The sequence below is a fragment of the Bidens hawaiensis genome, unplaced genomic scaffold, assembly GCF_021521415.1.
Source record: "Bidens hawaiensis isolate Kalapana, Puna unplaced genomic scaffold, B.hawaiensis_p1.1 tig00006617_1, whole genome shotgun sequence".
NCBI lineage: Eukaryota > Viridiplantae > Streptophyta > Magnoliopsida > Asterales > Asteraceae > Bidens > Bidens hawaiensis.
Window position 1 is genome coordinate 450,458 of NW_027491447.1, and position 72,089 is coordinate 522,546.

General features: G+C 37.6%; 3 protein-coding genes across 3 annotated transcripts; all 3 read right to left on the bottom strand.

Annotated features, from left to right (window-relative positions):
* Positions 1-17,404: 17,404 nt before the first annotated feature.
* Positions 17,405-21,215, bottom strand: LOC143633085 (uncharacterized). The gene is made up of 3 exons (XM_077101440.1): positions 20,549-21,215; positions 20,405-20,452; positions 17,405-17,975 (listed from the first exon to the last, which is right to left on the bottom strand). The coding sequence occupies exons 1-3, from the start codon at positions 20,918-20,920 to the stop codon at positions 17,487-17,489; spliced, it is 909 nt and encodes a 302-aa protein (XP_076957555.1). The 5' UTR covers positions 20,921-21,215; the 3' UTR covers positions 17,405-17,486.
* Positions 21,216-27,468: 6,253 nt separating this feature from the next.
* LOC143633151 (glucomannan 4-beta-mannosyltransferase 9-like) lies at positions 27,469-31,233 on the bottom strand. Its single transcript, XM_077101500.1, has 9 exons — positions 30,581-31,233; positions 30,326-30,424; positions 29,998-30,250; positions 28,986-29,096; positions 28,663-28,799; positions 28,465-28,578; positions 28,177-28,376; positions 27,899-28,090; positions 27,469-27,759 (listed from the first exon to the last, which is right to left on the bottom strand). The coding sequence occupies exons 1-9, from the start codon at positions 30,917-30,919 to the stop codon at positions 27,597-27,599; spliced, it is 1,608 nt and encodes a 535-aa protein (XP_076957615.1). The 5' UTR covers positions 30,920-31,233; the 3' UTR covers positions 27,469-27,596.
* Positions 31,234-65,843: 34,610 nt separating this feature from the next.
* LOC143633155 (glucomannan 4-beta-mannosyltransferase 9-like) lies at positions 65,844-67,513 on the bottom strand. The gene is made up of 5 exons (XM_077101506.1): positions 67,406-67,513; positions 67,212-67,325; positions 66,927-67,126; positions 66,652-66,843; positions 65,844-66,556 (listed from the first exon to the last, which is right to left on the bottom strand). Exons 1-5 carry the CDS (start codon positions 67,466-67,468, stop codon positions 66,394-66,396), a joined length of 732 nt encoding a protein of 243 aa, XP_076957621.1. The 5' UTR covers positions 67,469-67,513; the 3' UTR covers positions 65,844-66,393.
* Between the last annotated feature and the right edge of the window lie 4,576 nt (positions 67,514-72,089).

Genomic DNA, 72,089 nt, shown 5'->3' on the forward strand with positions numbered 1-72,089 from the left:
TTTATTCTCTTTAATTTGGATATAATATTGTTGTAATTTTTTTTCATTTTAAATAAATTAATATGTTACGTATGGGTGTTCAGTGTCGGTTTTGATGGTTTTTAAGTTAAACTTGTGAGTCCAAACGTTAATACCGATTTTTTTTCGTCCAAAACCAAACTCAACCATTGAAAGTTGAAACCGAATCGTTACTAACGGCCTGATTCTGGTTTGGTTTCACAGTTTAAACTTTAATAATAAATTTAGTTTAAAATAATTAATAATGTAAATGTACCGTAAATGTTAACTAAAACCAACATAATATGATACTTGAGATGATCATAAATAAAAAATGATAATTTTAACCACATAAATGGTAAATATTAATGGAAGATTTAGGACGCGAAATAATAACAACAAATATTACAAAAGGAATCATGCTGCAATTAGTTTAATTTACAGTCTTTTCTGGTTTCATATGGTCGGTTGCCCTTACAAACCGAAAGTAAAAAAGAAAGAGAAGTCAAACCAATGACCGGTTTAAACGATTTCAAGGTTTTAACCGAACCATAAACACTTATATTTGTACGTGATTAATAGGTTCAAACACCCGCTGCATCGCGCGGGCACCCGTCTAGTGGTTTGAAAAATGTAAAAATTTAGCTTTGAAAATAAAAAATAAATCGACAGTGCCAAAAAATTTGTGAAATTCCTTATATTTTTTTACTACTACTTTAACTAATTTGACTAGTTTGATGATCTTTTCATGTTATATATTTTTTTTTACTTGACCCGTTTTAATCCTACCTGTTTTGGTCTGATCCATTTATTGCCTTCATTCACAAGAATTCATGGTTCAACGGACCATTGTACATGTGTATATGTTTGTATATGCTTCTAAATCAACCTTGTTTTACTTTAAACTTGTCATTTGTCATAAACAAAAAATATTGAGGAATCGACATTTAAATGAGTATTCTTTTTGTTACAACAATGAATCATAGATAGTTCAAAAGATTCTCATAGACCACAATTCTTGTCATTTTTGTACAACGACAACAAGTATATGTTTGACGTTAAACATTTATAACTAAACGATTCAACATCATTAATGAACTTTTAACACAATATTTTAAACATACATGAACCACGAGGGTATATATATATATATATTTTTTGACATAAAAAAAACTGGCATCCAAATTGATGTCCATAGCAACAAGATGTATTAGTTATCAAGTTGTCCTTTTGCGAATCATAAATTTTAATGTTTCAAAAATCCAAAACCGAAAAATAATGTTTATTAGATAGAAGGGAGTGAAAGTTTGGTCCACGTTTGTTTTTAAGTAGCCGTTCTCAGATTGCGATGTGTTAGAATTTATAAAGCGAATCGAAAACAAGCATTGTGAAATGGGATCATGACACCTTCACCTATATTTTTACTTTTTTATGGGAAAAATCAACAAAATACCAAAGTTTAACTATTCATTAAACAATAATTATTTTTAAATAACTTTAACATAAAGTTAAACATCAGTTGATGTCAAGAACCAAATGTATTACGTTTACATAAATAACGAGACCAAAGGTTAGACTTCTCGTACATACAACTACATAGTCTCTGTTTACATAACACTTAAGGCTTGTTTATTAGACCTCTTAGTGATTCCATTAAAATACTATATCTGAATCAGTTAGAGGTATAGTGTAGTTGGTTAACAAAAAATATACATCTTAATAGCTTATGAAGCCTCTTAAAGATTAAGTTTCAAAAACATATTGAATAATTCATAGGTTTTAATTTCATGATTTGTTATATTATGTGTTCAAAGTGTATAAAGTATTGGCAAATAGGGTATGCAAATAATTACACTAACGAGTCATGAATGAGTTGGAAGGCAGAAAATGAATATGTTGAACTTAATTTGTTGATGTATAAAAGAGTGTGTTGAATAAATAAAAAAAGATACTAATATTTGTTGGGTGAAATCATTGTATATTATGTATACTAATTACACATGTTGGCTCGTAAATAAGCTATGTACAATAAACCTTAAAGTCAAACAGTCAAGTTGGTGACATAAGTAATAGAGCTCATAGAGTCATAGGGTCAAATATAAGATCATCTTTACACCTATCTTATGATATCATATACGAATTACTATGATGTTTGCAATGTTATTATAAATTGTTATGAGAAAGGGTGATATTGGGAGTTTTTTATTCTATGAATCGTAGACAAGAAAGATTAGCTAACTAATATGAGTACTAATTATCTATAGAGGTTGCTATGAATATTATAGTTGAACCGAAATCTCGTTGGTTGAAACACATCATAAGTATTATAAAGAAAGAAGGGGGATATTGTTTATATACATAATCTTCTTATATCGAGTAGGTTGCATGATAATGATATGGGAAATGCTAATAATGTGGATTGGATATAAAGTAGGAACAAATCATGACATGAAAAAATATTTAGAAGACTGGCCATGTGATTAAATACAATTTAAAAACGATGGTAGCTATCTTCTTACCAACAAAAGTATTTTTTACAATTCACTCTAAGGCCATGGGGTATACTAACGTTTACAAAGTCAACAAGAAGTTGATAGACTATAAATATAAGAGGTTAAAACTTTAAAGTGAATAGCATATGCGGATTTTACGACACAAAACTCTAGAAACAGACATTCCATTTATATGATAACATGACGTCAACGATTTTTTATTTTTTTTAACAACTAATTTAGATGATTAACGAGTCACTAGCTCATCCGCTTATCTCCATTCTCCGAGTAACGAAGATCACTCTCAATCAGAATAATCCCCCAATTTTATTATTTTATTTTTTATGTCACTTGTAGGACTTGCACCTCAAACCTCTCTTTTTTTATAAATTAAAAATTGTTTCACAAGTAGGTTTTGGTAATAGAAGAAGAAGATTACGACTTTTTCTAGGTGGCGTACTTCAACCACTTGACACTTGAGTTAGATAGTGGCAAATCTATAACATAATTTTAGAGGTCACACATATTTTGATATTTGTTTTTACCGTACATTAAGAAAAAATATGTATTTTTATCAATTTTGCGGAAAAAAATCGAGTGTACCGGCTTCCAGTAACTTGTTTCACTCATACCGCGCCTGGTAATGCGTTTCTTGCGTCCTGGGCTTGGTTTCACGTTAAGCGCGTACCGGCACATGGTCACACGTTTTAGGCGTATTGGCGCCCGATAACGCGTTTCATACCTTCGCCCGATTATATAAGTTATGCACTTTAAGTTTTAATTAAATTGTATGATTTTAATCATCTTGTACTTTTAATAAAACTTTGAAAAGTGAAGTTTTGGGCTTTTAATTTTTTTTGAAAGGTAGCGTTATATAATTTCAGATGTTACGTGACACATAACACGTTAAAAAATCCACTTAGCTTATGTTAAAAAATCCACTTAGCCAGAAAAGTTAAGGGGTAGTGAGTGTTACCCCTTCTTATAAGCTATGTTCGCACCCGAAGCTAGGGATGATTTGCGGTGTCGACGATTAAAATCGTGTTTTTTTTTTATTTAGAAAAGGGTTAAATGCTTTTGGAAGATTGAATTATGTTTAAGAATGTAGTCTGAATTCATTATATTAATATATCTTACACAAAAAAAAATATTCTTTCATAAAAATATTATTTTTGTTAAGTTAACTCTATCCTATATATATATCCACGTATATATACACACACAGTGACACAGTCCATCATTTCAAAATAGAAGGGGTGGATTCAAATTCTTGTAAGTGTAAGGTTACTTAGGATGTGTTTGGGATTTCTTATTTTTCTCTTTTTATAACTTATAATTGTTGAATAAGTCCTTTTTTTGTTAACAAAGTGTTTGGGAACACATAACACTTTTTTTCATTTCTCCTTATAAACAAAGTCAAAATAATTGTTTTCAATAAGTTGGAGTTTACTAACTTATCTACTTATAGGATTAGAATACCCATTACACTCTTCTATGTTCCATCCCACCCATTGTTAACTTATGTCCTTTTTGGTCAGTTAAATCAATAAGTTAAACAAAATAATTTTTAAAAAACAACTTATTGTCTTATGTTAATCCAAATACTTTTTGAAAACTCCTTGTTAGAAAGTAATAAGACCTTTTCAACTTATCACAAAAAGACATTTTTATCGTAAATAAGGAATCCCAAACACCTTCTTAGAAATTATGAAGAAATAAATTTGGTGTTCAAATAAATTTAAGGCTATGCTTCGTAGTAAATGGTAACTTTTTGTTACCTCACAAAACAATCGTGTAGATGAAGAATAATTATTTTATTATTGTTTGTCTATTGTTGGAACCACATATTCATGCCACATACAATTACACATTTCTCCAAATATCTACTTTTTGTTATAATATCACCACAATTGTAAGAATATTGAATATGATTATGAAAGGAAGATGATAATAGCAAATATGAGAATGTGTCTCGGATAATCTTTACCCTTACATTTACATGATATATATATTACAACCAACTATACTATTTAGAAGACAAGATTGTATAATTGGTAGACAAGGTCATATAATTGACATTTGAAATTTGGTGTCATACAATATTGTCGGCAAGGTTGTCGGTGGTGATTCATAACACTCCCCCTTGGATGACACCATTTCAAAACTTCGGGGTCTTGAAGTACTGCCTCATTAAAAACATTGCTAAAGGAAAACCCAATGGGAAAAAACTTTAGCTAAGGGAAAAAGAGTGCAGTATATAGCTCCCCCTCAAATTGCAGGTCGTTACATTGTTCGTACATGGCACATGCCAATATCATGAACATGTTTCCTGAATGTTGCTGTGGGAAGTGCTTTTGTGAAAAGATCAGCTGAGTTGTTGCTGGACTGGACATATCTCATTTCAACCTGATTGTATTTAATAAGGTCTCGAGTATACTCAAAGTATCTTGGTGGTATATGCTTTGTTCTGTCACTTTTGATATATCCTTCCTTCATTTGCGAGACACAAGCTGCATTATCTTCATAGATAGGAGTTGGAATTCGATCTTTCTCTAGTCCACAAGAAATCAATATGTGTCGTGACATAGATCTTAACCATACACATTCTCTTGAAGCTTCATGCAATGCAATGACTTCAGCATGATTTGAAGATGTTGCAATGAGGGTTTGTTTCTGAGAACGCCATGAAATCGCAGTTCCTCCATTCTTAAATACATATCCAGTTTGAGATTTTGCTTTATGGGAGTCAGATAAATAACCTGCATCTGCATAACCAACTAACCCTTCTTTTGAATCGTTAGGATAAAATAAACCTAAATCAACAGTTCATTTTAAATACCGAAAAATATGTTTAATGCCATTCCAATGTCTTTTAGTAGGGGATGAACTGAATCTTGCCAATAAATTAACTGCAAAAGAAATGTCAGGTCTTGTACAGTTAGTAAGATACATAAGTGCTCCAATTGCACTGAGGTATGGTACTTCGGAACCAAGAATCTCTTCATTATCTTCGCAAGGACGAAATGGATCATTGTCAACATTGAGTGATCTAACAACCATCGGTGTGCTTAAAGAATTTGCTTTGTCCATATTGAAACGTTTTAAGAGTTTCTCAGTATAAGTTGACTGATGCACAAGTATCCCATTATGCATATGCTCAATTTGTAAACCAAGACAATATTTGGTTTTTCCAAGATCTTTCATTTCGAATTCTTTCTTTAAAAGAGCAATTGCGTCATTAATTTCTTTTTGTGTCCAAATTAAATTTAGATCGTCAACATACACAGCTATGATCACATATCCTGATGTTGTCTTCTTGATGAAGACACATGGACAAATAAGATTATATGTGTATCCTTTGCTTATCAAATAATCACTCAAACGATTGTACCACATCCTTCCAGATTGTTTCAGTCCATACAAGGATCTTTGTAATTTGATGGAATACATTTCCTTAGGCTTTGAGCTTATTGCATCGGGGAGTTTAAATCCTTCGGGAATTTTCATATAGATGTCACTATCTAGTGATCCATACAAGTAAGCTGTGACAACATCCATAAGGCGCATCTCTAAATTTTTAGAGACTGCTAAGCTGATTAAATATCTAAACGTAATAGCATCCATGACAGGAGAATACGTTTCTTCATAGTCAATTCCTGGCCTCTGAGAAAAACCTTGAGCTACAAGTCTTGCTTTATATCTTGTAACTTCATTTTTCTCATTTCGTTTTCTCACAAAAACCCATTTATATCCTACAGGTTTCATTGACTTTGGTGTAATGACAATAGGTCCAAAAACCTTTCGATTGTTTAGTGAGTTTAATTCAGCTTGCATAGCATCTTTCCATTTGTTCCAATCTTGTCGATTTTTACAATCATCTAAAGATTTTGGTTCAGGGTCATCATTTTCTTCCATGATATCGCTTGCCACAGAATAAGAAAATATATCATCAATATTTTCCATTTCATCTCGATCCCACATTATATGTGATTTACCATAGTTTATTGACAATTCTTTATTGGAATCATTTATTTCTTCCTGAGGAAATGTTATATCATTTATTCTTTCCTGAGGGAAGGTTTTGTCAATCATTCCTTCCTTAGGGTCAGTATCCTTCTCAGAAGCCTTTCTTTTTCGAGGATTTTTATCCTTTGAACCGATTGGCCTTCCACGTTTTAAACGTTTTTGAGATTCATGAGGTGTTGCTTGCTTGGAATCTCAACTCGAGCTGGAGCATTAGCAGCTGGTATATGAGATTTAGTGACCCTGTTTATATCAGTAAATGCATCAGGTAACTGATTTGCAATTTCTTGTAGATGTATTATTTTTTGAACCTCTGTCTCACTTTTTTTTGATCTTGGGTCTAGGTGTAACAATGATGGCACACACCATGATATATCTCTTTCTTGCCTTTTCATTTCTCCCCCTAATGTCGGGAACATTGTCTCGTTAAAATGACAATCAGCAAAACGTGCTGTAAATACATCACCTGTTAAAGGTTCAAGGTATCTTATGATGGAAGATGTTTCATATCCAACATATATTCCCAACCTTCTTTGGGGACCCATTTTTGTGCGTTGTGGTGGTGCAATAGGAACATACACAGCACAACCAAAAATTCTAAGATGAGAGATATTTGGCTCATTTCCAGAAACAAGTTGTGTGGGAGAGTATTTATGATTTGCACTTGGTCTCACGCGGATTAATGATCCAGCATGCATAATTGCATGACCCCAAATAGAAACAGGGAGTTTTGTCCTCATTATTAATGGTCTAGCTATTAGCTGTAGGCGTTTGATCAACGACTCGGCTAAGCCATTTTGTGTGTGTACATGAGCAACAGGGTGTTCTACAACAATCCCCACAGACATGCAATAATCATCAAAAGCATGTGATGTAAATTCTCCCGCATTATCAAGCCTTACTCTTTTAATTGTATAATCCGGAAAATGTGCACGTAATTTGATAATTTGAGCAAGAAATTTTGCAAAAGCAACATTACGAGTCGATAATAAAGAGATATTAGACCATCTGCTGGATGCGTCTATTAAGACCATGAAGTATCTAAATGGTCCACATGGTGGATGAATTGGTCCACATATGTCACATTGAATTCTTTCAAGAAACATTGGTGTTTCTTTATCGACTTTTAATGGCGAAGGCCTTGTAATTAATTTTCCAAGAGAACAAGATGTACATTGAGGCATTTTATCTATTTTATGGATCTTTTGACCTTTCAGTGGATGCCCATGCGTATTTTCAATGATCCTTTTCATCATTGTGGATCCTAGATGGCCTAATCTGTCATGCCATAAGTTTATGATACCAGAATCGCAACAATTTTCTTTGACTGCCATATGTGCTTGAGGCATATTTATATATGTATAATGCAAACCAGAATGGAGCATTGGCAATTTTTCCAATATTTGATCTTTGCTTATGATATGCAAATATTTTTCATTAATAACAGTCCTTGACTGAGTATCATATCCATTATGATATATGTTTCTGAAACTCAACAAATTTCTTGTTGATTTTGGGGAAAATAAAGCATTTTCTATTTTGAGCTTTGTACCATTTGGTAATGCTAAATTAGCTTTTCCCACTCCTTCTATCAAGTTTGTAGGACCTGATATTGTATTGATGATCCCTTTTGTTGGTTTCAGTTTATAAAAATATTTTTTAGATCTAAGTATAGTATGCGTGGCTCCACTATCCGCTATACATATATCTTCTTCATTTGTTTGATCTTGTGCTCCGGTGATTTTCATTTTAAATCTTGAAAAATATTAAGAAAAAAAATAAGTGTATAACGAAGACATATGATATTTTAATAAGAACTTTATTTAATTGAAACACAAATAATACATGAAAGAGGAACTACATAATTAAAGATAATGAGAACACACTTAATAACTGCATCTAATTATAGTGGTCAAGCAACTTTGTTTCAAAGTTCTACCCCAAAGTCTTCAACGCTCAGCTCAGCATTGATATTATTAAAGTTATCAACATGGTTCACTTCTTTCTCTTTTCCTTTTAGAGAGGCTTGGTACAGTTCACACAGATGTGGAGCTGTGCGACAAGCCTTTGCCCAGTGGTCTGTACTTCCACATCTAAAACATGAAGTGCCATTGTTTTCGGACCTACCAGCTTCATTCCATTTATTTTGGTGGTTGGAATTGGTATTGTGTGGGACATGATAATTATTGGCTCTCTGGTTACGACCACGACCACGACCGTAAGAGTTATTGTTCCATTTGAATGGATGCTTACGATCATAAAAATGCCTTTTGTCAAAATGACCACGTCCACGTCCACGGCCTCGTCCTCGACTTTGTTCCCATTTATGATCAGAATTTTTATGAGAACTTTTGTGAGCAACATGTGCTTCTGGTATTGCTAATGAACCCGTGGGACGAGATTGATGATTTTTCATCAATAATTCATTATTTTTCTCTGCTACAAGGAGTAATGCATTTAGATCAGAGTATCTCTTAAAATTCTGCAAACGATAATGTGTTTGCAAGTTTATATTTGATGCATGAAACGTGGAGAAAGTTTTCTCTAACTTTTCTTCCTCTGTTACGGGATACCCACAAAATTCTAGCTTTGAACAAATTCGGTATAAAGCAGAGGTGTAATCATTTACCCTCTTAAAATCTTGGAACCTAAGACTGTTCCATTCATCTCTAGAAGTAGGAAGTAAAACTTCCTTTAGATGACCGAATCTGCTTTTCAAATCTTCCCATATCATATATGGGTTATCATAATTAAAATACTCATGCTGTAGTAATTCATCAATATGTTTATGGATGAAAACATCAGCTCTTGCTTTATCCTGGTCAGAGCAATCATTGTATTCTTGGATTGCGTCTAACACATCCATAGATTTTAAATGTCTTTTGACATTTGCTGTCCAAGACATATAATTTTCTCCAGAAATGTTGAGTGCAGGGAATTCGAGTTTTGCTATATTTGACATTTTGTTGCTTTCTTGGTTAGGATATAAGCGGCTCGTGCTGATAACGTGTTATAATATCACCACAATTATAAGAATATTGAATATGATTATGAAAGGAAGATGATAATAGCAAATATGAGAATGTGTCTCGGATAATCTTTACCCTTACATTTACATGATATATATATATTACAACCAACTATACTATTTAGAAGACAAGATTGTATAATTGGTAGACAATGTCATATAATTGGCATTTGAAATTTGGTGTTATACAATATTGTCGGCAAGGTTGTCGGTGGTGATTCATAACAACTTTCTCTTTCTCATGTCCTCTATTTTTGATTTGTTTGATTATTAAGTTAGTGATAGCCACAAATTCATAATAATAATACTCTTTTTAACATATGGTTATATATATTTACCGAGACTGTTATAATTAGGAGATTATTGGTCAAGTTAACCCAATATAAACGAGTCGATTTTAAATGGTTCATCTTGGTTCAAGCCAAAAATGGTTCAAAACTAAATAGGAACTAGCCTCATTCTGGGAAAAAATTGAGGTTAGTTAAGACACTTGAATCTAAACATGACTGCGTATTAATGAGTAAACCCAAACACGACCCTTTTAACCAAAGCTAATTTTGTTCGTGCCGCTAAGCGTGGGTAATAATACAAGTAATCTAACCTAGATATTTTGTTGAAGCGAAATGATTGGATATTGAATCTAAACATGATTGCGTATTAACGAGTAAACCCGAACACGACCCTTTTAACCAAAGCTAATTCTATTCGTGCCGCTAAGCGTGGATAATAATACAAGTAATCTAACCTAAATATTTTGTTGAAGCGAAATGATTGGATATGAGAATTTGTACCATAAAGAGGCAAATCCATGTGAAACATGCCTTGTGGGAATTGTGTTAACCTTTCCACTTTTTAGCACTCTTTAAATAATTGCACTCTTTAATTATTCTAAATGAGTTTGTGTGTTCATATTTAAATAGTGAAAATGAAACACATGAACCAAAAAATAACATTATAACTATTGAATACATATAATAAACTCAACTGATTATTTAAACAAGGCAATATTAGGTTAGATTACTTGGTTCAAGCCGAAAATGGTTCAAAACTAAATAGGAACTAGCCTCATTCTGGGAAAAAATTGAGGTTAGTTAAGACACTTGAATCTAAACATGACTGCGTATTAATGAGTAAACCCAAACACGACCCTTTTAACCAAAGCTAATTTTGTTCGTGCCGCTAAGCGTGGGTAATAATACAAGTAATCTAACCTAAATATTTTGTTGTAGCGAAATGATTGGATATTGAATCTAAACATGATTGCGTATTAACGAGTAAACCCGAACACGACTCTTTTAACCAAAGCTAATTCTGTTCGTGCCGCTAAGCGTGGATAAAAAAAAAAGTAATCTAACCTAAATATTTTGTTGAAGCGAAATGATTGGATATGGGAATTTGTACCATAAAGAGGCAAATCCATGTGAAACATGCCTTGTGGGAATTGTGTGAACCTTTCCACTTTTTAGCACTCTTTAAATAATTGCACTCTTTAATTATTCTAAATGAGTTTGTGTGTTCATATTTAAATAGTGAAAATGAAACACATGAACCAAAAAATAACATTATAACTATTGAATACATATAATAAACTCAACTGATTATTTAAACAAGGCAATATTAGGTGTATGCATTGAAATCTTTTTTGCTTAATAACTATATCTATATCTATACTATATATAATACATCGAACAAGGGCAAATTAAAACACTCATTTTTAATTAATTTTCAAACACTTAAAGCATGAGGTACATGTTTTAGTAAGGGTAAACTTGTCTTTTAAACACAATCCATTCAACTTACAAGTTTGGTCCCTCATCTTTAACCATATTATGTTTTTAATTTAAGTTGTAAACTAACTTCTCATCCATGATTTTTAAACGACTATAGCCTTTTCAAACGTTAATATTTTTATAAAAAAATTACACCATAAAAACGAGCATTTTATTCTCTTTAATTTGGATATGATATTGTTATATTTTTTTTTCATTTTAAATAAATTAATATGTTACGTAGGGGTGTTCAGTGTCGGTTTTGATGGTTTTTAAGTTGAACTTATGAGTCCAACCGTTAATACTGATTTGTTTTCGTCCAAAACCAAACTCAACCATTGAAAGTTGAAACCGAATCGTTACTAACGGCCTAGTTCCAGTTTGGTTTCACAGTTTAAAATTTAATAATAAATTTATTTTAAAATAATTATTAATTTAAATAAACCATCAATTTTAACTAAACACCAACATAATATGATACTTGAGAGGATCATAAATAAAAAATGATAATTTTAGCCACCTAAATGGTAAATATTAATGGAAGATCTAGAACATGAAATAATAACAACAAAGATCACAAAATGAATCATGCTGCAATTACTCAATTAGGTTAATTTGAAGTTGTATAGCCAAGTTGTTTGTAATAAAAAGATTATGTTCAATTAAATTTTAACTGTATCTAATAAATATTGCAAAACATATATAATAATTAATAATAAAAAACATTAAAATGCATTCAACATTTACAGTCTGGTCTGGTTACATATGGCCGGTTGCAGTATAAACAGCGAATCAATCGTTCACTACGTTTTGAAATTTTTGAAACCGACAAACAAACCGAAAGTAAAAAAAGAAAAAGAAAAAAAGAAGTCAAACCAATGACCGGTTTAAACGATTTCAAGATTTTAACCGAATCATAAACACTTATATTTGTTACGTGATTAACAGGTTCAAACACCCGCTGCATCGCGCGGGCACCCGTCTAGTATTAATAAATGGATAAGTTAATCTGGGGCCTTTAGAAATTAGTTTGTCTGATTTATAATTCCCACGCATTCAATATGGTCATTAGATTTCATATCAGCATTCACAACCTAAATAGACACGACTTACACCTTGAATATAAATTTTATTCACTCTTTAATATAGTTTTGACAATAAAAGATAGAGAGAACAGTTATTTTTGTCAAAAAAATTTTTTTTATCTATTTTCGTCTCATAATATCATTTTCTTCCTATTTCATTCCAAATTACTAACTCTGTTAGTTCTAGTCTGTTAAATTAGTATGAAATGACAAATATACGTTTTTAATGAATAGAGTAAACTGTCAATTCTATCAACGTGGTTTGCTCACTTTTACCATCTCCGTCCAAAATAAAATTATTTTTAGCCATTCCCGTTCTCATGATTTATAAAAGTTGTAATTTTCAACCACTTTATTAACAACGCTAGCCCTTGGAAATTAAGATAATATAAATTGACTAAAGTGGACTGAGTAACACCATTTTAATACTAATATATATATTTACGAAATAATATATACCTTAATATGTGATCGATTTTAAAATATACTTTTATTGATGTTGTTTGAAAATTGACTTTATTCTTATTTATGATAATTGAAAAAACTTTAGAAGTACGTTTTTAGACTATAACTAGTTTTTCGCGTCGGGCCGGTTCCGTTAGTTCTTTTGAAGGTGAATTTAACATATACATGTTCAATTGTGTAGGAACAAATGCCATAATTTAGACTTATAAATGCTTACAAAAATCAACTATTGCCTTTTTACCTCTGAGATTTGAAAGGATAATCAAAAGGAAAATGAACCTTTTTTTTGCTCTGTTTAGTCACGGGCATAAAACTTTTGATATAAACCAAAACACTAACAATGTGAACAAACTTTATCAAGAAATCCAACCTTTAAACAAGGGAAAATTACAGAAATAGACATGTTTGAGGCCCGTGTATTACACAGGTAATTGTTGAAAATTTAAACTTTAACCATTAAGTTAAATACTGTCAACAAATTGATCATATATTGTTAATACAATTACAATTAAATTAAAATTACATAATTACATAACTAAGATTACACAAATATGTTACAAATAGGTAAAAACTTCCTTTTACATCACATTTGTGATTGTATTAGCATATATACATTGTTTATCAAAAATTAAAATCTTTAGTTCATGTATGTTTGTAACACTTAATAAAGTAACATATATGTCTGCTTATAACTCTTGATATAGTCATATATAGTTGTCCACTTGTCCGTGTGACAAAAAAAGTTCTCCAAGTACATACAAACTCTAGATAAATGATAATATATATCCATGATACTAATAAAAAAATATTCATACACATAAAATATCATAGTTTTTAATCAATTAATATAATGTCATTTGAGAATATCTGCTCAAGTTTATAAAAAAAACATGATTATCCCAAAAACCATATACCTGAACTTTGATGAGATAATCATCCTTAGAATCTTTACAATTTAAAATTGAATGATCATGATAAATTTGTTTTCATTAATATTCTGTGTATGATAAATTTTTAATTGACTTTATATTTTACAATTAAAAATTGTATAATCAAGCAACATAAAAACCGAAAATTTAAATATAACGAAATAATTTGTTTATTTCATATGAATGTAATTGCCAGGAAAATGAAAAATACATACTAACATTAAAACCATGTTCAAATAATAGTGATTATTATGAGTTAGGAGAATATTAGAAGAATTAAAGTTGCATAAAGTGAAGGTAGTGATTCTTATTTATAATCGTTGAAAGTAGGGCTATCACTTTTACCCGTAACATGAAACCCAACCCACGAAAACCTCAACCCAAAACCCGGCCCGAGAAACTCGAACCTAAGAAAATACTAACCCGAACCTGAACCGAAGTAATTTGGGTTGGTTCATGGGTCTGAATTCTAAGTTTCGGGTCAACCTGAAAACTTTTAGTTTTAAAATCATATATATTTTTAGGTATTAAAGGCTAAGCCTTAGTCGCTGACGTTATCAGGATTTTGTACAAGTCGATTGTTCTCATTCCACATATTATGAATCGATTATTTATTGTTTATTATTTTGAATATAATCCATAATAAACACTTTAATTTACACTAAAAAATTCACTAATGTTCTCTTGTCAATCCATATGGAGAATACTTATTATATGTAGTAATTGATTTAGTTGGAATAAACCAATAATTTTAATGTCATATATTGAAATGACTTAAAAAATAAGGACAATATATGAAAATTGGTTGAAAAAAAAGGTGAGGAATGCTATGATATTGACAAGTGGCAAAAATAGTAGGCTTTTATTAGAATAAATAGATACTTGTCTATTTTAGCCTATATCTCTCCAATCATAGGTTTTTTGATCAATAAACAAATGACACGTCACCGAAGCCGGCTAAGGCGGCCAAGCCTTAACCGGCACTTTATGGGCACGGAATTTTATGAAAAGTAAACGGGTCCCACCTTTAACCAATAAAAATTCGACACGTGTCAAAGGCGGCTAAACTCAGTCTACATCTATGGTTATTTAGCCGGCATCTTTGACTCTTAGCCGGCTTCGGGATACGTGTCTATTTACTTAGCCGGCTCCAAATATTCCTTCTTAGCCGGCTTCAACTCGGCTTGTAGGCTAAGGCTTCACTTAGCTGCCTTTTTTTTCATTTAGCTGTCTAATTTTAGCCGTCAAAATTGAATATTTTATCAACCTTATTAAATATTTAGCCGGATTCACTTAGCCGTCTTCTTAGCCGGTGTAAATTTAGCCGCCAAAATTGAATATTTTACCAACATTACCAACTCTATTAAATATTTAGCCGGCTTCACTTAGCCAGCTTATTAGCCGATGTAAATTTAGCCCCCAAAATTAAATATTTTTACCTACTCACTTAATTATTTAGTCGGTTTCGCTTAGCCGCCAATTTTTTTTCTCTTAGCCGGCATGTTTTAGCCATCAGCAATAAATACTTTACCTACCTAAATTTAATTTTTCACCAACTATTTTTATAAAACCATACAACCATATTCACTACATCTTATAAAACAATCTTCACTCTCTCAAACTTTTTTACCTTCTTATCACAAGATACTCATTTTTTAAAAAAAATATGTTTGTTAAAGTCGCCGTTTATAGTGGTGGGAATTAGCATGTTGTTGATTGGGTTGTTGAATACCTTTCGGTTGATTGCATGAAACGCGTTTTACAGATAAGTACAAATATTACTTATTATTATTTAATTTCTTTATTTTCAAAAGAGTGTGATCTTCAAAATATTACAAGATTATCCTATAAGATGTCTACATTTACTGATTGGATCATCATCACATTCTCTAATGTCAAACATATCTTAGTTTATATAGACTAACCTAAATTGCTAGCCAAACATAACATATTATGATTACATAACAATTATGAAACATAACTACTATGACCTACTTGTCAATATTGGTCTCTCAAGTTCACCGACTATTGACTTGGAGTCCGAAATTACGTCCAACAAAATTTAGATCTTGAGGTATTGGTTAGGTGCATTACGCTACCGGAACCAAACGGTCGGTAAAACCTAGGTGTTGAGGCATTAGTCGACGTGAATTCGATGGGTATCAGTTAGGTTCATTACGCTACTAGAATAAACCCAAAAAACCTAGCTCATTAAATTAACATATTTAAAACAAAAACAAAAAAAAAATTCAGTAACATTGTTAATCCCTAAAAAAAGGAAAGACCAATAAATAATTTAAAAAGGTACTGTGGCACCGAGTTCCGTTTTTATCTTATATACAACCAGGTGGTATTGACATTCGTATAGCTGTGACTACAAGTCGATATTAATTCGATTGGTAGCGGGTTACGACTCTGTAACAGAACCCACAAAACTAAGTGCTTTAATGATCGAATACGAAATAATAATTGTTTAAAGAAAACACTCGTTGGAGTGATGAACCAACATTAATTCTTTTGATTTCGTCTTACGACTCTGAAACTAAACAAAAAACTCAATTGTTCATCACCTAAGATATTTCAAAATGCAAAACAAAAAACGTGGCAAAAAGAAACCGTGACTTGCAACGACAAACAACATGAATTTGGTCGGAATTAACGATGTCAACCATAAATGAAAAACAAAACAAAAAACGTGGCAAAAAGAAACCATAAGTTGAGGAGGCGATCGACGCGAATTTGATCGTAATCAACAGGGCCGACACTAAATAAAAAAACAAAATGTTCTAGAAAATTGTTTTATATAAATACAAACAACAAAAGCAAAATAAAAAAAATATGAATCAACCAGGTGCCTCCAAGTAGACCAATCGGGTCACTTGCGGCACGAAGCTTCTCCTTTAATATATAGTAGTAATAATAATAATTATCCTATGTTTACTTTGTGATAACATTTATATATTATAAATCAAACAAAATACACATCTTGAAAACTAATATATTTCAACGTCATTTTCCTTCGAAAATGCGTAGAAAACGGTGTGTTCCAACTTGTTTCCGATAGAACATCATGATAAGAAACTAAGGGGCCGTTCGGTTCGTGGAATTTGACGGAATTGGAATTGGAATTGGAATTGGAATTGAAATTGGAATGTAATGGATTCTTTTGAAATTCCAAAATATGTTTGTTTCATATATTTGTCAATGGAATTGGAATGTAAAATACCTACATAGACAAAATTGCCATTAAAATAAAATATATATATAATTCTAAAACTCAAATATTAAAAAAAACTATTTCAGTAATCCCATCCACACTCGTACCTCCACCCCCACCCCACCCACCCACCCCCCCTACTCTACCAATACAGAAACAGAAGAAACATGTCATGCAATGCAAATGCTAAAGATTGACAAAAAACCTGCAATCACCAACAACTACTTGTGCATGCAACACTTATATAATGAACCAATGACATACCTGGTGATGTAACACTTCTAAATTAAAAATGAATCAACCAAAATAAGTTTAGTAAAATTAAAAACCATCAGACATATCATCCAAAGTGTGAAATAGAGGTACAAAACATACGATTAACATTTTTCAACACACTACAGGAAGTTAATCTGACAAACGACTACAAGTTTAAACACGACGATAAATTCTTCAACCAATTTTCTTCATTTGTTCATCAAACTTACCCAGACAACAAAAACCTCACACAAGCCTCTCGTTCTTCTTCATCCAAACTCCAAAAAGTCATCACGTTGTCCCCTTTTATTTTTTCAATTGCCCTAAACCTGTCCAATTGAGTCAAAGATGTCATTTTTGAAAGCTCTGAAGGCAGCATCATAGTTTTCTTTTTCAAGTCAAGTTCAAATTTTATATCTTCACTCATTTCGGCACTCAATGCGGAAGAGGTTTCCTTAAGACGGTCAGCAAATAAATTAACCGCGTCAAGGAAATCATGAGATTGCTTCGTGCGTTTCCTCTTCTTGGTACGACCACTTGAAGTCTCTTCAACTTGAAAACTTGAATTGCTACCATCATTATGGCTATGCTCATCAAGATCATCATCCCCTCGGCTTTCTTGTTCTTTCACGTTGACCTCTTGTTCCATCTCAACCGCACTTTTGGCTTTGTTCCCTTTAGCTCGATCTTTTACAAATATCACACACAATTCTTCTGTAACATCCCGAAATTTCAAGATAATATTAATTATATTACTTAATAATAGAGGGAAAGTTTACTCGGGTTATCAGGAAATAAATAAAAGAATAGGAGTTGGTATGGGTCGGGCTAGTGTCGGGTAATGGATGTGGGTTATGGACTTGGATTAATAGAGATGGGTTAAATGAGAATGGGCCTTAGGTCCATGGGATTTCAGGGATATAAATATCCCCTAAACCCAAAATATCTTTCATTTTTCACCAAACTCCCTAACACACACACCACACACTAACTTCGTCGGGCAGGTCCAAGAGAAAAAGATTAGTGTGCTAGCAGGTTAACGAGATCCAACAAGCTCAAAGGTATGATTCTTGATCTTTGAAGTTTAAAGATCCAAGCTTTTTTAGTGTATAAGCGACCGAAAATGGTCGGGAAGCGTAGTGGGTGAGATTGAACCATAGCAAGGGTGTTAAAATCGCTCAAAATGCTGGAAAGAAACCGAACAGCGGCAGTCTGGGCAACTTCGCCTTCATCTGGGCAACTTCGCCTTCAACGCGACGAACTTCGCCTGCAAGCTAAGTTCGCCTGATGAACTTCGCCTGCAAGCTAAGTTCGCCTGATGGCAACTTCGCTGTAAAGTTAAGTTCGCCTGATGATAACTTCGCCTGAAGCCAAGTTCGCCTAAGGTTTAACTTCGCCTGAAGCTAAGTTCGCCTGAGGTTTAACTTCGCCTAAAGCCAAGTTCGCCTGAGGTTTAACTTCGCCTAAAGCTAAGTTCGCATAAGGTTTAACTTCGCCTAAAGTTAAGTTCGCTTAGAAAATAAATTAAAAACCTAATGGAAAATGTGTTAAGACAGCTCGACCCCAGCCAGGGGCTCTGCCCCTTGGACCCTGCTAGGGGCTGCCGCCCCTAGACCCCGCTGCCAGGGGCGCTGCCCCCGGACCCCCGTTCGTTGTGGGTAGTAGTTAAGACTGGAAAGATGATATGAGTAGTGATAGTTGTTTGATACGTGTACTTGTTATACAGTCAGCCGTGCACAGCTGAAGAAAGGGATTACGATTAACGGTGAACGTAACCGTGTTCAGGTGAGTTTCTAGCCCCATTCCTTGTTATGTTTTCGGGGCTGTGTGCATACTCGATGTGTTGTTAATACATTTATCCTAAGTGATAAGTGTATGTCATATGTGATATGTGTGATAGATATGAATGATTGTTTGTCGGTACGCGAACGATCTTCGGATATTGCGCGTACTGTCAGGTTAAAAATAAAGGTATGAATATTTCAAATGAATACTTGTCGGGGCGTGAACGATCTTCGGATATTGCACGTAACGACAAGGGGTATGGTTGTTAAATGAATGAGGTAAAGAATGCCTAGAGTGTTCTTATGTTATAATGTAAGTATGTGTATATAGGTACACGAATGGCATGTGAGTTCTACGTTCGACATTGTAAGTTAGGATGGCAAATCCCTCTAGCTTCTGTCGGACATAGACTCGGCTGGTGATGGCGTAGTTAAGGACTGCGAGCCTTATACGTGAAGTAGATGATATATGTAAACGTAGATAAGGACTGCGAACCTTATACGTAATGTAGATAGGCGTCAGCATAGGAAAGGACTGTGAACCTTATACGTGCTGATTTTGTAGCATAGGGGAGGACTGCGAACCTCGTACGTGCTATGAATTAGGTTGCAACATAGGGAAGGACTGCGAACCTTGTACGTGTTGTGGATGTATTTAAGCATAGGAAAGGACTGTGAACCTTATACGTGCTGATTTTGTAGCATAGGGGAGGACTGCGAACCTCGTACGTGCTATGAATTAGGTTGCAACATAGGGAAGGACTGCGAACCTTGTACGTGTTGTGGATGTACTATGGTATAGGGAAGGACCGCGATCCTTGTACGTACCATAAATGGTGAACATAGGAAAGGACTGCGAACCTTGTACGTGTTCACGACCTTGAGTACAGGTATAGACGGTGAACTATGAACGTACTCTCGGTAGACTGAGGTTAGTGATTGTAGATATGTATGTATGTATGGTAGCAAGTATGTATGTAGAACAGAAGGGTAACTAGTGAAGTATGGATATGTATCTACGGATATGTATGTATGTGTATGTATTGTATGGCGTTCGATTAACTAGAACTCACTCAGCGTAGCTGACTTTTAGTATGCGCGCAGGTGAGCTGATTATAGAGTTAGCATGAGGATGACACACGGCATGGATTGAACGGCTGGCATCTGAAGAAAGAAGTAAAGATGTTTTAAATATAAAGTTTTGTGTTATGGTATCAAAGAAAAGATTTAATGTTTTGTAACAAATGATTGATGTTTTATATTCCGCGAAAAGTTTTAATAAACTCTGATTTGAAGAACTGTGTTTATGAGTAAATCCGACGCTAAAGTAGGGTCACCGGGTTCGGGGCCTTACATCTTCATAGTGAGGAAGCCTTTTGTTTTGCCATTTACTCGCATTTCTATGACTCTTTCACATGATAAGAGTAAAATAAAAATAAAAACATTAATACCTTTTCGATTAGCCAAATATAAAAACGTTAATAGCATAAAAACTAGCATGTACCTCAATATAGGACTCCCATACACCGGGAGCATTAGTGGCTACACAATTAAGTTCTTTGTTGTAACCAAATCCACTAGTTTTTAGCATATCATAAACGACTTGCCAATCTCTCTTCATCGTTTTAATCCTTGATTCAATATGGGGTTTACCCAAAATGCCCGATCCAGGAAGTGATTCTTTCAAGGATGCTTCAAGATATTGTAAATATCCACTTCTAAAGCCATTATCAGATCTAAATCCCCCTATGTTAACCATGTTTATCAAAGCCTCAACAAGCTTTGCATCTTCATCACTACTCCACCCATGATATGTTCTATTATTGCTCGTCATTCCTGTTGGAAAAAAAACTAAAAATGGGTAAAAAAGCAGCATCTATATTAAAAAATTCCTATACTTGTTCATCAATCTGTGAAATTTAAAAATATAGACCAAACCCAAACTATATTTTGCATTAAGCATGACATCAAGTACATCCAAATTACCAAAAAAACACGATACATATGAAGAAATGCAAATAGTAGAACATAAAGTAGCATAACCAATAAAAAATAGCATAAACAACTAGTTTAATAATCGATGTGTTCAAAAGACATTCTTGATTAATTGGTAGCACTCCAAGAGTCAAACATGCTTTGGGCTAGATTGTTTCTAAATGTTGTCCACTCATTTGAAGTCACGATGTGAGTTATATTATCCTCATCTCCAAGATATCCCGTTCCTTCATCATCCATATGTGTGGTCTCAATTGGATCTATTGGCATTTCCCATCTTATAAAATTATGGAGGAGACAACATGCCATTATGATCCTATTCTTTTGGTTAATAGGATAATATGAGTGGTCTCTCAAGATTCCCCACCTTGCCTTCAAAATACCAAAGCATCTTTCAATAACATTTCTTGCAGATGAATGTTTCATGTTAAACAATTCTTTTGGGGTAGTGGGTTGGTATCCATCACGCCAATCGTTTAAATGATATCTTTGACCTCTATAAGGGGCGAGAAAACCTTCTCCATTTATGTAACCCGCGTCTACCAAATAATAACCTAAAAATACAATTATAATCAATAAACACCCAACAACTTCAATTACTAACTTTTTCTGTATACACCTAATGATTATACACACACATACCCGGCCTTGTAACTTTCAATCCATGTGGCCTATAAAGAGCATCTCGTAGGACTCTACCATCGGCCGCCGATCCTTCCCAACCCGGTAACACAAATATAAATTGCATATCTTGTGAACAAACACCTAACACGTTCGTAGCATCTCTCCCTTTATTGTTCTGTATTTAGGCTTCTTCGCATTAGGTACTAAGCATTTTATGTATGTTCCATCTAAAGTTCTTAAACAATTCTAAAACCCAAAAATACAATAGAAAGTGTTATTATACATTTCTATTTCCTAATGTAAGTATACCATAATAAGTTATAAAGATTACATAATACCTTAAACCATTTCCACCTTTGATCAGTAGAATCCTCGGAAACAGGTTCTGGTTTCTTAAGCAAGTGTGTATGCAATCTAATCACCGCATTGCAAACTCGAGAAACACATCTACTAATTGTATCTCCCGAACGATGAAAACGACATATGGCGACCCGATTTTTAACATTATGAGCTATAATGTGAAGGAAGATGGCTACTTGTTCATCAATGTCCATATTCTTATTTGGTTTTAACCCTCCAAATTCGTTAAGCATGTCACACAACTTAATGAAACACGCTCGATTCATCCTAATTTGGGATATAGCCATCCTGTCACTCTTAAAAACAACCTTATACAATATTGAATAGCGATCTATTTTTGATGAAGAGTATCCAATACGTGGTTTATCCCTTTTGTATTTGACTATCACCATGTAAAGGGATAGTATAAACAACGAAACAGTTTTAATAAGTTGGTTCCACCATGTCAAAATCAATCTCCTCCGTTGCTTACGTTTGCAAGTTGTTAAACTAAGTCGGCCATTTCCTATTTAAACATTACAAACAGTCGAACACACAATGGATTTAAATTAAATCTCTATAAAATTCACACACTCAGTCAGTTAACTATTAAAAAGTATGAAAACATGAATCCATCACTACAAAACTCATTCACATCAACATAACCAAACACACACTCAATCAATTAACTATACATGTGCTGCTACCTACTAAACCTGCATTTAGTTATCAAAATTAAGCCTATGTAACTAAATCTGATAAAAGAGAAATTAAGCACGCTCATGTGAATTGTACAGATCGATTACTTACAATTTTAATTTTAAGAAACAATATATCTAAAATTTTAAATTATTATTATTGTTTAAAATGGTAAATCGTCTACAAACATGAGTTACTGGTAATAATAATTATTGTTTCTTTTTAATAATTATTACAATTTTAATAATAATTAAAATAGTCTACAAACATGAGCTACTAGTACATATTTTTAAGAAACATGCAATTTGTAATTAAGCACTTCAGAGAAATTATCGAAGTGTACGGATCAAGAGAAATTAAGCGGAAACATGAGATAATGGTCAGAGAACATACAGAAGGAGCGGTGGAAGAGAACGATGAAGAAGATTCAGAGAAGCTTTCTAGCAGCAGCGACAGAAGAGACGACCGAAGGGACGGAGGAGACCGATCGGCGACGGAGGAGACCGATCGTCGACGGAGGAGAACGACCAGCGAGCTAGGGTTACTGATGTTGTAATTGAGGAGAATGAGAGGCTAGGGTTAATCAGATGGGGATAACGTAAATAAATGTGAGGATTATTATGGTAATTTACGAACTTTCCATTCAAATATTGAACTTTTCTTTTAAGTTTGGGAGGATTCTGAATTCCAATAAGGGAAGGAATCAGCTGGAATCTAATCCAATTCCCTTCTTTCTTATTTACCAACCGAACAAAAGGCGGAAAGGAATCTAAATTCCAATTCCCCCCAAATCCGTTGAATTCCGACGTAACGAACACCCCCTAAGAATAACCATCGTTGGAAAAATTTTTGCAACACATTTCCAACAAAGTATATTTCCTAAACATTTCTAACGAGTACAAATTATATTTATATATTTTTAATATTTTTTAAATAAATAGGATTACCGTTGAGTAGCTACGAGTAGATTGTAAGGTCAAATAAGTCACGATGTGTTAACAAGTAATAAACTACTCGTATTGGAAATGTATACCTAAAGAACTAATCGTTGACCAAGATCTACTTTTAATGACTAATTGAGCTTTCAAACTAACCGGTCCAGTTTGTTTCTTGTAAAACTAACATGTTCGATGTATTTGGTAAACAAAACAACTCGTCATGAATAGTTTAGTAAACTACTCGTGTCTCTAAAAGTTGTAATATAGTCGTCTTGACTAAATGATTTATGCAGTACACGTGGACATTAATTACGAGGCATTCAACTTCTTTAGTCGTGACGACTAAATGATTAGTGAACGTGCTTGTCATAGTTAGTTTATGGCCACGTGACATATTTTAATTGACTCTGCAAACTACTCGTACGTTAACATAATATACTCGTCACGACTAGTTTAAAATATCTATGTTTAAAAAATTATTTGAAAATTATATCTAAAACTTAGAAATTTGTTTTCGTAAACACTTATTTTAAAATTTTCCCTAATTTCATGGTGTTTGCCGAGAAAACCGGTACATGTAGTAAAGACGATGCTTTTATAAAAAAGTCAACATGTTAAGACGTTGACCTTTTGATAATATGAATTTCTCAACCTTTTGCAATTTGCACTATAAAAATATTGCTCCGGAAAAACTGTTAATACTGTTTGTATTATAAAATACTGCGACTTGTTAACGGATTAATTGTCATACACGAGCAAAACGAATATCTATCAACTAGCTCACTGGTTAATTATAATAAGTTGGATACTATAAAAGTTAATTATGAGGATAAAGTTTCATGCTACTTAAAAAAAAAATACACTTTTATGACATACTCCTAATTCCTAAAGCATCTATGTGTTTTACTGTTCTTTCACATGTTTTTGTTGTCCTTCTGTGTGTGGTAATCATTTATTGGCATGCATGTTTCTTGTTAGAAGAAAGGTAGTAAATTAAGTAGGTGTTTACGGTTCGGTTTCAAACCGTGAAACCGCCCAAACCGGTCATCGGTTTGGTTTCATGGTCGGTTTTTTTTTTTGTTATCTTTTGGTCGGTCGGTTTCAAACTTTTCAAACCGTAACGAACGGTTTGGTTTATGGTTTTAAAACTTTCAAACCGTATAAAACCGAACCGGACCGTGAGATTTTAATTTAGTTAATCTTTTTTATATTGTATATCATGGGTATTTGATTGTCTAAATTTATGTCTGCTTCAGTATTTTCTTTATATAATATATTGCTTGTTCTTTTGTATATCTGTGCTTCAGTTGCTTCTATCACTTCTACCGATTCTTTTTTTCTTGTTCTACATAATGGTGATGTTTAAATAACTATATATATAAAACATCAAGACTATTACACTATAAGTAATTGTTTTATTTAACAAGCTTTAATATGATTGTTTATAACAAGCTTTAATGGCTTTTATCATATGTATTTCATTTAACAGATAAGGAAAAAAAGAGTTTAGTGAGTTAGTTTAACAAGCTTTAAATGACTTTGTTCACCTATCAATTTCATGGTGCTTATACATGTCTCGAAATGGAAGCATATGCAATGAATCTTTGACAAGCCATTTTATTTTTCATTATTTTAGCCAAATAAAGCCCAAACCGTGAAACCAAACCGGAACCAAACCGGAACCAAACCGTTGATAACGGTTCGGTTTGTTTCGGTTTTAAAGCTCAACGGTTCGGTTTTGGTTTTTGGAATTAAAAACCGTTACTAATGGTTTGGTTTACGGTTGACCTAAAAACCTTCAAAACCGGACCGTAAACACCCCTAAAACTAAGTACTATATACAGTACAAAAATGTTTTTAGTTATCCTATACAATATCAAATATATTATTATACTAATGTGTATAAACATACCGAGTTACTGTATTAAAAACAATCATTAACACCTTTTTTTTTTGAACGGCCAACTAAGTAACGCCGGACACTCCGTACGCGGCCCCCATTGGCTAAAGGTAGCCCGAGCCGGCCACTAGTCCGGACGGACGAAGCCCCTAGTGATCCACCTGTTGAGGGATTCACCGGATAAAACCCGGGCCCCACGCCCGCTAAACGGCACAACAGCGAGAAGCCAATAAAATCGGGTGAGACCAAGACTCGAACCGTGACAAGCCAGGGTCATCCCTCATATCTCTCATATAAGTTGGTGGTAGTGAGGTTTGATCCCCCTACCTCTCACTTGTAAAGTGAGTGCTCTACCATTAAGCCACAACCAACTTATAACAATCATTAACACCTAAAGTGACTTGCTAGTTGTAACCTAAAACTCTAAAAGTACTCATTAACATATTATAGGGTTCGATAACAACCATTTTATTGGACTTATTATCAGTCATAAGCCATTAACATCTAACATGACCTAACGTGACCTAAAGAAATCATGAACTTAAAATAAGGCCCTACAATAGTGACTTAGTATACTTATCATAATAAATAAGCTATTAACAGCTAACTTGACTTTTCATAATCTTAATTGACTTGGCGAAACGTTGACACTTAAAAATGAACATTAAAGCTCATTAAAATGATTTTTGGACTTAGGCCTAGGGGTATATCTTAACGTCCAGGTCGTTAAAGCAGAATTGGCAAGAGTTAACGAGTGACATACTACTCCCTTAATGGGTCAAGGGACGTTAAATACAAGGCGAGTTAAATTGTTAATGGACTTTAAAATTCTCTACACATACAAACAATAATTTAATAATCAATTTTACATTAATTAAATAGAAGTAAATGTGGATTAAATAATTTTCTTAGGGTGAGATGAAATGAAATGAGGTTAAATAGGTGATGTGGTGCATATATAGAGTTATGGAGGTTAATGTATACCCGGCAATGACCTTACCGTCAAAATAAGACATTTAAATTAACATCTAATATAACTTGTTATAACCAATAATGACTTAATTATAACCAAAATCTAATGAAATATAATAATGCCCATTTAAGACCAATTACCTATCATCTAACATAAGTCATCAACACCTAAAATAATTCCTTCTAACCACAAATAACAACTTCAAATCAAATGTAAAGATGCATTTACAACAACTTTACACATGCTCATTATATATTTGCAAGTTTTGCACTCAAATGCGTCATGAGTCTTGACAGGATTTTTGACATATGACGTAACCCTGTTTGTTGAAAATCTAGTCAGATAATGATTATTAACTTGGCGGACTAAGGGAATTTAAGGTGCAAAGTTTTGAGGAGAGCTGATTCAATTGGACAAAATGGTAACTTTAATCAGCAGGTGGACATTTTGATATTATCATTTTTGTTTTTTCGGTGTAACTTCACCAACCGTGTTTTTTGAAGAACTCAAATTCAAGTTAAAGACTTGAACAAAGGTAATCGTGATTTAATCATAAGTGCAATTCAATGATATTGACATGGATTTTAACTTCTATATCTAAAGATTAAGACCCTGGATAAGTGTTTTCTACTATAGCAGCAAGTGTTTGTATGATGAGTTAAAGGAAAGTAATGATAAAATACATGGTTCCATTATATTTTATTTAAATCAAAAAATAAACTCTTACTCGCTCGTAGTTAACTAGTCATGACTCATGCCTATGATTATTATCATAGATTAAATTCTGTTTTAGAGTACGATAGTAACGAAAATGACACTTAAACCAAAGTAATATCTCTTATTAATCGAATCAAAGTATTACAAATAAAGTTAGTATTTGAACTAAAGAATTACAAAGATAACACACTCACATACATGAATGAGATATTACGTATAAACAAGTTCTAATAGCTAAGAATTATTACATTGATTGCCGAATTTGTATGTATATGCCCCAACAAGCATTCCTTCTTTCTTAATCATTATGTAGGTTTACTATACGAATTGAAAAGTGATCAAAGAATTGAAAACTAAACTTTGTCAGCTAAGAATTAGGAACTTGAGTGCCAACATAACCGCAACCCATTATTATGAAGGCTATAGCTTGTAGAAAAAGGTAAACGTAGTAGCGATACTTCCCATATGCAAGATCGTAGCAAGCACATCCAAAGAGGAGGATCCCGACGCAAAGCTCTAGCACAAGAACTCTGTGGGTTATGATCACACGTACCCATTTAGTATAATTTAGTTTATAGACATATCTTAAACTTAGTTACTAATATTATCAACATGTATATAACTTAAATTAACAAGTTATTGGAACCCATGATTTATAGTACAATGTACCTTTCACCTATTTTAAATCGAGGCTGACTTTGTTGTGTTGCTGCCTTAACCTTGGAAGCATCTCCGTTCTTCTCGGTGACAACCCATTCGTTCACTCTTTGAGTCTCGAAAAGTCCAATGAATGTGGCCTTAGTCCGATGAAAGGACATGACATTCTCAAAAAGAACCCAAAACACCACCAAATAGAAGGACCTACAAAAGAAAGTCACTACATTCATTCATTTCATTTCTAAGTAAAAAAGACCTGCTACGATCGATTGGAGAACTAAAACCCTCACCTAGGAGTTACAAGTGCATTTAGAAGCGTGATGACGGTTGGTATATAAATTGTACCCCATCTTGGAACCATGACTTCAGGTATTAACACAGTTGCAGGAACCACAACGCAATACAGTGTGAATGCAACGATATGAGCTACGATCTTTTTCACAAAGAAGAAACTATACAACACATATAGTTTCTTCCACCATGTCACTCTCTGGACAACAAGTTTAAAAGTCACAATAACATCAATCAATTAAATAAAGTAATAATAAAACTGAAAACAATAGTGCTTAAAATCATACATTATTTCTCATGATCTCGAAAACCATTTTCCTAAAAAGGTTAGCTGGACCGCAAGACCAACGATGTTGCTGGTATCGATAAGCTTTAAATACACTTGGAAGTTCATTTTTAACCTATACATGAGTGTATAAATTAGAATACTCTTAAATTTTCTTTTGTGAGTAACTTTTCTACTCTAGAAATAATAAGTAGTTTACCATTAGTGAGCTAATGTATAAGAACTTCCATCCTTTAAGACTAGCTCGAACCGCCAAATCCATATCTTCGACTGTGGTGCGGTCCTTCCAACCTCCCGCCTCGTCAAGCGCAGCCATCCTCCAAACTCCGGCAGTCCCTAACGAAATTAAATATATAAGACAATTTTAGTTTCCAGTTGAAGGAGTAACACATGGATACAATTTATGTTGGTAATGTCTTAAGATGCAACCATGAGTTTACCACTCTAGGATCGAATTATGTACTAATTAACTTAAAATCCCAGAAGACAAGATGTGGTATTTTTAAGTACGAGTTTGCTTACCATTAAATCCAAAGAATGCAAAAGCAATAGAACCGAATTCTTGCTCCAGATTGAAATGGTAGTTAAGTGACATCTCTTGTATTCTTGTCATTAGGCAATCATTTGAGTTCACTGCAACATTAATAATACTATAAAAATATCTATTAATGTGTTTTATATAAAATATTCAAATTTATATTATTTACCCTTAGAGAGTGATTAATTGTTAAGGAAAATATATTGAAGCTAGATATTCAAGTCCAGAGACATTTATCATATTGCAAGTCTAAAGTAGAGTGTAAATTGTTAATTCTACCCGTACCATAGGGTTCTTCACGAATTGAACTGAGTCGAGCCAAAGTTAGCTCATAAGAGTCAACTCGGTTTCACTTGAAATTTTTTATCGATGAAGACTTAAGCTCAAACTCGGATTGTCAATAACCAAGGCTAGCTTGTGGTTCACCATTCGAATTATATCGATTCAAACAAGTTTTTGTGAATGAGATACGAGTCACGAGATGTGGAAATGACGGGACCCCCCCCCCTTTGGCCTTTATTGCCTTTTGTATCGATGATTTAATGGCACGTGACTTCAATATTTTTGGTGATGGATAGGTAAAACAGAAAATTCAAGCCAATCATCTATAATTTGATGTCATCAATTGGTAATTAACTAATTTTTAATAAGAAAAAAGTTGTACCACCCGATTCACGTGTTAACAATCAATGTTGGAGCACAGTGTACAACACTACCTTCTGCCAAAAAGAGTGAACTACAATTACCGCTTACTTTACTTGTCTCTAATATCAACACCTCTCAAGATGGGTCTTCAAATGTGGGGACTATTTAGTGCGCACAAGACCAAAAATAAAGCTGTCAATTCACAACCACGTTTCTCTCATTTCAATTTCTCATTTTATTCTTATGATTTAAAATGCTTTTTCATGTCACTTCTATCTACAAATCAATAATTGCAATGAATAAAATATGATTAAAAAAAATTACAAGGGAGTTGTAGGAGCATAATTTTACCGAATTTCCAACGACCTTGAACGAGACCTAGTTCAGAGTTATGATGAAGAAACGGAATAGTTTGAGTGAGAAAATCTGGTTCGGGTTGAAAATCAGCATCAAAGATGACCACATACTCGCATTGTTTGGCATAATCATGCTTTAACCCTTCTTTAAGGGCCCCGGCTTTGTATCCCTTTCGGTTGTCCCTAACTTGATAGTGTATGCTCACTCCTTTGCTTGCCCAATTCTCACACTCCATTTCCACCATACTCTACAAACCATCCACAATAATTATAAGATAATATTTGTTGTTTTTTTCCGAAAATAATAAATGTAATTTATCAACCTTGACCAATGGATCTGTTGAATCGTCAAGCACTTGAATCACAATCCGATTAGACGGCCATGAAAGCCGGCATGCAGCTCCTATGGAAAGCTGATATACCTGTTTGCACAATTTCATAAATAAATAAACACTAAAACTAAACCAAAACAAATCATTATGTGACAATAATAATAATAGTAAGTAGTAGTAGTAATAACTAATAATAATAATAAACAGAACACTTGTGAAACTAAGAATACAAATAATAATAATAACCTCTCTTTCATTAAACATGGGAACTTGAACAAGAACAAGAGGATAACCAGAGTTACCCATCTCAGCATCATCCTCAAATGGTTCCCATTTGTAACGTTGTTCGGGTTTTTTACCAAACAATTTATTAAATCCAACCACAAGAGCCATGTAAACCATTTCTGTGAACAACATGATCAACATCACCAGATTAATATACATGAAAATTCTCAGAAACGGCACCACGAAATACACCTTGATTTGACCCCAAATCAGCACAACTTGCTCTCCGATGTTATCCGGTACTGCACCATCAAAACATTCTGATAGAAATGCAATCAACTTAAGCTTAAGCTTCTCCATTTACTCTGGTTTCTGTATTGGGGTGGGAATATGGCTTTAAAAGTAGCCAAAAATATCTAAGTTAAAGCAAAGACATTTAAGTTTAGAACATGAGAACATGTCTACGTTTAGGATTTTGAAAAAAAAGGAAAGATGGAAGGAAACTTGAAGCTTCCTGTTTTTGCAAATGTAAAAGAATAGAGGCAGAAATAGCACAATGAGAAAGATGGAGGGGTGAGAATAAAGGGGAAAAGGTGGGTTATAAAGGTAGAGATTATTGTTTTTATTGTTGGGACAATTTTATGATATCTTATATTATGTTATATTACTTTTATACTTATTTTTTTTTTTTTGAAACTTCACTATATAAACAACATCGAACAACGCCCGGAGGCTACAAAAACCAAAGAGACATTACACCAAATTGAACGAACACCAATCTGACCACAAGACTGGTTTTAACCGAGGTCTATTTCTATACCAAAAGAACCCCAAAGCCTTAACATCACTAACAATATCAATAATCCTAACCGGAATTTTAGAGAACACAAGATCGTTTCTAGCTTTCCACAGCCTCCAACAAATCGTTATCACCAAGCCTTGAACAACCTCCTCCTTACCATGGGACAAACCTGCCGTCAAATGCAACCTGGATAGCTCGAAAACACTACCACAACCCACCGAAGAAACCGAGGTCCAAGATTCGAACCAACTCCTAACTTGACCCGCCGCTTCACAGTTAGAAAAAAGATGATCTGCAGTTTCCGGAGCTAACCCGCAAAGACTGCAAGAGCCAGAACTAACTTGTATATCTCTCTTCATCAATTCGGTTCTCGTAGGAATCCTATTCATTACCGCTCGCCACATAAACACAAGACACTTCTTCGGAATCCATTTGACCAAACCTATCATACTCCCTGAGTTTGGCTCAAAATCTTTACCGATAATTTTTCTAGCATCCGCCACAGAGAACTTGTCACCTTTAACACCTTTCCAAAACCACTTATCCGGCCCATTGGAACCGAGAATCGAACTAAACAAACCGAACATCCTCTCCCATTCCGAAACCTCTTCGGCACTTCTCGGTTCCCTTCTCCAATTCCAGCTCCATTCAATCCAATTCCCCACCTTTCTAACCCTTTCAAAAACCGTACAATGTTTCTTTTTTTCAAGGGCAAAAAGAAACGGGAAAAGCATTTTTAACGGGCCACACTCGTTCCACGTATCAAGCCAAAACCTAATACTTTTACCATCTCCAACCTTACCAACGAAACATTTATCTAAGCTCTCACCGTTGCTCTTTAAATCTTTGATAGCGGAAGTAATATTTTTCCAGGTCCCCGTTATTTTCTTATTAATCGGCACTAACCCCCAATCGTTACTAAAACCATGAATGCCTTCGATGACCTTTTTCCATAAACTGTTATTTTCTATTTTCCACCTCCAAGCCCATTTCAATAAAAGGGCTTGGTACATGATTTTCAACCCCGTGATGCCTAAACCTCCTTTCTCAATCGGTAAGGCAACAATATCCCAAGCAACCCAATGTATTTTTCTCTTTTCTTCCGATCCTCCCCATAAAAACCTTCTAATCTTCCCTTCTAAAGTATTAATGACGCCGGTAGAAGCTTTAAATATGGACATGTAGAAGATGGGGAGGCTTTCCAAGACCGACTTTATAAGAACCAACCTACCACCAATCGAAAGAGATGACGCCTTCCACTTAGATAGTCTCTTATCAAACACTTCGAAAATCGGGGCCCAATTATTGATTCTATTCATGTTCGCGCCAACCTTGAGACCCAAATATATGAAGGGGATCGAGCCGGCTGCACACCCCATCAAATTAGCCATTCTCGAAATTTCATTGCTATCCACACCAACACCGAACAACCTGGATTTTTCCAAATTTATCTTCAAACCCGAACATAAATGAAAACACCTAAGGAGACGAACAATACATCTAGCGTTCTCATCATTCCATTCCCCGATAATTAACGAATCGTCCGCAAACAAAAGATGAGACACAAACGGGCCATCTCTCGAGAGCTGCACTCCTTTAAAACACCCATCCACTGTAGCTTTAGTTATAAGGCCTGATAAGGCTTCCATAACACATAAGAATAAGAAAGGGGATAACGGATCCCCTTGTCGCATTCCTTTGGAGCATTTAAATACCCAAGTAGGAGACCCGTTAACCAAAACAGCCGACGAAGCTGCCGAAAGAACACCTCTGACCCAACCTTTCCATTTATCGGAGAACCTCATTTGAGCTAACACCGAATCCATGAATTCCCAATTGACGTTATCATAGGCCTTTTCGAAATCGATTTTGAAGAGGAAAATCTTCTTATTGTTGAAATTGGCCCACGAAATCATTTCGTTAACAATAAGAGGACCATCAAGGATTAATCTACTTTAATTGAAGGCAGATTGTGACTCTGAAATAACCGACCCGACCACTTCCTTGAATCGGTTAGCTAAAACTTTGGAAATAGTCTTATTAATAGCACCGATCAAGTTTATCGGTCTATAGTCACCAAGACCTACCGGATTCGCCACCTTAGGAATCAGAGTAATAAACGAGGACCCACATCCCTTACTAATCCTTTCACTCCTGTAAAATGACTCCAAAACAGCGTAGAAATCTTCTTTGAACCAACTCCAATACTTTCTAAAAAACTATAAATTAAAACCATCCGGGCCGGGAGCTTTATCAGGACCGCACCCCAACACCGCTCTCGACACCTCATCCTTTGAAAACGGCATCTCTAATCTGTTCATATCGGCTTCGGAAATTTTCTTGAAACCCCTGTTCTCTAACCTCGGCCGTGAGGTACGGGATTCCTGGAACCGACTTTTGAAAAAGAGAAAAACTTCTTTTTAACCTTTTTCGGCTTATTAACCCATTTACCATTGGCTTCAACCCCCGAAATAAAATTAGTCACCCTTCTATTATTAATACAAGCATGAAAAAAAGAAGAATTCTCGTCTCCTTCCACCGCCCACTTTAGTCTAGATCTTTGTCTTAAATCTTTTTTCCGAAAATCCTTGATTTCCAAAAGTCTTCTTTTACCTTCATTTAAAATCCATAACTCTTCCTCTGATAGATCTCTAAAGTCGAGATAACCTTCCAATTGTGTTATCGCATTCTTAATCTCAACGAATTCTGCTTCCTCCTCACCCTTTTTAATCTTCCACCACAGAGAAATCTCATCGCTGATGGCCTTTAATTTCTTAGATACACTTCGTCCGGGTTGCCTATTCCTTTGAACTTATCAATAGCCTTCTTGACAACATCTTCAAAATCTAGTCTATCTAACCAAGAGTTGAACAATCTAAATGGCTTCGGTCCAAAACTACCTTTGCGGCAGACAAAGGAGTTCGGATTGTGATCCGAAAATAACCCCACATGAGCTCGGACCTCAGCTTCAGGCCACGACGAGACAAACCCTTGACACGCGAGGAATCTATCAATCTTACTCAACTTATTATCCCTTTTAAAAGTGAATCTTAACCCTTTCATGACGTATTCATTTAGCCCAGAATCAGAAATAAAGTCGTTAAAGTCCTTGGTATCCACGGCATCAAACCGGGTGTTTATTCTTTCTGTCTGATCTCTGACCGCATTGAAATCCCCCATGAACATCCACACCCCTTCATAAACCTGTTTAATATTACCCAGTTTGCTCCATAACAGTCTCTTATCATTATTACTTTGTGGAGCATAAACATTGACCAAGTTGTACAACCGATCCGAGCCTTTAATTCTGCCTTGGATACACAGAAAGTTTGAGTCTTTGATTGTCCTTTCCGCTTGAAACAAACTGGTGTCCTACAAACACAAGAGCCCACCAGACCTACCATCCGCTTGAACCCAATCTAAACCAAAATTCTTATTTCCCCATATACTTTCTCCTCTAAACCCTTCCAAATCCTTCAAAAAAGTTTCCTGAATCGCAAGAAACGAGAACCCAACCTCCTTCTTCAAACTTTTAAGCCAATTCGATTTTTGAAAGAACCCCAGACCTCTAATATTCAAGGAAAGACAATTCATGGTTTAACCACGTCAATACCTTCATCCCTGATGGCCTTCTCTACCTCATAGTCATAACCGGTAAGGTTCACCCCAATCCGCATTCCCAAATCCTTCGTAGCCTTTAATTCCTCTTCTAAATTTGATCCGCTGCTTAACTCCCTGTTGTTAGCACTAATAGGCTCCGAATCCTTCACCTCAATTGTTTCATTGTCCGAGAAGTCAACAGCCGTTCCCCCATTAATACCCGAAGGAATGAATTATATCTTCTTTCTCAATTGGGTCAGAATGTTGAGTATGAGAATCCTGGACCAAGCCCAATAGTTCATTAAGCCCTGCTCCTGGGTCTTTTTCTTTTTCTGAGCCTAAAGAAAGCATGGGACAAGGACCTACACTTTTCACAACCTTTAATCATAGCATTTTTTGATTTACTTTTACTTCTAGTCTTGCATTTATTGCCCACTTCTTTTGAAGACTTCTCATAAAACACGTTAAAGTTGAAGTCCCCCAAAAAACTTTTCTTCCCACCAAGACTCCCCTTTCCCATGCAAACCAGCCCTTTCATCTTCTGCTTGAGCCGCCATCTCGATCGGATGTCTCTCCACAGTCCTAGCCGGAGACTTAGGCAACTCCGTCTCCATAGGAACCGGCTCAGGCGGAGCCACCTTACCAAAACCCTCCGGGATCCAGTTACCGGGTTCCTCCGTAACCCAGATGTTAAATTCATTGTCTTTCCAAAGGATCTTCATCTCCTCCTTAATACTTGCTCCATTTTCTACTAGAACTCCTAAGCACCCAAAGAAAATATCCCCATCATACAACTGAAGGTCCACATTGTGAACGACCGTTCCCCATTTACTTCCGATGGAATCAAAAACTTCTCTGGTGGCTAAGTGAAGAGGTAGGTCCCAGCAGAGCCCAGTTGGACCCGCAAGACTCACCTTGAAGAGGGACGTCTGCGCAGAAACCAACTGGATCCGCAGGACCCACCATGCTCAGAGACGTGACGTCCTTACGCGCAGTACGCAAGCTGTTCCAGCAGGAAATGCCTCCCAATGGTGAAGTACTCTGCCTGTTCCCGCAGCTGCGGATACAAGCCATCAGGGAAGGCCACCCGCGCAGCAAGGCTACACGCACAAGGCACTTAGCTCTCAATCACTCAGTGTCACTTGAAGGAATGAGCAAAGCCGGGAACAATCCCGCACAAAGGCGGGAGGGGGAATACTCCCGCCCAAAAGCCAGTCCGTACGATACGGGAAGATCTTTTGTACTGTATCTGACGAGGTATGGGCAAAAGATCTGACTAAAGATACGACAGCTTATTGATAACAGTATGGCGAGCAGCATGCTCCTGTACTGTATGTCACTATTAGCCGCTGCCTACTCACCAACTCCTGTCATACCACGTGCATAGCCGGCAGTTGGTGGAAAAGGAATAGTACACAGCAGGCCTGGTCACTGTCAGCCGCTGCCTACCCACCAACTACCAGCAGGGCACGTGCGTAGGCCACAGTTAGTAGAACAAGAATACTATTGCAGCCGGCCACACCTCCTTGGAAACCTACCTTCGGCTATAAATACCCCAAATGGTATGATCATCTGATCTCATCATATTATCATCATATTATACCTGATATCTGCTCTAGCAATCTCTTAATATACATTTATATTTAAAGAGCAATCTAGTCTGATTCTCACGCCGGAGGGTGGTCACAAGGAGGAACCCCCCCCCCCCCCTTCTCAGTGACAAGCTCACGGTGTCTGTTTTGCAGGTTATCAGAAGAACCATCTTTGCTGGGTCTAACCCCTCGTGGGAAACATCTATCTAACCCCCAGGTTACCCGTAATCTGCCCGGGGTCCGGTTAGTGTTTCTTCATTGGCGCCATCCGTGCATAAAAGCTAGAACTTCATTTCTTTTCAGTTTTTTCAAACTTCTGAAAAGATGGTTAAAGAAACCCCGGTAACAACCCCAGCTACTGGAGGGAATACCGGCGGCTACACAGTCTTTACAAACACTACCCCGGTTTCCCAAGCCGGGGCAAGTGAAGTAAATTTTACGAACACTACCCCAGTTACCTAAGCTGGGGCAAGTGCAGTAAATAATCGCTCACTGGATTCACCGATACCCAGTTAGAGAAACGAACAAGACTCCCCCGCCAAACACTCGATGAAGTTAAGGCATGGGCGGAGGCACATCAGAAGGAATTCTAAGCTGAGTTGGACGAACGCTTGCATTCCGTCCAACAGGCTGACGAATTCGAAGAATACTTGGACGATGACTCGGAGGAATCCGACACCGACGCGAACCCTCGCCATAGGGCAAAAGGGAAGCGTAAGGAAACGGACTCCCAACCGAGAAGGCGTTTTGGAGAAGCCTTCAACCCAAAAAACCCAGGTGGAAGCCCACGTGACTTCTCCAAAACATTTAGACCAACTGTTGCAAATGCGGGAACGTCCAAATTTGCAAGGGACATTGCGGAAGCAATTGCCCCAAAAAGTGCCAAACAAATGTCCAACATAGGCACATATGATGGTATATCTGACCCAGATGATCATTTGAACAGATTCATAGCGGGGGCAACCGTCAGCAATTGGACGGAACCTACGTGGTGTTACATGTTCCAAATGAAGCTTGTTGGGCCAGCTAGAGCGTGGTTCGATCGTCTACCGGTCAACCTCATCTACGACTGGGCAGACTTCCAGCAGAAGTTTAACCAACACTTCAGCCAACAACGAAAGTATACCGAGGAGCAATGGACAATCCTCAAATGCATTCGAGAGGAAGATGAATCTTTGCTAGACTTCATCACTCGCTTCAACTCAAAGAAGCTTAGTCTGGGTAATATCAGTGAAGATCTTGTTCGCGCTGCTTTCATCCAGGGCGCGAACGACCCAGAGCTCATCCGCACCTTAACGGGTAAAGATGGCATGCCATCCACATGGGATGCCATCATGACAGCAGCTAAACGCTTTGCGGAAACGGAGAAGCAACTGGGTAGAGATCTCCCACAGAGCACAAACCTCTACACCCAGAAGACAAGAGAAGACAACGTCCTTACCGCCCGACTAAACAAAAAGCGGAAGCTAGGCATTTGGCAGTCAAGGGTAAACTTTGACACCTCATCCGGCTTGCAACATCAGTTAGGCGAAAGGGATAATGTACAGTCAAACAAGAACTCCAGATGGACGCCACTCACTAAAAGCGTCACCGAGATATTCGCCACTGAGGAGCTCCCATGGCCAAAGGCTCCAATAATCCGACATCGTCACAATGCTGATCGGAGCAAATACTGTGACTATCATAGGACAAAAGGCCACAACACTGAAGAATGCATAGACGTAAAGGACATGGTCGAAGCATTTGTCAGAGATGGTACGCTCGCGCACCTCGTGGCGCAATAAACGCTGAGCAGGCTGATGCGTGTAGAACCCCACTTGGGGAAAACACGAATAAAATTGCAGCTTCAATGTTGGAGACTACATACTGCGCAAACAACGAGATCCCGAACTAGGTGCATATCGGCTCGATGGCACTCCCATCCCAACAACATGGAAGGGAGCTCAATTACACAGTTTGCATGTAGATCAATTCCAAATTTGTAAAGAAAAAGCCCAGAGCCACTTCTAATGGAAATGATTCTCCTTAGAACATCGACGCTGATGATTTTACATTTATACTTTATGAACTATCACCACTGATGCCGGTCTTCACCGCATACATAAGTGTGAAAGTCGTTGCATGGGGAAGGCGGCAAAACCCGCATAAACCCAAAAAACGACAAACCTTCACGCAGGTCAGTTGAAGGGTAAAGTTCAGTCATCCTACTAAATGAAAGTGCCGGTCTATCCACATGAATCATGATAGAGGAAACTGAACACTAACCTATTAACAACCGCGTGTCGAACGGTTAATTTATTCAACACGGATATGCCGGTCTTCACCGCATAATTACGTGGAAAGTCGTTGCGTGGGGAAGGCGGCAAAACCCGCATAAACCCAGAAAATGGCAAACCTTCACGCAGGTCAGTTGAAGGGTAAAGTTCAGTCATCCCACTAAATGAAAGTGCCGGTCTATCCGCATGAATCATGATAGAGGAAACTGAACACTAACCTATTAACAACCGCGCGTCGAACGGTTAATTTATTCAACACGGATATGCCGGTCTTCACCGCATAATTACGTGGAAAGTCGTCGCGTGGGGAAGGCGGCAAAACCCGCATAAGCCCAAAAAACGGCAAACCTTCACGCAGGTCAGTCATAGGTAAACTTTGGTCAACTAAATGAAAGTGCCGGTCCTAACCGCACAAATCATGAGAGGAAACCGAACCTATTGACAACCGCGCGTCGAACGGTTAACTTATTCAAAACAGAGAATTTATAACAAAAGGATGAGGAAAACCTACACGCAGGTCAGATATAGGTAAAGTTTAGCCATCCTACTAAGTGCAAGTGACGGTCCTACCCGCACAATCACGAAAGAGGAAGCAAAACTTCAACCTATTATCTACCACGTTCAAAGGTTAACTTATCCTAAACACTTAGAAATTTCAAAAAAGATGAGGAAAACCTACGCGCAGGTTAGATGTAGGTAAAGTTTAGCCATCCTACTAAGTGCAAGTGACGGTCCTACCCGCACAATCACGAAAGAGGAAGCAAAACTTCAACCTATTATCTACCACGTTCAAAGGTTAACTTATTCTTAACACTTGGAAAATTGCTAATTTAAACTAAAGTATGCAAGTCATATAACGTTTATAAAACAAGGAATCCAGTGAAAATAGCGGTCTTACCCGCACAAAGATTTATATTTCGCAATGATTCATTACAAGAATGGCCGGGTAACTACCCGCCTACAAGAAAATAAATCTATACAAGCTAAACCTATCCTAACAGTGGGAAGGGATTTTCAGGATCAAGCTTCAGGGCCACTTCCACTTGGACCAGGACCATCAGTAGAGCGTGGCAGTTCAAGGAAAGCTTTAAGGATAGCTAGCCCATCATCAGCAGCAGCAACTTCGTTTACCTTCTCCACCACCGGATGCGGGAAGGCGGCATACTGATTCACTGCTTGGTCGTATACAGCTTCAGTATCTACATCAAATAAAGGGAAGTTGGAAGGCGGGATGCCTTTCTCAACGAACCCTAGACCAAGCAGGAAACCGGCCTTTTCCCCATCCTCATGAGAAGCGTTGAGGGCTGCGCTCATAGCATCGTCATAAGACGTCTCCGTGAAGACTAAATGCACAACCTACAAAAAAAAAAAAGAAAATATACAAGTATCAGAACCTTTTCTATTTGCAAAGAAAAGCGTAAAGACATGAAAAGCATACCTGAGACAACGCTTCTCGAAGAAGCCATTCCTTGGCAACCAGAGCCTCCTGGAGGGCAGCTTGAGCTTCGTTACGGGCGCGTTCGGCTTCACTCTTGTTGAGGTTGGCAAGCAACACTTCTTTAGCCACAGCCTCTTCGACGCCCTTTAGCTTCCGCTCAGTGTGGTCAAGCACCCCCCTCTGGTCCAAGACCTCTTGGAGCTTTTTGGCGTCTTCCATCGCCAAGGCATCATGAGCCTGCTGGAGAGCCTCTAATTTGGCTTTAAGCTCCTCATTCTCCACGCGTAGAGGCTCAGCAACAGCTTCAGCCTTGGTGGCCCTCTCGGTTGCGTTCCTTGCAGTTTCCTTAGCCAGCCGAAGCTGTTCGTTAACAGCTTGGGCAGCCTTGGAACGGGCCTCGAGCCGGGCCTGAACTTCAACCTCAAGAGCCTTGAAGGCCTTCTCCTTCTCCGCAGCAGCCGCGGAGAGCCTCCTATTCTCCTCCCGGACAGCCCGCGCCTGAGCTACTTCTTGAATGCGAGCTGCTTTTAACTTGTTGTTTTCACGACAAAGCAGCTCGACGCGATGCTGCATCCGGGCCAGGAGAACCCGAAGCTCATTGCTTAGCCTACCCTCCTGGTAGCTAGCCATGGCTTCCCCCAACGCACCACTGGGAGCTGCGTGACGAGCCCACTCCACGCACTCCACAGGTGTGCGAAGGGTTGTTCCTCGGAGGATGTTCCATCATGGAACATACACTTCATTGGAATCCGACACTGCAAAAAGAACATAAAGCAGTTAGGAAAAGATGATAAAAATATGAAAAGGGCCAAAGGAACCCTAAGCACCTGTAGGGTCAACAACAGGCCGATAGCCGCCGAACCCATCACCTGAACCCAAAGGAAATCCATCCAAGAGGTCAGGCAGATGGGAAGGAGGCAGAGGTTGGCGATAAGCCCCATGCATACCTGAAGGATCGGCCGTCGTTGCCGGTGACGGAGGAGGCATGGTAAAAGCCGCCGCGGTCGCCGCTGCGGAATCCGCAGCAAAAGTAACCGCCGGCTCAGTGAAAGATGCGGTAAAAATGGCACTGACAGCCGGCGGTGATGTCGTCACAGCTGGAACAGTCGGCTCAACGGAGTGAGCAACTGAACCAGCGGAAGCAGGCGCAGGCGCAGCCGCCTGGGTCGTCGCCTCAGGTAGGCTGACCAAGCCTACCGTCATGGGCGGAGGGGTACTCCTCTGCGCTCCACCCTGGAATGCGTCAACATCCACGCCTGCACAAAGAAGATAAAGTGTTAATGATGGAAATCTATGAAGTTAAAAGACAAATAAAGTTTGTACTTACGGGTTTTCTTGAGCCTAAATGTACGGACAGGCGGGGATGAACCCGATGGAACCGGCCTCTTCACGCCGCTCACCATTGTCATCCTGGGCTCTCCGGAGGTGACGGTTGTCGCAGCCTCCGGAGCGGTGGTCTTATCACTACCGGGATTCCCCGCCACCTCTTCGCTCTCGGTCTCCGAATCAGACCGAGGCACCGGATCGGCAGTGGAGGCCACCTTCTCCTTCCCCTTCCCACCGGCAGCCTTCTTCTTCCGCACCAACGGAGGACCATCTGCGGATTCCTCATCAGAACATAAGATTAGAGGAATTCCAGCAGAGGTTTCAACATTGAGGGGTCGAGGGTTGAATAGCACCTTACCAGGCCGCCTGGCGCTAAGGATCTCGTGGCCTAACGGGTAGACCTCCACGAACCGATCCGCCGTTTGTTCTAGGATGGGCAACTCGTTCTCGTCTAGAGCGCGAGTACCCATCCGAGCGGGACCGTCAGCCTCCCGCGGGTACATGAGCGACTGCAAGTCGTTCCCCTCTGAAATAAACAGGAAAGAAGTTAGAAGAGATTCTAAATCAACAAAAAGAAACAAAGCATACCGTAAGGAACAGAGTTCGAACCGTATTCGAGGACGATCGGGATCTTTCGCGCATCCGCATCCTTCCACACCCGGCTCATCCCGAGCATCACCATCCCGGACTCCGCAAACCGGTAAACCGGAGATTGGACTCGGGATATCTTCGAGAACCATTCCGCCTCCTGGTAGTTGGAGACGTGAAGGCTGGGAAGTGCTTGCCCATTCTTGAATTTCATGGCAAGGGGGATGGCGCGAGCGGAGATGTAGAAGAACTCCCGCATCCACGAGCGAAGACTGCGCTCGGTTGCGCAAATCTTCAAACCCTTAATCCGGGTTATCAACTTATACCACCCCTAGATGCACCTCCAAGAGTAGAAGGTCATCAGGCGGTCGACATAGGGCTCAATGCCCAGAATCCGGCACACCCACTCGAAGTGCCGAATCTTGGCGATCGCCATCGGGTGCACCTCGGTTAGGTGCACACCGTGCCTCTCAAGGACACGGTAAACAAACTTTGTCAATGGGAACCTAAGATTCCCATAAACAAAGAATGCAACATATACCCCGATCTTGCCTCTGGGGGCATCATACACCGTCTGATGGGGTTCAGGAAACTCAGGCTCGAGAGACTCGAGCATGAACTTCCTCACGATGTACTGATACAGATCGACAGGCACAGCACACTGGCACTCGCCAGCAGTACTCTTGTCATCGGCAAACACCCCAGCCTCCTGGGCTGTAGATTCGAGATCACGAGAAGACATCTTGCAGATGAAAGTAAGAAAGCGATTTCAAGAGAATGCTCGACTGAAAGGTGAGTATTCGCCGGAAATCGTTTTGAAGATGAAGAGAAAAGTGAAAGTGTGGATTACAAAGAACCCTCTCCCCCTTTATATACTAATCGCAATTAATGCGATGAATTTAATTCGGAGGAGAGAGAAATCGAATGTGCAATGAAACTATGACACGTGGCAAAAAGCAAGCTGGCAACAGCTGTTGAAAGGACGCATACAATTAATTTCGCGGCCACGCGCCCGAAAAATCGCGCCCAAGCGCCTGAAAAAGCATCTGGAATGACCAGGTACTGTCACGTCACCATAACTTCCTGCACGTCCTGACACAGTCAGAAGAAACCGTCGCACGACGTTTCAGAGGTTTGGACTGTTCTTATCCTTTCACCAACTCTTCGAATTTCAAAATTCAAAAAGATTCAAAAGTAAGCGGGAAAATACCCCTTACCTTGGCAACCATGTAACCATAAGACGGGTGCGGGTACAGTGTTAAGGAAAAACCCTTCACATACTTAGCACCTGCAGGGAATTGAAGCCAAGAATACCTCGGCAACCAAGTAACTATAAGACGGGTGCGGGTACAGTGTTAAGGCAAAACCCTTCACATACCTAGCACCCGCAGGGAATTGACGCCAGGAATACCTTGGCAACCAAGTAACCATAAGACGGGTGAGGGTATAGTGTTAAGGCAAAACCCTTCACATACCTAGCACCCGCAGGGAATTGACGCCAGGAATACCTTGGAAGTAAAGTAACCGTAAGACGAGCGCGGGTACAGTGTCAAGGCAAAACCCTTCACATACCTAGCGCTCCGCTGGGAATTGAAACCAAGAAGGATCTTCTGGGCAATGCTTGCGGAAACGGAAATAACATCCCCGCATAGCGGGAACGTCGAGAACTACATTGTTTGAAGCTCCAGGATGGAATTGGTGGTTTTAACATAATTGATCACTATGTTCAAAACTACCAAAACCCCATGGAGAATCCACACAAGTGGGACTCAACGCTCCTGACTTGCGAGGAGGTTACAGACCTACCCGCATCATACCCAAAGATCAAGTAGGAAAGTCGGGAATTTCTGCAAGTGACAAGGACTTCCGCGGGAAGAATCCCCATGGAAAACCTTAAAACTAAACCTTTTTTCAAAACCCTTTGCTTAAGTCCAAAAGTTCACCTCACTTTATTAAACATTCATGAGAAGAACATTGGACTGGGGGGACTTGAAGAGGTAGGTCCCAGCAGAGCCCAATTGGACCCGCAAGACTCACCTTGAAGAGGGACGTCTGCGCAGAAACCAACTGGATCCGCAGGACCCACCATGCTCAGAGACGTGACGTCCTTACGCGCAGTACGCAAGCTGTTCCCGCAGGAAATGCCTCCCAATGGTGAAGTACTCTGCCTGTTCCCGCAGCTGCGGATACAAGCCATCAGGGAAGGCCACCCGCGCAGCAAGGCTACACGCACAAGGCACTTAGCTCTCAATCACTCAGTGTCACTTGAAGGAATGAGCAAAGCCGGGAACAATCCCGCACAAAGGCGGGAGGGGGAATACTCCCGCCCAAAAGCCAGTCCGTACGATACGGGAAGATCTTTTGTACTGTATCTGACGAGGTATGGGCAAAAGATCTGACTAAAGATACGACAGCTTATTGACAACAGTATGGCGAGCAGCATGCTCCTGTACTGTATGTCACTATTAGCCGCTGCCTACTCACCAACTCCTGTCATACCACGTGCATAGCCGGCAGTTGGTGGAAAAGGAATAGCACACAGCAGGCCTGGTCACTGTCAGCCGCTGCCTACCCACCAACTACCAGCAGGGCACGTGCGTAGGCCACAGTTGGTAGAACAGGAATACTATTGCAGCCGGCCACACCTCCTTGGAAACCTACCTTCGGCTATAAATACCCCAAATGGTATGATCATCTGATCTCATCATATTATCATCATATTATACCTGATATCTGCTCTAGCAATCTCTTAATATACATTTATATTTAAAGAGCAATCTAGTCTGATTCTCACGCCGGAGGGTGGTCACAAGGAGGAACCCCCCCCTTCTCAGTGACAAGCTCATGGTGTCTGTTTTGCAGGTTATCAGAAGAACCATCTTTGCCGGGTCTAACCCCTCGTGGGAAACATCTATCTAACCCCCAGGTTACCCGTAATCTGCCCGGGGTCCGGTTTATGTTTCTTCACTAAGTGAAACGGTACCCCCACCACCTTCAACCAGGCAATCCTTTCAAACGGATTCGATTGTCCACGCCATACTTCCACTGACGAAAACCATTTCCTCCATCTACTTTCTTTAGCAAAAGTCTCAGCTTCTTCTTTATCCTTAAAAGCTATTATTACAAACAAACCACCTAAATAAGAGATCTCTAAACCATTGAATCTCACCATTCCTTAAACATTCCTTAGGGCGTTGAAGTCACATAATCTCCCTACCACCGCCCTACCAAAGAACTCCGTGAAGGCTAGCGAATCGTCGTCCACTTTGATAGTTTTCTTCTCCTCCTTTCTGGTAACTATGATTGGTTTATTAATCAACCGATCCTTATAAGACACCCCATCAAACACATTACCCTCTGATCTAATACGAACCTCCGGTTGGCATGACTGCCCTTTCGGTCTCTCCGCATGATCCGACTGTCCTTTCGAATTCACCCTGTGTACCTGCTGAACATCCTTAGTGAAACCCCCTTCAAAATTCTCCACCGCGAATTTGGCAATATTCACCTTCAGTTTGTTCTTTCCTAATGAAACATTCCTTAATTTTCTTTGCAGCTCTAGCCCATCATACACGTCTACGAACGAAACAAAACCGAATTGTTGACCCGGCCAGTCTTTCTTTCTTGCAATATAAGTGCCCAGTGGCGGATCCAGGAATTTTTTTCGGGTGGTGCACTACTTTTAGATGTTTCAATTTCATAGAGTTAGGTATAAAAAATTTAGGGTCGGTTTGAGGTTCAGGTCGGTTCAATAATTCGGGAAAAGTTCATTACATAATAAAAATACGATAAATAATAAAAGAGACACCGTCATTAGAAATTAAAAAACACATAATATCAATACAATAGTCTTTACGAATTAAAAAAAAATACTTATAGTTGTTCCCAACGAGTCTTCATCTTTTGAAATCGTTGCATTACTTCTTCAACCGAAACTTGATAGAGGAATTCCCTTTAATGTAACAAATGCAAGAATCGTTCATGTATTCATCACTCATCCTATTATGCAAATCCGTTTTCACATTCTTCATTGAAGAAAAACATCTTTCAACACTTGTCCGTTGCAACCGTAACTTGAAGATGATGATCCAATGTTCGATGGTTTACTTTGAAAATATCTCTTCATATTCAAAATACCTCCAAATTAACAATTACAAACTAACAAATTTAAAACTAAGAAACTAACAAAACTAAGAAATTAAAACCAACAGTCTAAGAAATTAAAACTAAATTTAACAAATAACTTAACAATCAAGAACAATTAGCATTTAACAAAAAAAACCAAGAACAATTAACATTTAACAATGAATGTAAACTTACATTCAAAGTTCAAAGTGGGAGGATTCGAGGGTCGGACTGACGGGGATGGTGGAGATGCGCCGGCGGACTGATGGGGACGGCGGTAGGTTTGAAGTCTGAAGAGGCCAAGAGGATGGGGCTGGAGCTGGGGCTACAGAGAGGCGCTGTGTGGTGTGGCTGGTTATGTTATGATAAAACCCTAATTGATGTTAGGGTAAATTAGTAAAAAAAAAAAGTCAAAATCCGGAATCAAACCTGTGACCCGAAGGTCACAAAACCAACATGCTACCAGCCAGACAAGCGATTAATATGTTAATGAAGTGGTTCCTTTCTAATTTATAGGGTGGTTCCTGTATTATTTTCTATACATAAATACACTATTATTTCGGAACTCTGGTGGTTCCGAGGAACCACCCATTTTAAACGTAGATCCGCCCCTGTAAGTGCCCTTAACTTTTCCGTAAGCTCCAAACGCCTCCATCAGATCCTTTTTACTACAAACTTCTGGCAGATTCGTCACTAAGAACTTAGTAACATATTCCTTTCTGACGAAGTCGTCTTCATACTCCTTGTTCGATCTTCTTCGGTTGCGATCTTTTGCCTGCTGCCATTCCCCAACCTGGGGTCTTCTTGCCATAATAGTTAGTGACACATAGTCACATATTACTTTTATACCGATTAGCATGTTAATGTTGGGTTTATGGTGGTGGAGGCTAGATTTGGTTATTGAGCCAAATTGGAAGACAACTAATGAATTAAAGTAGTAACTAAAGCATGAATACAATGAAGTCAACTATTGTGTTTTAGCTTAAATGGTATTTAAATGTGAGTTAAAATTTGGGATGAAAGCTGTAAATAGGGATGAGTATTGTCTTAAATATTTGTACCTGTACACGTACGTACTTATACGGCTGTACCCGTACCAATTTAGTGTATTCGGTATGGTAATAATACTCATTTTTGTTGAATTTCGGTACAGTTACAATCATGTGCAGGTTCGGGTACATTTGGTATTTTGTATATGTTTGAAATATATAGGGGTCTAATTAAGATTCTTCATATTTAATATATACAATAAATTCTCCAACCATGTTATTATGGAACAATGATCAAACGTTTCTTCAATATTAAATTATTCAACATCCAACACTCGAACCAACAAAACAAATAACTTAAAGTCGGCGATCAAATTAGAGTTCTTCAATATTATCTTAGCATTAAATAGGCGACCAATTTGGTACTTGTACTAATTTGGTACCCCGTCACATACATGTGCAAGTATCGATACCCAAACTAATTCAGGTTGTTTATAACTCGTACTGTTACCGGAATATTATCGAAAAATTTAAAATAAAAAAAGCAAAGTGATACAAAAGTGAATACCGTACCTAAATACCTGTACCAATACCTGTACCCGTACCATACCGAAAAATTTGGTACAAGTATTGGTACATGTTTTTATTGATTTTTGGTACGGGTACCATCGGGTACAAGTATAGCCGTACATGTACAGATATAAGTATTGTCCCAAGTTCATCCCTAGTTATAAGGTCTTAATTTTGAAACTAATCCCAAACGGGTTTTATCGCAGTGGACATTATGGGTTGCGGGTTTCCCTGGAACATGAGTCGGTAGGGTACGGCTACCTGGTGTTGTCAGAGATTGCATGCATATAGGGTCACATTTTGTCATTGGCTTACCTCGTGTAACCGGGCTTTATTCATTGGTTATTAAAAAAATAGGGTTGTCTTTTTTACCATTAGGTTACTTCAAGTAACCAGGATTTATTCGATGGTCGTTCAAAAGATAAAAAATGAAAGTAGAGAGGGGTACATGTAACATAACTCATTATTATAGCCGGGTAAATAAGTTTGCTTAAGAATAACCATGTAAATCTATGTGTTTTTATTTACTTGTAGGGGTTTATTATCAAACAAATCATAGTTTAACTTTTTCTTTTTGACTACTCTCCTCAGTTTATATTAACAAAAGATAATATATTACTTTTATCATTTTCTTGTAAAAAGATTTTAAGACAAAATAAAAAACATAAACGCCAGATGGCACACTTATAAAATTTTAAACCTCACATTCCATTATACCAACGTGTTCATACCTAAATATTATTAGTTTTAAAATTTGAAGCTTTTTTAACAGAAAAAATACAAAAAACAGAAGATAACTTGAAAAGACACATATCCTACTAAGTACTAACCTACCACATGGCAAGTGCTCTCAAGAACCACGTATTGGGTAAAGTTTTTGTATTCAATAAAATGCGCTTTTTGAGCAAAGTTTTTGGCCACAATAAACATTTATGATTTCAAACGTCGTAAAGCTAAGTATTAAATATACTTCTTTGTATCAACAAACTATGACAGAAAAGTTCCGCCACAATAAATAAACCTTTAAGATATGTCCTAGTGTCAACCTTTAACATGAAGATAGATCATTTATTAGATCTCATAAATATATGACATTGATTAAACGGGCAATTTTGATCCAAAGCAAAAATTAGTCGGTTTGAGTTACTTTTAAAATTATATTGATTGGTTTAAAGTAGATATTTTAATTAAGCATATCAAAATGAACCAATTATAATTTCCTCTTGTTATTTCTGACCAAAGTGGGTCGACAATTTTAAATAAAGATGTTGGTTAGCTTCTTAAAGAAACTTTCGTATTAATATTATAACTTCTACATTACATTGTAATCAACGGGGCAAAATTTTAAACATGTAATAGTGGGTTGTTGTCTTTGACTTTCGTTTGTCGTCATATTGACTAGCTATTTACTAGCTTTTCTAATGAAATTTCACGTTTAAAAAAAACATTGTAGCACATTGTTTGCATTCGTACGTAAAATAGATTCTCTCTCTCTCTCTCTCTTTTTTAACTTTTACTATGGAAAGGAGATGTTATTATATCTATAATATAAATAAACAAACGAAACATTTAAAAGCTTTCTGATTACTTCCTACATTCCCTCAAGTCATCAGATTGTATTATTTGTAAAAAAGTTTTCTCATACATTTGACCCGAACTCATGGGTATGAATCTCACCAAAACCAGATAATCCTTAAGCGGGTTATAACATCTCATTAATTTAAAGTTTAATCTCACCAAATATTTAAAAATCCTATAAAATAGGGATATGCTAAAAATTAATATATTATTTTTTTAAAAAAATATTATTTATAATTAAGAAATAATTTTATAGTAAAAAAATTATTGTCATGGGTCTTGCCAAACCAATATAGCTTTTTAAACCGGATTATAACATCTCATTTACTCGTGAAACCATTTCATTATCAAATGTTAAGTATATTATTAACTTTCTTACTACAAAAAAAAAAAAAATTCAAAAAATATATATAAATAATAAATATTATAAACGAATAATATAAAACAACCCCGTAATACAGGGTAAAAGTTAGTTATTATTATATAGTATAAAGACATCTTTGGTGTCGCAAGGGCTCCTATTGGGCCACTTGGCGGCACTTTAGTGTTGCTGACATTTTTGATTGTTATTTTTGTTTAGTTGTAGTACAGTTTTGAACATAACGTAAATCGACCAAATGTCAGTTTTGTTTTTTTTAATTTCAGTACTATAATGAATGTGATGGAAACCGACCGCATTTGTGTAGACTCATTGTATTTTGTTTAAGTTATGGTATTGTAACGACGTAGCGAAAACCGACCGAATGCCAAAATTGTTTTTGTTTAAGTTTCGGTGCCATAACAAACTTGATGGAGACCGACCGAATTTGCGTTGACACACCGCTTGAATGGTCGGGATCGACAACGCTCGGGTTTTACTAACGCCCGAGTTTAACCGACTGACGCAACCTCCTTGGTCCACCTCAATTATTTTATATATATATATTGTTTTATTTTTGATACCATAACACACGTAACCGAAACCGACCGAATTTGCGTCGACTTACCGCCTTAACGTTTGGGTTTTACCACATCCCATGTTTTACTGACCTATCCTGACGCAACACGCCGAGTGAAACACTAGTGATTAATTTTAAAGAGACGCCAGTGAGAAGCGAAAGCATGATTACAAATGCCAAATAAAGCTACTCAGATCATCAACAATGTTTTTAAAGAATCAAAGGTGGTAAGTATGGCAAGCTATACCTAATTATCTTATCCAAGTTAATTTGAGTTTGCCTCTACCACTCTTCTACAAAAGTCCTGACATATGTTCTCTAAATGTATTCAAACCATCTCAATCTCCCATGTCTTATCTTATCAGCCACCCATAATTTTCCTGTTAATTATTAAAAACATTTTTATGACGTATAAATATATAAAAAAGTATTTTGTAAAAACAGTATCTGGAAAAACAGGATTATTATATATTTTTAAATAACTTAAAAACAAAGATAAAATAAAAAAGTTGAAGTTGCAAACTTCGATATTATTAAAAAACAATATAATTATATAAACAATTTAGAAAATAAACGGTAACTTAATGAAAAATGGGTTGAGTTTAGAACTTCTAGTGGGACTCAGATGACAAGCATACGACTTGGTGAAGTGTAAAATTCAAGGTTCGAAGTGCTTGTCAGCTTCAAAGGCATAGCATTTTCATAAAGCACCACCCACTTCATAGCTTTTAGCCTTTTAGTGTACATCTACGCTTTTACACGCCTTAGAGCATGTGTCATGTAGGAATCCTCATGAGTCGAGAGACCAAGCGATGGTTTGTGTTTGTTTGGCTCGTTTACATACCGAATAGAGTTGATCCACTCATTTATATGCCCAAGCAAAATTGAACGTGCATTTTTAATAGAGCATTGAGCAAGTTTTCAAGCATTACTCATATTTTTTTCACTTTAAATTCTTTAATAAGAAAAAAAGTTTGAAGGTGGTTATAATGTATCTGAATCAAATTACAATCTTTTAGACAAATTGTAGCGGATTAGCGTCTTGCAATTTTTATAAGAAAAGTTTTGAAGTAGAATGTAATGCACATATAAATAAACTTCTATTAGGCTTGTTCATACATGCGTACTTGAACAACTTAGACTCATCGTTGCAGTTTTGTGTGTTGCACATGTCTAATGATTTAGAGGAACTTTTATAATATCGTTATAACCGGAGAGCTTAGACACATATGTGACATTCTTCTTTTTCGATTTAATCGTATTTGTATTTGTATGGAAAACCCGACCCGTTTTATCTTTTGGATTCCTTATTATTAATAAAAATAGTGGTTTATATGTTACAAATTAGTTTCGCACTTGTTGGATCGCGAAACGTCTTTCTGGGTACCTTAAAACACCCCTTTATGGCTAAAAACGACTCAAAACGAATTTCAGGGACCTAAATCGACAAATAATCAAAACTGGAGACCAAACCCCACCCCTAGGGGGCGTCGCACGGCCACTAAGGGCAGGGTGGTCGCGTAGCGCCTAGACCAGTCTGCAGATCACCAGCTCGTTTTTTGTTTGTTTTATGCATTGTTTGACCATTTTTTAACCAATCAAGTGCCTGTATACCTCTTATCAGTAACTTATACTTTTTCCCACTATAAAAACAAGTCTCATACACCCATTTTGGTTTGCTTATTCTTCTCCAAACTCTCTCAATCTAAGATCTAAGTATTCATTCTTCAAACTCTTGATAGTTTGACTTCTTAATGTTAAACTCATGCTAATCTTTGTTTCTAACTAATTCTTGCTAATCAAAGTGTAACATCCTCAAAATTTCGATTCAAATTTGACAACTAAGTAAAGTTGAAGGATCAAAGTTATTCCTTCAAATAAGTGTTGGGGAAATTTAAATAAATAAAACAAGTTCATTCTACAAAGAAATAAAAATCCCATAAAAAGTTAACTTTTATATATATATATATATATATGTATATATATATATGTATATATATATATGTATGTGTATATGAATATTGTTGTTAAAATATTGTTAAAGGTTTTTTTATAATGATTTATAAATGTTTGTTTATTTAAAATGCATAATGAAAATATATAATACACCCTATTACTTTACTTAATATTTGTTTAAGTATTTTATAACCCAAATGTTTTTTTTATATATATCTAAATATACTATTTATTACAACTTTAAATACAAATAAAACTTATAAATAAAAGTCTTATATAAATGACTCTATTTTTTTATGCAAAGTATTAGTTACAATATTGTTTAATAAATAATCATTTTGTTATAAACTTTGAATAGATTATTATTTAGTAAAAACCCATTCGATTATCTAATACCGAGCCTTTATCTAGTCTTAGCTTCGTATTCAGTCCATATTAAATTTCCATAATTATTGTTACTTAGGCTTTCTCGTCATAACTTCTGAAGAGCGTAACTTTTGTTTGCTACCGTTCTTATCACATTCGTTTGTCTCTCGCTTATTGCTAAGGTGAGTACCACATTCCCCTCTTTTTACTCGTTTTCATACTGTTTTGGGGACATATGCGTAATATTTCTCATTATATACTTATACTTAAAACTGCAACTTTGTCTTATGTGTTAACAAATTATACTTACTTGTTTATGTGCTTATTTGCTTTGTATGCTTTCGCATTCGGAGAGGTCCAACATAATCTCAGTCTAGTATGATCATACGCTAGTCGTTATAGCTTTGTGCTTCTCGACATCTCAGTTATAATTGCTCATTTGGTTATTTTGTTATTCTCATATGACTTGTTGCAAATACATATTTTTATTTATACTTTGAACTGGTGTGTTGCTCACTCAACCTTGTGTTGACAAAACTATATTATATTCAACGCATATGCAGGTATTCGTTTGATGTGATCATTTAAGGATTTATGCTAGAAGAAAACTTAATGAGATATATTGTTATTGATTGATATATGTACTTGTGTATTTGAATTTTTTATTGATAATTGTTATTTGAAAATTAATTTAATAGATATCGACACTTTTAATAATGCATGATAGTAACCTTGAGAGCTGTGATAATCAGTTCACGCCCCGGCATTTTGACCGTAGGTTGGGGTGTGACAGCAGCAGGGAAGGACACGTGGCAGGCCACGTGGCGTTCATGCAAAAATGGCGGCGTCGCGTACCGCGATGGGATCCAAAATCAGCTATAAATAGGGGGGGTTCACAGCATTCATTCCACACACCAAAATCCTTTCTCTCTCTAGGATTTACTCTCTCACTACCTCGATTCCCGTGCCCCGACCCGACAATCGTCACCTCGTAATCCGTGACACATATCGATGATACCTCGAAGTGCGTGCCACCCGAAGATAAACCGACAATCTATCTCGAAGTCGTGCACGACATGACAACCACCGTATGTCACCTCGTTTTGCGTGCCATGCATCGTAGTGCGTGCCAAGCTCTGAGGGTCTAACAGTTTAAGCACTAGAATGCGATAGAGAGTGGAAGTGCTGCTCAATCAATCCTAGTTAGCAAAACTCCGAATAGCCGTGTGAGGTAGGGGTTCTGCCTAAGTCATTATTTTATTATTATATTATATGGCTTAGACCACAGTCAGGGGTATAGTCCAAACCTTGATCATAAATATGTTTTCATAAGCTTTAAACATACAAGGATTTTAGTAATGTTTCTTTACAATTAAGAAACACCTGTTTTTCATTCATAAGGATATAGTCGATATATAGTTTCTTAACGATTAAGAAACATAGCATTTTATAAACAAGGAATATAGTAAAAATATTGTTTCTTTATGATTAAGAAACATACGATTTTATATTCAATATTAACAGTCAAGGAATGTTTCTTCTTGAAGAAGAAACAGATTATAGATGTTTCTTCATGAAGAAGAAACTCAACATATGATTTGGTAAATAAATACAAAGACTATATGTCTCAATATTTTATTCAAACAAATGATCAGTCAAGGTTTAAAGCTATCAAAACCAGACTAAGGGTCTGTAGCCGGATCAGATGACGATTCGAATATTTATACAAACCTATTTTATAATAGGTCAATCAATCAATCAACCAATTATTCACAGTCAAGGTTTCAAACGAGATCACCATATCATTCAGAACAGTCAATCACAGGTGAATACGTTAACTTTTTTTTTAATCAGTCAAAACATGTTTATACTCAATTAGACAAACGGGTGTTTGTCTTAACGAGTCAATCAATGTCTACATGAGATAATGAAATCTCTAAAACGTTATAATACAAAGTAGAGAATAAAATCAACTCAGACCGAATACGCATGTGTATGGATCCAAACATAATTGTTAAAGCTCAATCAATCAATCAAAAAGGCAATGAAGCCGCGAGCTTAAACAGTCATGACCAGTTCTCAGTTCAGGGCCATTTGGCTCAGGGAATACCGTTGTGTGTGTAGGGCAGTGGTACATATACCGGAAGTAGAAATGCTTCCGCTGAGTTTGTCAAGAAAACTATGTTTGTATTATAATCGTCATTCAAATGTTTTATTGAGTCCTACGTGTTCACCAGCATATAGCTGACGTATTTTTCCCTACATTTCAAGAAAACATATTAGCACAGGTATCAAGGAACATAATCATTCATGAAGATAGGTGCTCGCAAGATAGAGATGGCTCAGTTTTAAATTATTAAAATATCGTAAACAAGATTTGAACATGATTTATAAATCGAATACTCGATATTTATTATCTGAGAAGTTTTCAAATAAATTAATATTTAATTATAACCAAAGTCTTCCGCTAAAATAAACCGCAACTCTGATGTATTTACAAAACAGGTACCAACTATTGGTCATACGCCTAGGCCATAAGTCGGGGTGTGACACAAAGCTTGTATTATATCTTGTTTAAAACATACTTCCCTTGTTTCCTTGGTTTTCCCTTCTCCGACCATGTCGGTTTAGGTGTATTGCTAGGCAAGGCTACATGAAGGATTATTATAATCCTTGCTAAACACTTTAATTTATGTTTTAATTTTGTTTAAGCTTGTTAATATTGTTTAATTCTTAATTATTTTAGTTTCCAAATTAATTTAATAGTTCAATGGTATTTGGGTATGTGGTGGCCATCCTCAGTTTCATCTCGAGTCGATAACCAAACCAAAACCGAACTTTTGTTTAAATACCTTATGTTTAACATGTTGTATGTAAGACTTAAGTATTATCATTTCTAAGTTTATTCTAATGAGTATCATGGCATTGGGTATGTGGTAACCATTCTCGGTCTTATACCGAGTCAAGGACTGAACCAAGACCGAACTCTCGTTTAAATGCTTTATATATTTAAAATGATTTAATAATGCGTTATATGTAAGATTTGTGTATTATAATTTCTAAATTTACCTAATGAGTTCCATGGTATTGGTTATGTGGCAACCATCCTTGGTCTCATACCGAGTAAAGGACGAAGTGAAACCGAACTCTCATTTAACTCTTTATTTAATTGTTTTAAAACAAGTTGTATGTAAGATTTAACTGTTTAAGTTCTTTTATTTACATTTTTGTATTTTTTATTATAATATGGATTTGTTGGACCCAAGCTTGGCCACATACCAAGTCTTGAACCAACCAAACCGAACTAAATCGAGTTCACTCGCTTAAAACACACTAGTTGTGTTTCGGGCCACCGAATCTCACCTTTTCTTTTAATATCTTTAAAAACTAATTATAAATCTTTTCTTAAAGTACTTGGTAGGTCGGATCCAACTTGATCTCATAACAAGCTTGGACCGACTAAACGCACACTCGTTAAAATCCCGTTTTGGTAATCTAACAAGGGGTCGGGCACTATTGCATTAAACCAATCCCCACATATTTACTTAACAAAGGTTAAGTAAAACTAATGAATAGAATACCGAGACCCGATTCGAGCAAACTTACATTTCAAAAACCATTACTTTAATTTCTCATGTATTTACACTTTAACCCTCAAACTTTAATTAATTATCTTACTTGTCATGTTATTTTACTTTAAAGCTTTAAGACCATCTACTAACTCAATACATTCTCAATCTAGGCCTTGCTCGTTGAACTTACCTATCCGTTTTATCGCAAACTAATCCTTTAAGTTAATTATTTCATGCGAGTAATCACACTCCCCCTTTTTACACTTTTATACTTTTGGGGGTGGCATCCGTACCATATTCAAACTTACTTGTTTTATGATCTCATTATCAAATCCACAATTCAACATTATGTGTTGTATGAATATTTTCTCGATCTTTGTTTATGCCTCAAATTGATAATGTGTACGAGTGTTTATTTTTATGTTGTTGATGAGCCTCAATAAGTATGATCATATGCACCCCTAACTACTTTAGCCTTGTGCTAGTAGAATAGGGCCTCATTCTCCTAGTATTTTGGTTGTTACCAAATAGAAATGAGCCACAGTTATTTACGTTACATTTAGAATAGTTGTTGCATTATTCTATTTACACATGTGAATTGTGATTTTTGCCTCATTATATACATACGTTAAAAACTAGTGTATTGCTCACCAACATTCGTGTTGATCAAATTTATTTTTATGCATGCTACAGGTTTACTTTTAGATTGCTTGTGAAGATTGAAGACTTATCACATAGATCATACCTTTAGGTTACTCTAATAAATTTAGTGTTGATGAAATTGTTTGTATTTTGATTTGAACAAGTTGTATGTGTGATTATTGAATGAAATAAATAAGTTGAGTAAATATTGTCACTTTAATAGTGTTATAGTGTTCTTGAGCAATCTGTTGCACCTCAGCATGTTCCGTCGCCTTTGGTCGGGGTGTGACAACATCGTTGTACTTATTACGCCCCGTAATATTCAAAAGTCATCAATTTTTCTAGAAAAGGTATTATAGTTTAGTTAAAGATAATAAAAAACATGACTTTATGATAAGAGTTTTATACTAATAATTAAGTATATATAAAAGTTATTTGAGTTATAGAAAATTGGCTAAATTGCATTTAAAACAAAAGGTCTAACGATTAACACTGTAATAAGAGTAATTTCTTTTGTAATCCACCAATAAAATACAATGACATGGTTGTTGTCATTACCAGTTAACTTTGATTGTTGACATTACCGATTGTAAGGCCTTGAACCCTGAGAACCTTATATACATTGGATTTACTCATAAACACAGTTTAATTATAATAGTGAATTAAAACTTTCGTGAAAACATTTGATTTAAACATTCATTAAACATTAACCATTTGAATTCTTTCAAACATAACATGATTTATGTCTTTAACAGTTAAGCATGACTATAATTATTCTTCATCTTTACATGTCATTCTCTTTCTCTATTGTCATGTGTGCCCTTCATACTAGCTGTCTCATCATATTTTTCCAAGTTCATAATAATAGTCAGCTATGCCGAGTGAATTCAAGTTTAATAGTCAACATATCATACTTTCACATTCATTTACATACATATCCAAAGACATGCCTGTTCTTCTTCCATACATAGACTACCAGTCCGGCCCTGACTTTAGTGTTATTAGTATTAGCCCAACGTAACCATACCATTATATTTGTCCACTTTGACTGAGACATATCATCATCCACATATTTAAATCATGTCATGATTAAGATGGTATCCACCTCCTTATAAAGATGGTTTCGTTCTCCTCCTCAATTGACGTGGAATATTACATTTTATCAGGAAGCTATTATTAAAAACGAGCAATGTTGAATAGGGAGGTACGGTCCAATCTCGAGGGGTAGAAGGAGGAGATCACTAAAGTTCAAGGGTCATTTAGTTTATTTGTTTTTAGATAATGGTCAGATTCAAATTAGTGTTTGAGTTAGGTTCAAATTGTTTTTCTTTTCTTGTAGGTCAAGTTAGAAGAAGTCTTTAAATAGTTGGTTATTTTCTTTAGTTTGTAACTTACTTTATTCTGATAAAAAAAAGTGTCGAGCAAGAAGTTTGTTCAGCCCTTGTGTTCGTACGAGTTGTGTACTCGATCAACTTTCATCATCTTGCAAATTCAACAATTGGTATAAAGAGCCAAATCACCGAAACAATTCGTTCGTATTAGTTCATCGATCGAAGTCCAGCCTTTGAGAGTTTCTTGGTTGATTGCTTTAGAGCGAGTGATCGGCTGTAGATCGAAGAACAAACCGGTGAAGAGAAGAAATAAACAAACCTGTTAGTCATGGCTGATTTTCAAGTTGTCAGTGGAATGAAGAAGTTGAACCAAACCAATTACGGTACGTGGTCCACGTGTATCATGCCCTACTTGCAATGACAAGACCTATGGGAGGTTGTTAACGGGTCGGATACGGTTCAACCACGAAACGACACGGGAGGAGCAGTCGGAAAGTGGAAGATCAAAGTCGGGAAGGCTATGTACTTGCTAAAAACAACGGTGGAAGAAGACTTGCTAGATCACTTTCGAGATCTAGAAACACCTAAGCAAGTTTGGTAAGATTGTTTTCCAAACGAAACGACACTCGTCTTCAACTTCTTGAAAACGAGTTAATGTCGGTGAGCCAAAAAGATATGTTAATCCCACAATATTTCCATAAGGTGAAAACCTTATGCCGAGAGATAGCCGAGTTGGACCCGCAAGGAAGAATCGGTGAAGCCCGGATGAAACGGATAATTATCCACGGGCTGAAACCGGACTTTCATAGTTTTATTATCGCTATACAGGGCTGGCCTAACCAACCGAGCCTAGGCGAGTTCGAAAATCTACTCGCTGCTCAAGAAGCGCTTGCCGCTCAACTAAACGGAGCAGCAATCAAAAGCGAAGATGACAAAGCTTTGTTTGTCGAAAAGACCAAGAACCGTGGTCAAGGGAAGCCGTGGCAGAATCATTCACGAAGTAAAGATCGAGGTAAGAAATTTGATGGTGATCGAAAAAGTAAGGGACCTGGTTGGAACGAAACCAGATCTGAAAAGAATGGCAAGTTCGTTAAAAATCGAAAGTTTCCAAACAATTGTTACAATTGTGGTTCGCGAGGTTATATGGCGAGAGATTGTAAACAACCTAAGGCCGAAGGGAATGCAGCAGAAGTCGAGCGTGAGGAACCATGGGATGTCGAGGCGAATATGGCACAAGTTGAAGAGATACCGGTCCTTACGGTTACAACCAAACCTAAGTCAAACCGGCTTGAAGAATGGATTATTGATTCGGGATGTTCGAATCATCTAACCGGGGAGAAAGAAAAGCTGAGTAAGTGCAAGAAGTATACCGGAGAACGTGTGGTGGTTATTGCTGATAACTCGAGGCATCAAATTGCTAATATAGGAGAGGTTCGCTTTCCAGCCGATGGTAATCAAAAGGAATTCGTGATGCAAGATGTTTTCCACGTTCCGAGAATGAAGAAGAATATATTCTCCGTACCACAAATAACCTCGACTGGAAAGTACGTTCTGTTCGGACCAGAATATGTGTTGATTTTTGATAAATTTGAAACTCCATCCATTCCTATATTGCAAGGAAAACGAACTGACACCAGTTTATGTTTTATCCGCTGAATCCGCGTATGTTGACCAAACGAGTGGATGTCAAACTGCGGATTTATGGCACGCTAGGTTAAGCCACGTTGGGTTCGACAAACTAGAATTGATGGTGAAAATCGAGTTGGTCGAAGGCTTACCGAAGTTCGAAGTAAAGAAAGAATCGGTGTGTGTCGGGTGTCATTTTGGAAAAGCCCATGAGCAACCATATGAAAGCTCAAATTATAAAGCCAAGGAACCGTTAGAATTAATTCAATCGGACGTGTTCGGTCCGTTGAAACAGCCCTCTGTAAAAGGTCTCAAGTTCATGGCTACATTCATAGATGACTTCTCTAGATATGTGTGGGTGGATTTTATGAAGGAAAAATCTGAAGTATACGAGAAGTTCAATTTATTCAAGGAAGAGGCCGAGAGGCTAACGAAGTGCACGGTTCAACGCTTGCGATCGGATAACGGTGGGGAGTATTTGTCGTTTGTTTTTGACAAATACTTAAGAGAAAATAAAATCCGAAGACAACTAACGTGCCCGAACACGCCACGAAAGAACAGCGTGTCTGAAAGGAAGAACCGACATCTAGGAGAAACGTGTAGAAGCATTGTACATGCTAAAAATGTTCCTGGTTGTTTCTGGGCTGAAGCAATGCGTACGTCGGCGTATGTTATAAATCAGTTACCACAACAAGAACAAGAGTACCAATCACCATATGAAAAGTTATTTAAGATAAAACCGAACGTGTCGTATTTCCGAGTATTTGGATGTGTTTGTTATGTATTCGTGCCGAACCATTTACGAGACAAGATGGAGAAGAAGGCAATTCGGCGTATCTTCGTTGGGTACGACTAGGAACGAAAAGGTTGGCGATGTTGTGACCCGGTAACAAATCGGTGCTACGTGTCACGTAATGTAGTGTTTGACGAGAACTCGTCATGGTGGTCCGCTGGAAAATAGGCGTTACCGGACACCGAGTTTATTAAAGATAAACTAGAGAGTTCAAAAATTAATTTGGTTATTAATGAAAAAGTCAAACAATCGAGGTGGACGAGACGAGCCCGGAAAATAGTCCACGGTCAGAACCGAGACCGAGACAGCTACCTTGGAAAACCGGTTCAGTTGAATTAGTAAATGAGAAATCTGAAGCAAAATGCTAAGTATTATGCAAATGTGGCGGTAACAGTAATCGAAGAGATTGAACCAGAAAACTACAATCTTGCATGCAAAAAGGATGTATGGTGTGATGCCATGCATGCAAGAAGAAATAAAGGCCATGGAAAGGAACGAGACTTGGGTTCTGGTTCCAAAACCCGCTAACATAAAACCGGTAACGTGTAAGTGGGTCTTCAAAGTTAAACGAAAAGCGGATGGTTTGGTTGATCGATATAAGGCCCGCTTAGTGGCGCGCGGTTTCTCCCAACAATACGGGATTGATTATAAAGACACGTTTAGTCCCGTGGCTAAATTAACAACCATTCGGGTTGTTTTAGTGGTTGCGGCCGGGAAGAATTGGGGTCTACATAAAATGGATGCAAAGAATGCGTTTCTTTATGGTGATTTCGATCACACGATACATATGGAGCAGCCGGAAGGGTTCATAAGCAACGAACATCCCGACTATGTATGCAAGTTACAAAAAGCAATATACGGTATAAAGCAATCCCCGAGAGCGTGGTTCGGGAAGATGAGTGCGTTTTTGCAACATAATGACTTTGAGATGTCTAAGGCTGATGCAAGTTTATTTGTCACGGAAAACGGGCCTAATTTGGTTGTAGTTCTGGTGTATGTTGATGATTTAATAATTACCGGAGATGACAAAGACGGGATCGAGCAGCTTAAGCGAAATCTGTGTTTCAGATTTTATATGAAAGATATTGGAAAGTTAAGACATTTTTTGGGTTCAGAATTAAAGTATGAAGAGGGAGCTTTAGTTTTGCATCAACAGAAGTATTGTGTTGATCTATTGGCCCGGTTTGGTAAGCTAGATTGTAAGCCGATCGATACACCGATGGATGCCACGTCAAAGTTATGCGCCGATAAAGTAAAGGAGTTAGATGATCCTACCATGTACCAGCAAATAGTAGGAAGCTTAATTTATTTAACGTTAACCCGACCCGACATATCGTTCGAAGTCGGAGTACTTAGTCGATACATGCAACATCCTAGAAGACCGCATCTTGATGCGATTAGAAGAGTTCTGAGGTATGTGAAATCAACCCTTGGTTTTGGGATTAAGTTTGATCAAGGAGTGAAGTTGGAGTTAATGGGTTATTGTGACGCCGATTACGCGGGCGATTTGGATACAAGGAGGTCGACTACGGGTTATGTTTTTAAGCTAGGACGAGGAGTGGTGACATGGTGTAGCAAGAGACAGCCAACCGTCTCGTTATCGACAACCGAGGCGGAGTACCGGGCCGCTGGAATGGCAGCTCAAGAGTTGATTTGGTTACAATTATTACTTGGTGAACTTAAGCAACCGGTGGAGGAGAAGGTAGTATTGTTTTGCGACAATATGTCATCAATTCATTTAGCCGAGAATCTGATGTTTTATGCAAGGTCAAAACATATAGAAGTACACTACCACTTCATCCGGGAGAAGGTATTAGAAGGCAAGATCGATTTGAAGTATGTTACTACTCATGAGCAAGTAGTCGATGTTTTTACAAAAAGTTTGTCAAGTATGAAGCTCAAAGGATTTTGTGAAGCCATGAACATGAAGAATATCAACATTGAGAGGGAGTGTTAAAAACGAGCAATGTTGAATAGGGAGGTACGGTGGGGTGGAAGGAGGATATCACTAAAGTTCAAGGGTCATTTAGTTTATTGGTTTTTAGATAATGGTCAGATTCAAATTAGTGTTTGACTTAAGTTCAAATTGTTTTTCTTTTCTTGTAGGTCAAGTTAGAAGAAGTCTTTAAATAGTTGGTTATTTACTTTAGTTTGTAACTTACTTTATTCATTCTGATAAAAAAAAAAGTGTCGAACAAGAAGTTTGTTCAGCCCCTGTGTCCCTACGAGTTGTGTACTCGATCAAGTTTCATCATCTTGCAAATTCAATAGCTATTAATTTCGTAAGATTATTATCACAATTTTATTCGTTCTTAAAATAAACGAAAAAGAGAAGATAATTCGAATTTTACAATTTCACACACATGTCCATGTTGAATGGTAAACACCATGGGGATAATTAGAAAGATTGTAACCACTCGATCATATAGACATGTTGTACTCGAACGAATATCATAGAATTGTCGTATTCGAATCTTGCCATCTTAGCATGTGATGTACGTGTGTTAGCTTTTAATAGTTTGTTTGAGGGTATGTGGTGTGAATTCGTAACTTTGTTTTTCTTGCCTCACATTGTTATTTTTAAAATCTATTTAATTAAGTGGTTATTAAAAGTTGTATATACGATTACGATAGCATATAATAACATTTTCTTTTGATTCTTTTTAATTTTTATGACTAATTTATAAAAATTGATGTATAACTAATCACACACATGCATCATTGACTCCAATGAGTATATTAAATTCATATTGTTAGTTATAAAAATGTTAACCAACATTGCAGCAAATTAAACCTACATACATTTATAACAAAATATAATAACATTCTGAATAAACTTTGGTTTACTTCAATCTAACATTTATCAGATTCATGTCCATCACAAAATGTTTAATGAGCTCACATGTTCTCTTTTTACACATCACATAAATTTATTTGTTTTAAAAAAAATCCAAAACCAGAATAAACTTTAATATAAAGAAGAGAAAAGTTTGGACATCGTTCTTGTTATATTGTCCGCAACACTGTAACATATTTTTCTTACATATAAGATTTTTACATATTCTTTCACCAACCATTGTTATTTTTAGCTACAACGCGGAGTGTAAGGCCTCTGAACTGGGTACTCTACATCGGTTGAATTAATTACTCATAAGACATAGTTTAAAAATGAAAATTTCATTCATACATGGCTGAAGAAAGTACTTGTCATCATTCATGCATAACACAACATCATAAATCATATTTAATAACATAATTGTCTTAACATAAATTCCAAAATGAATGTCAGCTGTAACTTAGATAACCCATCAATGCACTCCAAGCCAACATTCTTCAATTACAATTAACCTAATGTGTATACTAAAAGTCAGCTACACTATATAAGTTCTAATTTAAAATTTAAACAGTTAAAATAAAGCAGATGTTTTACATCACAACTACACACCATAACGTATCATATCATGTCGTAATTCGTACACATGCACACCATATCATTCATATTATGCGTAGTTTAAACATTTCACATGTCGCGTAAGATCATTTAGTCTCGTCAGGCGATGACTGCACTATTATTTCACATGTATCATAAGACCCCTTCCATATGTCTTGTAAGACCGGTTAGATAATATAAACACATATTGGGTTCACAAACACCATTCTTTTGTTTATATTACTATCATACATACTCAATTACCCATTCCTATTAATTTGTTAAGTTATTTCCATAATTACTGTATGACATTCGTTTCATAAAATTGTATCATTACGTGTTCATTCCCTTAACATAGGTTATAAGCCAAAACTATTATCATAGTAAAACATTTCGTGAGTGTGCACATCGTCTCAAAACTTAACATTTCAAAACGTATTTCAAGGGAGCTAGAAACTTACATTGTAAGGTAAATGCCTTAATTAGCTAAACTGTAAGGGTTCTTAACTGAACACTCGGACAACAGTACAAGGTTCATACGTATACGATCATATATTCATGCCATACGAGAACCTCATGTCCTCACATTAGACGAAGGTTTCTCTTACCATTGTTTTCGCTCGTGTCCAAGGTTTTCGCTAGAGTCTAGGTTTTCATATGATTCCCTAGTTTTTGCTTTTTCCTATGGTTTTCACTAATTCACACTTTTGCTTGTAATAAGTGAAAACTATGTCTCAATGTGAAAACTATGTTCTACATGAAAATTTGTTGCTAGTGAAGACTATACTACAAAGCGGAAACTATGTACTATGTGAAAACTTCCTTTCTAATGTGAGAACTGTCTACAATGCGAAAACTATATCCTAATACGAGAACTAGTGTCTAAAATCAGTTGCGAAGCTTGAACGAAGATGTTGAGGGGCCGGACGAAAATATGCATTAAAAAAACCGTAAACGGAGGGGGGCGGGATCAAATTTTCAGCTGAAAACAGGTAAATTTACACTACGTATAAAAAATGTTGGACGAAAACAGGCAAATTTACATTATTGCGCAAAAAAACAGAGGCCCTGGCCCCAACTATCCTTCGCCACTGTCTAAAATGAAAACTCGAGTCTACGCGAGAACTCAAGTCAAAAGCGAAAACTACTTGAGATCTTCAAATCTGATTTCTTGATGTTTGATGCATGTAATGGAACAGTATTATTATTTTATGCATTCACAACACTCGATTAGGAATTCCTCTCAAGGTTCCATACAATTTAACTGGGAAAATTTAATAGTCTGTACGTACTAAAAAAAACATTGTTTTGGAAATAAGAATTATTGCATAACAATTAGTTTTTCTAAAGAATAACGTTGACATGGCAATAAGAATAGAGACACCCTTTTAATATGATGATGGACAAGTCATCTTAATGTATATGCTTAATTTGGCAAATAAAATGCCACTCTTAAATCAGCAAATGTGTGGTGTCCTAGAATATACAAGGGTCGTTATATTTAAACATCACCCCATGGTGTGTTAAGAACTCTATACGGTTCGTATAGTGGCTATACGAGTCGTATAGCACTCACATGATTTACTAATATACGAATGATGTTTTTTCCAGTCTATACGGGTCGTATAACCCCTATATGAGTCGTATATGCTTCAAACACTTGACACTCTCCAACACAAAAGAACAAAATTTTGCATGTATACAGCTCGTATAGCCCTTATATGAGCCGCGTATACACATATAGTGTCCGGATAATATATATTGTATCAGAATAACCTATGCCCTGTATAATATTATAATGTACTGTGATACGTGGACATTGTTCTTGTTACTAGAATAGTGACCACATTGTTACATGTTAGATAGTGAAGGCCTACAAGATGTGGCTGCCATAAACTTCATGATCACATCATGCCACTAATTTTTGTAGTGAAAGTTTATGAAAGGAAAAAGAGGCAAATTTCATATATCTCCCTTTCAACTTGCAATTAACTCCCCAGGAAAGAAAATTGAAAAGGACAAACATCCTTTTCAAGTAGTTATCTCCCTAATTATTACAAAGAAATTTATTATTATTCATACTAAAGAATGATATAGAGAAAATACATGAATAATATTTAACAAATTCTAATTAATTTTGCATTTTTGGCGTGTATAATATATGCCACACCCAACATTTTCTTCTTTCTTCATCATCGTGTTCGTTTCTTCTTTGCAAAGATTATTCTATTGCATTTCAGTTTACAATTCTTCATGATTCAAAGGTGCCACCGTAACCGAATTCCAATTCAATCGTTCAAGAGTTGGGAACTTGAGTGCCAATGTAACTAAAACCCATTATTATGAATGCTATAGCTTGTAGAAAAAGGTAAACGTAGTAGTGGTACTTCCCGTAAGCAAAATCGTAGCACGCGCACCCGAAGAGGACAATCCCCATGAAAAGCTCTAGCACAAGAATTCTGTGGGATATGATCACACCCATTTAGTATTTAGATTACATGTATTTTATAAACTTAACTGTAATTATTAACATACATATGACATGAAAGCATACCTTTCACCTATTTTAAACCGAGAACGCCTTTGTTGTGTTGTTGCCTTAACCTTGGAAGCATCTCCGATTTTCTCGGTTACAACCCATTCATTCACTCTTTGGGTCTCGAAAAGTCCGACGAACGTGGCCTTAGTTCGGTGGAGGGACATGACATTCTCAAAGAGAACCCAAAACACTATCAAATAGAAAGACCTGTAGAAATAAAAAGTAAGAACACTCCTTCATTTACTTGTAAAAAGACTAGCTATGATTGATCAAGATACTAAGAACCCCACCTAGGAGTTCCAACTGCATTTAGAAGCGTGATAATAGTCGGGATATATATTGTACCCCATTGCGGAATCATGACTTCAGGCATAAATACGGTTGCCGGAATCACAACAATGTACAGTGAGAATGTGACAGTGTGAGCTAGAATTTTTCTTACAAAGAAGAAACTGTATAACAAATATAGCCTATTCCTCCATGTCACTCTCTATACAACAAGTAAAAAAAAAGGTCAGAACAACATCTATTAACTAATTGAAATAATAAAATAAAAAACAGTACTTGAAACATACAGAATTTCTCAATATTTCCAAAGCCATTTTTCTGAAAAGGTTAGCTGGACCACAAGACCAACGGTGTTGTTGGTAACGATAAGCTTTCAATACACTTGGCAGCTCACTTTTAACCTGTAGAGGAAAGTATAAGTTAAAAATTATTCTAATTTCTTTTGTCACTAGCGTTTCTACTCTAAAATTGAAGCAATTACCATGAGTGAACCAACATATAAGAACTTCCATCCTTTGAGAGTAGCTCGAACAGCTAAATCCATATCTTCTACTGTGGTGCGGTCCTTCCATCCACCCGCCTCGTCAAGTGCAGCTGAAGAAACGTGGATCTACTCACTGGTAGCAGATCTACTTTCCTCGGGTGTGATTATACTATTTCACCGATGGTTCTTCAGGATCTGTGTTCTTCCACCTACAAAATGAACAGCGCCGTTACTTACCCCTCAGAAAGGGACAGAGGGGTCCTCTTTGGGGTAACCCTCCGGCGTGAGAATCAGTATATGGTGGAGAAGATAATAATGTGTGAGTAAGGGAATCTCAAGAGTATTGCTTAATAGCTGAATGCCCTTTGATTGTGAGACTGTGTGTTTGTATGTAACTGACTGTGAGTGAATGTAATTCAATATGATTGAATGTGATATCACTGCCTGTAACTGCCAATGATTGAGTATGAATGTCATCAAAGTGGAGTTGATGCTGTATTTATAATGCTAGGGTTTCCACTGATTGGGCTCAACCTCGTTGGCCTCCTCCAATCGCACTGCGCCACGTGTCCTCTGGGACACCTGGCGCTTTCTCGTTGGTTGTAATCACGTGGTAACACATGTGTCATGCTGAGTTGTCGACCTTTCATTTGGCAGCTGTCAACATCAGCATATTCTTACTCCTTAAAAAGATGCCTTCTGGAAGGTTGTCTGACGTGCACAATCAAGGTTGCCCTAATACTGATTTGGATAAGGACGAGGTTGATTATGTGCACGTGTGATATGCGCCCATCCTGAGGATGCGCGAGGTCTTCTCTTTATTCTCACGCGCAGATATTTCATGCGCAGATGTGATATGCACGAGCATGTGATATGCGCCGCGCGCTGATGCGCTGCGCGCATATGTGATGCGCGAGCATATGTGTGCCTGGGCAGATGTGATATGCACGAGCATGTTTTGTATGCGCCATGCGCATAGGTTTTGGCTTTGTGCCTTCATAATGTCTTTATCTTGTGGGTTGACCCGCCTTGCTCGGTGTTGAGGCGGGTACATACCTCTTCAAGCCCCCCAGTCTAATGTGTGTCTTATCTCGCGCGAGCGCGGTAAGATAGATATTAGACTTACTGATTTTGGTCTTTTAATGGGGTTTTGTCGTTTTCCTGGTTTTTTCCATGGTTGCGCGAAGTTCTATCCATTTGGTTGAAACGAATGGTCCAAACACGTGGTTGGTTGGTGGTGACGTGCGCCGTAAACGTGTCAGACGTTTCGTGTGCTCGAGGTGCTACAGTTGCCTTTCATGTCCCCTCGCACAGCTGTCTGGAACACGTGTCGCGCTCGCATTGGTTTGCACCTGCGAGTGGGGGCGCGTTTCTGCTCCGTGGCAGGTCGGTTACATTTTTATGTCCCCTCAACAGTGTTAGGGACACGTGCCGCGCCCTCGTTGGCTTGCACCTGCGAGTGGGGGCGCGTGAAATCCGATCAGTTGCCACATTTCTCTCTCCTGGGCCTATAAAAGCAGGCCCTTAGGAAATTTTTTATCTTCATCTTCATTGTTGCTAATTTTCGAGTTTCTGCCTTTCATATTCTGAATTGAGTGTTTTCATCGTTTCAAAACTTCTATTATTTGCTGCTGCAGTTGTATGTCTGATAGTTCAGACTCGTCTAGCCCCTCAATCACCTCTATTGCCTCTCGAAGACGCCGTGTGAAATCTGTGGTGATGTCGACATTGAAGCAAAAGGGGAAGGGGAAGAGGGTTGTTGAGACCACATCGGAGGAAGTAGGGAGGACCAAGGCCACCAAAAGGTGGAATGAAATCCCCTGCAAATTGAGGCAGGCCGATCTCGACAGCCTCATCGCCTCTCAGGGTTTTCCCACCCTGTTTGGCTGCATGTTGCCTGGGGCCGGGCAAACGGCGGCGGACCCGCCTGCCGGCTATATTTCGTTGTACACCCATTTTTTCACCCACTGCAACCTTCGTCTTCCGATGACAAGGTTTGTAGGCGCGGTGTTACGTTTTTTCGGGATTCATATATCCCAAGTCCATCCGTTTGGACTTGTGCGCATGACTCATTTCGAGTTCATGTGCAAATCACAGCGCGAGGAGCCCACCCCTCGGCGCTTTCAATTTTTTTACAAGCCCAAGATCCAAGATTCTTGGATCTCCTTTATTCCTCGCAGTCAGAAGGTTAAGTGCAGCACCGTGTCATTCAAGAGCCTTCATGACTGGTCTGAGAGGTTCTTCTACATCAGGGCTGGTGTAATCCCCATCAGCATGACGATGTGCGCGATCGATTCTGCGCCCGCGGATGCGGATGTTATTAAGAACCCAACCGGCGCCTGGGTTAAGAAACTGACCGCCGAACCATCCCCCGCCAAGAAAATTCGTGAGGAGGCGCTGGTGGGGGTCGGCATGAGTAAGCTGTGGGCTGACAGCGCGCTTGAGCCCGTTATCCAAGTCGACGGGTTGTGTAAGTTTATTTCATTGCTTTATTTCTTTTTCTGCGCGAACATAATTCTTTTGCTGATATCACTTGACTTGTTTTTGCGCAGTCACCAAGGATTATATCCACGCCGCTTATGATGATCAAGTGGAGGGTGGCTCCGTCGCGCTTGGCGCTGGGGAGGTTGGTTTCCCAGATCGCTTCGATGACATGTTCATCCCAGTGGATCTGGAATTTGACTTTGATAGTGACGCGCCTGGTAAGCCTTCGCACTTATGCTTATTCCTTTAGAATACCAAAGTTTATTAACAGTTGTGTTGCTTGTATTTGCAGATGCGCTCGAAAACTACGAGCTGGAGCTCGCGGAGGAGGAGGAGGAGGAGGAAGAGGAGGCGCCCCTACTAAAACGCAAAGCTAAGGGGAAATCTGGCGCAGGGGCCAGTAAGAAACAGAAGAAAGATGACACCCTTGTCGCTCATCCCCATGCTCAAACGAAGGGACCTAAGGAAACCCAGGTGTTTACCACCAAGGTTTCTTTAGCTTCCCTGCCTGTGAGAGTGGGCAGACCTCCTGTCCACTTGAGGTATGGTGGCGTCACCTCCTCCGTTCGCGCGGCTGAAGAGAGAAGCAGTGCCGCGCCTGCAACAGGTATACTTTGCTTATCTTCATCTGATTGAATTGTTATTAAACCTTTGCTTTTTTGAATGTTTGCAGGACCGGCGACGGTCGCAGATCAGCCGCAGGCGCCACAAGGTGCTGAGGCTGCGCCGGGGGCTGCTTCGGAGTCCCCTGTTCTACCCTCTGAAAAGGGTAGAATGAACTTTATGGCGATGTTCGCCGCGCGAACAGAATTGCGCCAAGGTATGTTTTGCACATTTGTCTTCTGAATTTTTCTTTTGGATTCAGTCATAAACCATTTTTCCTTGTTGATTTGTTCATAGGAGTTGTTTGCTGGTGACACTCCTGGCGCCGTTGCCGGCGCCGCTGGTTCTGCTCCTGCTCCTGCTAGTGCTGAGTCTCCCCTTATTGGGATTACCAAGGAGCAGGAAACCGTATTGCGCGCCGAATTGGCGGCGTCGAGACCTCCCTCGCCTCCTCCTACACGCAGCCCTCCCCGCGAGACTGGTTTGGAGCCCTCCAGGTCGCAGGAGAAGAGGCCTATTGAAGAAGATGAGGAGGATGAGGGGGCTCAAGCTGAAGACTCCTTGGGAGACCGCGCCAGCCCTGCGATGCCACAAGAGTTCGCAACGCAAACTTCTGGTGGGGCTGGCGCTGACTTTTCTACTTCATCCCCGCAGGTATGTTTTAATTTGTTGCTCCGCTGCGCGTACCTCCATATAAGTATGTTTTATGACTTAGAACATTTCTTGTGTTTTGCAGGGAAGTGACCACGTTTACTGCCCGAGATGGAATATTAATGAAGACAGTTCCTTCCAATCCATGGGCGTATGCGAGGACTTCTGGGCTCATGTCGTGCCTCCTACTGAAAGGAGGTATCAGGAGGAGCGCACCAGCGCGGACTTGCTGAATGACCATATTTTCGCTGGGTCGGCTTTATTTGCTGCCTCCCAGGAGCTTCGTCGTGATTATATTAAAGTACGCGATGCTCTTGTGGAAGCCCAGCGAGAGGCTAAGGTGGCCGCCTGGAACCTTTCTGATGCTCGCGCACGAGCTGAGAAACTCCAGGCGGAGCTCAGCGAAAACCGAGCAAGTGCCAACACCGCCTTTATTAAGCGCGGGCATGAGCTCCAAGCTGCGCGGGAGAAGCAGCAGGTGGCGGAGGCCGAAGTTGCCAAGTACGCGCGGAGAGTGCGTGTCTTGGAACAACAGGCGGAGGCGCGTGACCAAGCTATCGTCCAGAGTATCACTGAGAAATCATCACTGGAGAGCGAGGTTGCGCGCCTGAAGAAGGAGTTGGCGGTCGCGCAGGCCGATAGAGATGAGGCCTTGGCGACGGCAGCGTCCAGCCAGGAAGCACTTGATGCTGCGCAGGCTGAGAAAGAAAAAATTTTGGCGGCAGCAGCGTCTGATAAAGAGGAGCTAAAAAAGACCAAGGAAACTGTTGAGTTATTAAACTCCCAGGTTCCTGCCCTCGAGACGTCTGTTGCTGGCCTCGCGCAGGATCGCCAATGGCTGGTGTCACAGGGCATGACTCGTTGCGCTTTGGCGATGAAATATTCTGCCGAGTTTCAGGCCCTTGTGATGGACTGCAATGCTGTCGCGCGCTTGGTGGGTCGA

Bases quoted from the DNA above. Each gene is read 5' to 3' on its own strand.
- LOC143633085 (XM_077101440.1), bottom strand. From the start codon at position 20,920: ATGCTGCTTTTTTACCCATTTTTAGTTTTTTTTCCAACAGGAATGACG. The intron at 20,453-20,548 runs GTACATGCTAGT...ATCATGTGAAAG, and splicing joins TATGGGAGTCCTATATTGAG to AGTCATAGAAATGCGAGTAA. The intron at 17,976-20,404 runs GAAGATGTAAGG...CGGGATGTTACA, and splicing joins ACAAAAGGCTTCCTCACTAT to GAAGAATTGTGTGTGATATT.
- LOC143633151 (XM_077101500.1), bottom strand. From the start codon at position 30,919: ATGGAGAAGCTTAAGCTTAAGTTGATTGCATTTCTATCAGAATGTTTT. The intron at 30,425-30,580 runs GTTATTATTATT...TTGTGCAAACAG, and splicing joins CCATGTTTAATGAAAGAGAG to GTATATCAGCTTTCCATAGG. The intron at 27,760-27,898 runs GTACATTGTACT...CATAACCCACAG, and splicing joins CGATTTAAAATAGGTGAAAG to AGTTCTTGTGCTAGAGCTTT.
- LOC143633155 (XM_077101506.1), bottom strand. From the start codon at position 67,468: ATGGATTTAGCTGTTCGAGCTACTCTCAAAGGATGGAAGTTCTTATAT. The intron at 66,844-66,926 runs GTGGGGTTCTTA...TTATTTCTACAG, and splicing joins AATGCAGTTGGAACTCCTAG to GTCTTTCTATTTGATAGTGT. The intron at 66,557-66,651 runs GTATGCTTTCAT...CATATCCCACAG, and splicing joins CGGTTTAAAATAGGTGAAAG to AATTCTTGTGCTAGAGCTTT.